The sequence below is a fragment of the Durio zibethinus genome, chromosome 11 (genome assembly GCF_047325235.1).
Source record: "Durio zibethinus cultivar Kanyao isolate XHJ-2024 chromosome 11, ASM4732523v1, whole genome shotgun sequence".
Classification (NCBI taxonomy): domain Eukaryota; kingdom Viridiplantae; phylum Streptophyta; class Magnoliopsida; order Malvales; family Malvaceae; genus Durio; species Durio zibethinus.
In genome coordinates, this window is record NC_143172.1 from 16,972,476 (window position 1) to 17,044,564 (window position 72,089).

Below are 72,089 nucleotides of genomic sequence, written 5' to 3' on the forward strand. Positions count from 1 at the left end.
GTAGGTCTAACAACCTTAAAAGAAAGATCCTATGGCTTAAATTAATATCATCCAAAATGATGAAAATTTCCTGAAGTGGTTGGAAGATGATACAAAAGATATCCAATATGAAATGTGTCTCACGGCCCTTATAATTGTTACTACATCTATTGGTAGTGAATGTTACTCAATTGTGAGGCCTCCACTCTTCATTAGTAAGAATTACTCATATGAAAAGATAACGGTAAGGCTCTTTATTCAAGTAAATGATTATGAAGTGTGGAGGGTGATCATTAATGGTCTTTTCATTCCATAGAATAAGGTAGAAGGTAAAGAAATCATCTTAAAAGAACATGAGTAGGATGCCAATGACATCAAATGGCTCAACTTAATGCAAAGGCTATGCACACACTCTTTTATGCATTGGGTCTGAGAATACAATAGAGGTTCTCTTTGTGATAATGCTAAGCAAATATGAGACAAATCAACAATTAAACATGAATGCGCAAATCAAGTTAAGGAATAAAAAATTAGCATGCTGGCACTTGATTATGAGCTTTTCATGATGAAATCAAATGAAAGTATTACGAATATATCAAATCGATTCGCTAATATCATCAATGGCTTAAAGGCTCTTGGTCAAATATATTCGACTATTAAGATGGTGAAAAAGTTATTAAATAATCTACCAAAGACTTAAGAAGCAAAGGTAACTGGTATTAAAGAGTCCAAGGATCTCTACATTATCTTTGGATGAGCTTATTGGTTTTCTCTTAACCTATGAGATGAAAATGAAACATAGGCAAAAACACATCAAGAAAGTAAGAGTTGCTTTGAAATCAAGTATTTAAGAAGAAAAAGATGTTGAACAATGAAAAGTTGATAAAGACAAGGAAATGGCCATGTTTGCAAAGAAGTTTAACTATTCATAAAAATGAACAAGTTTTCAAATAAAGAAAGACCTTAAAGGGAGATAATCAAAAGTAAATCTTGTATGAGAGAAAAAAATTCAATTGTATGCTATAAGTGTAAGAAACTGGGTCACATCAAGTTTGATTGTCCTTTAAGGAAAAAGTAATATGCAAAGAAGCTTAAGAAAAAGATAATGGTAGCTACATAGAGTGATAATTACACTTTTGATGATGATGCCTCCTATGATGATGAAGTGGCCTACATATGTCTCGTGGCTCTTAAAAAGTCCAAAGTACCTCTAAACTTCAATGATTCAAATTCATATGCATTTGATAAATTGTAAGATGTTTTTAATGACCTAGCCATAGAATTTGAAACAATGAACATGAAGTATAGGAAAAAGAATTTCCAAATTGAAAGAAGAAAATGAGTTCTTGACTAAGGCAAAAAATGATTTGGAAAAAGAAATTGAGATTTTAAAATTTAATGTTGATGATTTGACTGAAAAAAATGTGAATTTACAAAACTCTTTTTCTAGATTCTATATGGGATATCAAAAGTTAAATGACATGTTTGAAATTCAAAAAGCATTCTTTGATAAATATGGATTAGGATATAACAATGGTGGCAAAGAAACTCACTTGAAGAACTTTCTTATTTAGTCAAATGATTAAATTAAAGCACTAGTACATGTGCATATTGTCATAAATTAGGTCATTCTATTCAATATTGTTCTTTGAAGAAAGTCACTCATAAAGGTAAACTCATTAGGAGTGTGTGGATTTCAAAAGGAGTTAGCACATCTAAAAATGAGATTACTAAAATGAAAAGGATTTTAAAAATTGTGAGTACTAATACTCAAAGACCCAAGAAATTTTGGGTAGTCAAAATAAATGTTTGATTGTATACTTGTAAGTGGATAAGCATTGTATTCAAGCAAGAACAATCAATGGTATCTTAATAGTGGATGCTTAAAACACATGACCTGGGACAATAGTCAATTCAAGGACTTAAAGCCTAAAAATGGAGGAGATGTTGCATTTAGGGACAATTCCAAAGGTCAAATTGAAGGAATTTGTTACACTGGTAACAATTTTTCCACTAATATTGAGAATGTCTTACTTGTTGAAGGACTCAAACATAACTTGCTAAGTATTAATTAATCCTGTGATATAGATCTTAAGGTTATTTTTGAATCAATGTGTTGTCAAGTGATTAATGTCAAAGCTAACAAATTTATTTTTATTGGACATCACAATGATATGTTTATATAGTTCACTTGGATCATTTATCCTCTAGAAATGTTTATTTTATGGCTCAAAAAGAAAATGAAAGTTGGATTTGACATAGGAGACTTGGACATACAAGCATGCATATGATTTCAAAATTTTTTCAAAATAATTTAGTAGTGGGCTTACCAAAACTGAAGTTTGAAAATGATAAGGTTTGTAATGCATCTGTTCAAGGAAAACATAAAAAAGTTTCTTTTAAACCTAAGAATTGAATTTCAACTTCTAGATCACTTCAATTACTTCATATTGATCTTTTTGGTCCTATTAGAAGAATAAGCCTTGGTGGTAAATAATATGGGTTTGTTATTATTGTTGATTTCACTAGATATTCATGGGTTTTTTTCTTGCATTCTAAGAATGAAGCTTTGGAAAAACTTACCACTTTTTGCAAAAAATATAAAATGATAAAAGATATTCAATTTTTAATATTAGAAGTGATCATGAAAATAAATTTGAAAATCTTGGTTTTAATGAGTTTTGTAGTGAAAATGGTATTAGTCATAATTTTTCAACTCTTAGAACTCTTCAAAAAAATGGGGTAACAAAAAAGAGAAATAGAATTTTAAAATAAATGGCTAGAAACATACTTTGTGAAAATAATTTACCCAATATTTTTAGGTGAAAGCCATAAATACTTCTTGTTACATCATAAATAAAGCTATGATTAAGTCAATTTAAAAAAAAAACTCCATATAAACTTTTTAAAGGTAAAAGGCCTAACGTAAGCTACTTTCATCATTTTGGTTGTAAATGCTTTATTTTGAATAATGGAAAAGGCAATCTTGGCAAATTTGAAGCAAAAAGTGATGAAAGGTATATTCCTAGGTTTTTTTTTTTTTAATTCAAAAGCTGTTAGAGTCTTTAATAAAGGAACTTTGGTTGTTGGAAAGTCTATACATATTATATTTGATCAATTTAATCTTCTTTCAAGAAAGGTTTCTCTTGATGATGATATAAGTATGCTTAAAAAAATATTGATGATACATTGTATGACATTAAGGAGAATGACTAAGAGAAAGATCATAAGTTCCTAAAGTAATAACAAATTAAACAAGAACCTAATTTTCTTAGAGAAAAGAGGTATGGCAAAGATAGTGAGATTATTAGTGATCCACCTTAAAAGGTAAGAGCTAGATCTTTTTATAATGTATGTACTTATGTAACTTTTCTTTCACAAATTGAACTTAAGAACATAGATGAAGCCTTAGGAGATGATCATTAGATATTGACTATGCAAGAAGAATTAAACCAATTTGAAAGAAGCTAAATATGGAACCTAGTACCTAAACCTAGTGATCATCCAACTATAGGCATCAAATAGGTTTTTAGAAACAAAATGAATGAAGGCCAATGTTGTAGAAATAAAGCTAAACTAGTGGCTCAAATATATAATCAAGAGAAAGGAATTGATTATGATAAGACTTATGCACCGATTGCTAGACTAGAAGTTATTAGGATGCTTTTAGCTTTTGCATGCTTTAAAATTTTCAAACTATTTCAAATGGATGTCAAAAGTACCTTTTTAAATGATCACATTAATGAGCAAGTCTATGTTGAACAACTTCTTAGTTTTGAAAATCCTTAATTTTTGAATCATGTTTATAAGTTGTCAAAAGTTTTATATGGTTTGCACCAAGCACCTGAGCTTGATATGAAAGATTTTCAAAATTTTTTATTGAAAAAGGTTTTAATAAAGGAAAAATTGGCACTACCTTTTTCATTAAGGTTATGGAAAAAATATTCTTATAGTACAAGTGTATGTTGATGATATCATATTTTGTGCCACTAATGATTTCTTTGTTAAGAAATTTTTAAGATTATGCAAGGTATGTTCGAAATGAGCATGATAGGAGAATTTATTTTTTTTTTTTAGACTACAAGTAAAGCAAACAAAATGAAAGTATCTTCATAAATCAAGCTAAATAGATCAAAAACTTGCTTAAAAGGTTTGGAATGAAGAACTCAAAGCCATATTTAACTCTTATGAGCATTTCAACAAGCTTGATAAGGATGAAGGAGGTAATGTGTTGATTTTAAGTTTTATAAGTCTATGATTAGCTTATTGCTTTATCTTGCTACTAATAAACCAGATATAATATTTAGTGTATACTTATATGCTAGATTTCAATCATCTTCTAGAAAATCACATTTACTTGCCATTAAATGCATATTTAGATACTTTAAGGACACACTTTGGTTAGGTTTATGTACCCAAAAGGTTAATCTTTTGTTTTGCATGCTTTTCAAATGCAGATTTTGGTGGCTATAAAATTGATAAAAAAAGAACTTCTGATACTTGTCAATTTTTAAGGAATATGTTTATATCATGATTTTTCAACAAATAAAATAGTGTTATTCAATCTATAACTGAGGTGAAATATGTAGTTGTCAAAAGTTGTTGTGCTCAAGTATTGTGGATTAAACAACAAATAGAGGATTTTGAAATTACCATAGATCACATTCCTATAAAATGTTATAATACTAGTGCTATAAATCTCACTAAAAATCTTATTCAACATTCAAGGACTAAATACATAGAAATAAGACACCATTTCATTAGAAACCATGTGCATAAAAGAGACAGTTCTTGAATATGTTGATACTTTGCATCAATTAACGGATATTTTTACTAAATTGCTTGATAGAGATAGATTTTGCATAATTAAAGGTGAGCTCAACTTTATGAATGTTCCTTGATTCCTTTTATTGCATGTATATTTTATACTTTAGTGCTTTGATGATTTGAGCAAGATTAATTATTATTAAATATATTTATGAACTTGTCCCAATGTTGTTTGAATGTTGATTTATTGAATAATACCTTAATTTAAGTTTTGGCACTATTTATTATACATAATGAGTTTAAACTAGTGAAATTTTGGTATATGTGTCTTTTAGCGATGTAGATGCTATAGTCATGTTTCTTTGATGATTATACATTTGCTTAAAGGTATGACAATGTATAAATTATGTCCAAATTTGTGAAATACATGAAAATGACATATTTCTTGAAAATTCATGAAAAAGGTTGCATGATATGATTTTAATCCAATACTTGCGTCATTGCTTATTCAAAATGATGTTTTAACCTTACCAAAGTCTAATTTTGATTAAAAATATCAAAATCCATGTTTTGGAATCAAAATTACAAGTTATTTTTAGCTTATTCATGTTGATACAATATGGAGAATCGATCCCTGTTGGATGAAAGATCAATCTCTATTCAAAAATCTATAGAAATTTAAATGAAACCCAGAAGAGGAAAGACCCATTTTGGTAACAACTAAATTTCATGTGCTTGTTAACTACAAAATTCATTTCTTTTCTATCTACTCTTACTTGATACTTCCAAATTCATACCTTTCTTAACTTTTTCAACCCAAACACTTTTTCTCTCAAATTTCTCCATATTTCTATCCACTTTTTCAAATTCTTTCACCAAAATCTTCATTTTCTTTCTCATTTTTCTTTATCAAACTCTTCAACCATCCATACAACTTTTTCTTTCTCATCTTTCTAATCGAAACCACTATATACCACATTCAGTCTTTTTTCATTCAACCCATCTTTTTCACTCATCAATTTTTCTCATCACTCTTATTTCCATCCTAAAACCAAAACACATTCTATTTTCTTCAAATTATGTTTTCAACCAACCTCTCATTTCCTTACCCTCTACCTACTCAACAAAAATCCCCAAAGAGCCGCACCCCACACCAACCCTTTCCTAACTTTTGTTAACTATTTAGCCTCTCACACCAACCCTTGCCCAAACCAACTTTTGGCCATACCATTACTTACCCACAACATATCTAACCCATGCCAACTTCCTATTCTGTGGCTCCTAAGACTAGGACTAAAACCATAGCCATTTCCACCTCCCACAACCAAAGCTTTAAACAATAAAAATATTTTGCTACTTTTGCTCCATTAGTACTAACTCCATCATCTCAACCTTTTTTTGACTCACGCTTCTGGGATGCAGTTGTTCGCAAGTGATTTGAAGACCAATTTGATTATGTGCATGTCAAATTTGGTAAAACTTTTGATCTTACCTTCCTTGAAAATTTTGGTTTCCTATATTTATCCATTTTTGAAAAATTCAATTGGATTAAGTTTTTATGCCATAGAACACCAATCCATGAGAACTTAGTTAGGGCATTCTATTTTAATGCTACTTGCCTGGAAGAAGATCCATATGGAAATTCTTTCTATGTTGATACGATTAAGACCTTCTTGATACGTAAAGAATTAGTTGTCACTAAGGAGTTGCTTGGCCAAGTTTTTAGGCTTGAAAATGAAGGTGAAACAAATGAAGAAGTAAAGGTTTCACCAAATTAGTGAATGCTAAACAATCAAGCCGGATAAGTTTGTACGTTAGACTTCTTCATATTATCATTACCCATGTCCTTTGTATTTTGGGCACCAAATACTTCACTATCTGAACCCTTAACAATTAGTAGTTACACATGATTAAAAACCACTGAAAGCCCAACCTTGTCCAATTCATATTCAATGATATATTTTGGGTTGTCCAAGTAAAGGAAACCACTCTAGTGTTTGGGATGGTACTTAGTTTTTTTTTTTAGATAAATTGGAATCAACACTAGTTGTGACCTTACAATTACTCTCTCTCGATGATCTATTATTGGTCTCAAAGTGATTCATAGAATAGGGTACATTCAAAATAATAAAGGTGTTTGGGTCAGAAAACCAGATATAGCACATTCTTAGGCAGATTTAGAAGATGCTTCATATGAGAAAGATGAAATAGAACCTATAGTTAGCACCCCATTTGTAGAGCATGTCGCTACACCAACTGTTAAAGCTTTAACTTCGTAATCCTTTGATCATCAACATCCCTCCAAGACACTCATAAGTAGTTTTTCGATTTGCGAACTTATGTCACAACTTGATTTGACAACATTGATGTGCATTTTACAACCTTATTTGATGAGATATAGCACTCCACACCTTTCATGATGCCATCCATGACCATTTTTAGCATTTTCCCCATTAACTTCCCCTTCTTTTTTTGTGAGCTATGTCGCTTTGCCACAATTAGGTTTTAGACATTTGCGTTGGTTATTTTATATATTTGCTACTCTTTTCCATGTTTTTGTAAAACAATTTTAAATTTCAAAGTTTGGACATCTATTATGTTCTTAGATACTTTCTCTTACCAAGGATAATCATTTATATGTTATGAAATGGACCTTGGTTTGGTCACCCTTAAACACGTTTTGAGTCTATTTTGTTAGATATTATGGCCTACATGTGATTATTTAGCTTAGGTAAATAAACATTTATTTATGGTTTAATAAACTTAAATAAATAAGTTAAGTTTATTGAATGTTATTAAAGCAAAGGTTTTGTTTAATTAATGAATGTAAACAAAAATTTTGCTTAGTAAATGTAATTAAAAAAAAAAGAGTTTTAATTATAATGAATGAAAGTTTTGTTTTAATTATAAACAATTAATGAATGAAGTTAAAACAAAAGAAATTTTTTGCTTAAAATTTATATGGTGATGGAATGTATGAATTGAATGGCATTAATGAATAAAGAAATCGCTTCACGCTTTCTGCTTATAAATTAATACATTTTATCCATAAAAAATGTGTGTTAAGTCAAAGGATTAAGAAAGAGAAAAACAAAAAAAAAATTTAAAACACCATTTCTAAATAAAAAATAATTATGTATCAAGGTATAATTTCTCTTCAATTAGGAAACTACGAAAACCATCTTATTCTAAACCTTAGGCATTAAAACTATGCAAAATTAAGATTTGGTTTGCATAATAAAAAAAATCTAACATGTGGTATCAAAGCCTTTGGTTTAAAAGCTTGTGATTTTCTTTTAAAGATTACTTTATATATTTATTTTCTTTTATGATTTACTTTCATATTGTTATTTATTGTTAATTTTGTTTCACATTTTGTTAAGAATTTAGAATTTCAATACTTTCTACAAGTTAATAAGGGCATTGTAATATTCAATTATAGCTTACCAAAAGGTAAATAACAACTTAGTATCTTGCACAAATTTAACATGGTAATAAACCATAACTATTAATAAAGAAACGTATAAAATAAATGAATATAAATTTGTTAGATTAATGTATATCTATATATATAAAAGAATATATAATATATTAATTAAAGAAGATAATGTAAATAAAAGTTAGTAACTTTAGCATAATAAATGTAAGATGAAATAAATGAATGAAATTATTATGTTTTAATTGTTTTTAAAACTTATCACATTTTAAGTTTATCTTAGATGGATTTTTTTTGTTTTGTAAAGTTATTAAGGTTTACCTCTTTATGATCATTTTTATTATTAATATTAATAACACCTTCTGCATATGTAGATTTTGGAATATTAATAACACCTTTTGCATATGTATATTTTGGATTATTATATTAAAATAATTATTATGATTATTTATCTTGATATCTATAGTATGTCTAATTTGTTAGTCACCAAAGTGGCCAAATTGAAAAGTTTTTATAGATGTCAAATTCAATAAAATTCAATTACTCATGATTATGTGATGTTGTAAATGAGATGACATGACAATATATATTTATTGGGTAATTTGAAGTTCAATGATTATAAAAATATTTAAAGATCGCTCAAAGGTAGATTGGTTAATTTTATGATCATGAACATAATCATGGTTGATTAATATAATTCATTAAATTTTTGACATATCCAAAGATAGCAAGTATGTCTAATTTGAGTATATATAATTGCCAATTATGTGAAATCAAAATTAAGCATCAAATATGTTTATTGTTGTACACTATTGGATCACCCAAAAGAGAACCTCAATGTGCATTTAATGTTTATATGTGTGTTATTTGAATCTGTATCATGCATTTAAGTTGTCTATTTGGTAGCATCTATTCCCATTTCTTTTCATTCGCAAGCTTATCTATTATAAAGTTCAATAGGCATAATTTTTCTAAATGGTGGCAATAAGTCCAACATCATCTAGGTGTTTTGGATCTTGATTTGGCACTCCTTACTGATAAGCTTGTTGCTATTATTGATTATGGTAGTACTAAACAAAACTCTTTTCATAATGCTTGGGAAAAATCCAATAGACTGAGTTTAATATTCATGCGAATGATAGTAGCAAACAACATTAAGTTAACAATTCCTAAAACTGATAATGTTAAGGATTTTCTGAAGTTTGCGAACGATATGTCTCAATCTGACTCTACTAATAAGTCACTGCTAGGACATTAATGGGTATGTTAACTATCATGAATTTTGATAGTTCTCATACCATGCATGAGCATGTCATTAAAATATTAAACATAGTAGCAAGATTTAGATCAATGAGAATGAAAGTGAGTGAAAGTTTTCTTGTACAATTTATTATAAATTCCTTGCCTCTTGAGTATGGTCCATTCCAAATAAATTACAACACTATAAAGGATAACTAAAATATGACTGAAGTACAAAGTATGCTTATTCAAGAGGAAATAAGACTTAAGAAGCAAAGATTTCACTCAATTAATATCATGGGCCAACCAAGAACAAAAAAAAAAAAAAAAACCAATAAAGAAAAATGGAAAGGGCAATAAAGGACCACTAAAAATTAATGTGTCATATACCCAAATCTATAAGAAGGAACAAAAGAAGGATAAGTGTTGTTTCTACAAAAAGTCCAAAAACTATTAGAAAGATTGCCTAAAATGTAAGGCATGGTTTAAAAGTAAAGGTAAGTCTAGTACTTTCATATGTTTTGAATCAAATTTGCCAGAAGTTCCTTATAATACTTGGTGGATTGATTCTAGTTGCATCGCTCATATTTCAAATATGATACAGGGATTCCTTATGTCCTAAACCATAAATCCAAATGAAAATTTTGTTTCTATGAGAAACTAAGTCAAAGCTCCAATTGAAGCCATTGGAACCTACCATTTAAGTTTAAACACTAGACACCATTTAGATCTTTTTCAAACTTTTTATGTTCTTTCCATTTCTCAAAATTTAGTCTCTTTGTCCAAACTTTATATATCTAGATACTCCTTTTAAATTTGAAAATGGATGTTTTAGTTTATTTAAACATAATTATTTTATTGACTTTAGTATTCTATGTGATGGTTTATATAAATTAAATCTTGATAACCTTTTTACTAAAACCTAATTGACCTTGCATCATAATGTTGGTGCTAAACATGGTTTAATGAATGAAAATTCAGCTTACTTATGGCATAAACGTTTAGGATCATATATCTAAAGAAAAAATACAAAGATTGGTAAAGAATGAAATCCTTCCTAGTTTGGATTTTACTGATCTTGGTATTTGTGTGGATTATATTAAGAGACAACACACAAAACACATAATTAAGAAAGTAGTTACAAAAAGCACATGACTCTTTATGATTATACACATTGATATTTGTAGACCTTTTAATGTTTCATCATTTGGTGGAGAAAAGTATTTTATCACCTTTATTGATGATTTTTCATGTTATATTTATATCTATTTATTGCATGAAAAATCTCAGTTAGTAAATGCCTTAGAAGTATTTATTAATAAAGTTCATAGAAAATTAAACAATAAGGTAAAAATTTTCATATTTGACAAATGTGGTGAATATTTTGGAACGTATGATGAAAATAGATAATGTACTAGTCTGTTTGCTAAATTTCTTAAAATGCATGGTATATGTGCTTAATATACAATGCCAAGTACACCATAATAAAATGTTGTTTCAAAAAGATGTAATCATACTTTAATGGACATGGTTAAGAGTATGTTAAGTAATTCATCTTTACCTTTATCATTATGGATATATGCTTCTAAAATTGCCATGTATTTGTTAAATAGGGTTCTTAGTCAAGCAGTTCTGAAGACTCCTTTTGAATTGTGGATAGGAAAAAAACCCAATTTAAGACACCTGCATGTTTGGGGTTACCCAACAAAAGTAAGAATTTATAATCCACACAAAAAGAAACTAGATTCAAGAACAATTAATGGTTTATTAATTAGTTATCTAGAAAAATCCAAAGGGTATAAATTTTAATTTCCTAGTCTCAATACAAGAATTGTTGAAATTGGAAATGCTTGGTTCATTGAAAATGATTAAACGAGTGGAAATGTGAATTATGCAAAGTAGCACTTCCTAAAGTTAGAATGCAAATTCATTTACCTATAACTTCTTTTCAAATCGTTGTTCCTACAATTGTTAAATTGTTTAACAACTTACAAGAATAACAAATAAAAGATCAAACACCCCATAATGAAATTGTTACCAATGAACATGTAGTAAATGAACCATATGAGGTAGCATTAAGAAGGCTTTAAGCGTAAAAGAGATCTACTATTTCTAATGAATATGTGGTTTATCTATAAGAGTCAGAATTTGACTTAGGAATTGATTAAGATCTAGTTTCATTTTCACAGGGCATAGAAAATGTTAATTATAGCAAATGATTAAATGCCATGAAAGAAGAGTTGAAATCAATTAATTATAATGATGTTTAGAATTTTGTTGAATTGCCTAAATATTGTAAAATAGTTGGGTGTAAATGGTTCTTCAAGACCGAATGCAACCTAAATGGTAATATTGAATGATACAAAGCTAGACTTGTTACCAAAGGTTTTACTCAAAAAGATGGGATTGACTCTAAAGAGACCTTTTTTTTAGTTTCTAAAAAAGACTCATTTATAATTATTATGGCAATAGTGGCTCATTATGACTTAGAGCTACATCAAATAGATGTGAAAATAGTTTTTCTAAATGGGAGTTTAGAGGAAAAAGTTTACATTGACTAACCCAAAAGATTTTCAGTCAAAGAAAAGGAACACATGGTGTGTAAACTTAAGAAGTCAATATATGGACGTAAACAAGCTTCTCGACAATGGTATCTTAAGTTCAATGATACTATTACTTTCTTTGGATTTAAAGAAAACACTATTGATTATTGTATATATCTAAAGGTCTGTGGGAGTAAGTTTATGCTTTTGATTCTGTATGTTAATGATATTTTACTTGTTACTAATGATCTTGGCTTATTGCATAAGACTAAGAAATTTCTCTCTAAAAATTTTAAAATGAAAGATATGGGTGAGGCATCCTATGTAATTGGAATTGAAATACTTCATGATAGATCACAAGGATTGTTAAAATTGTCTCAAAAAACATATATTAATAAAATTTTAGAGAGATTTAAAATAGAAAAGTGTCTAGCAAGTGTTGTTCCAATTTAAAAAAGGAGATAATTTAGCCTTATGCAATGCTCAAAGAATGAATTGGAACACAAACAAATGAAACAAATTCCTTATGCATCTATTTTTGGAAGCTTGATATATGCCCAAACTTGTACCAGACCAAACATTAGTTTTAATGTCAAAATGTTGGGTAGGTATAAAAGTAATATAGGATTAGATCATTGGAGAGCTGCAAAGAAAGTGTTAAGATACTTACAAGGAACGAAAGATCACATACTTATAAGAGGTCTGATCCTCTTGAGGTAATAGAATATTCAAATTCAGATTTTGCTAAGAGCTATTTGTTTCTTTTAATTGATGGAGTGATCTCATGAAAAAGTGAGAAGCAATCTATCATTGCTACATTCACTATAGAAGCTGAGTTTGTGGCATGCTTTAAAGCCACTGTTCATGGTTTATGGCTGCAGAACTTTATTTTAAAACTTGAAATTGTCAACAATATTGCCAAGCCATTGAAAATTTACTGTGATAATGTCACCATAGTTTTTTTTTTTCTAAAAATGACAAGTGTTTAAAAGGTACTAAACACATGGAATTGAAATACTTTGTCATTAAAAAAAAACTCTAGAAACAAAAAGTGTCAATTGAATATATTAGCACCAATCTTATGGTTGCAGCTTTGTTAACAAAACGTTTGCCACCAAAGACATTTAATGAACATGTCAAAAGAATAGGCATTATTGAAAACCATTATTGACATTATGGTAAAGTTTTATGTTCTTTATGAATTTGACACTCTAAGCTCCTTTAAGTACTATTTTTGATATATTAATGCATCATGTTCCATTATATTAGTATATATACATAATTGAATAATATGAATATAAATAGGATTTGTCTCTAACAAAGATATTATTGAACATTATGGCATATCTAATTAAAGGGTCATGTTAAGTATATAACTAATAATATGATACATAGAAGGAATTATGTCAAGTTAATGACATACAACCACTATGATCATTATTAGTTTTTACGTAATGATGATTTATGATTTGATCAACTTAAGAAATAACTTAACTTATATTTTGCACATTACATTTTATTATTAAACTATAAAGTTCGATAATATCATGTAAGCTAAGTGAAAGAATGTTAGATATTATGACCTACATGTTATTATTTAACTTAAGTAAATAAACATTTATTTATGGTTTAATCCACTTATGTAAATAGTTCAGGTTATTGAATGTTATTAAAGCAAAGGTTTTGTTTAATTAACGAATGTAAACAAAACTTTTGCTTAATAAATGTAATTAAAACAAAAAAGTTTTAATTATAATGGATGACAGTTTTGTTTTGTTTATGAAACAATTAATGAATGCAATTAAAACAAAAAAAAAATTTGTTTAAAATTTATACAGTGATGGAATGTATGAATTGAATGGCATTAATGAATAAAAAAATTACTTGACTCTTTCTACCTATAAATTAATACATTTTATCCATCAAGAATGTGTGTTAAGTCAAAAGGTCAAGAGAGAGAAAAATAAAAAAAAAATTATAAAACATCATTTTTAAATAAAAAAATTATGGATCAAGGTATGATTTCTCTTCAATTAGGAAATTATGAAAATCATTTTATTCTAAAACCTTGGATATTAAGACTATGCAAAATTAAGATTTAGTTTGTAGAATAAAGAAAAATCCAACATATTTATCCTTTCTTTCAAGACCCAAATCCTAGCCTATGTTACATGCTCTGAAAGTTCATTTTGATCAAGCATGAATGTTTAAACTGAAGAACTTTCCTTCATGGAATCACTGTATAACATATCGAGTCTTTCACCCTCTTTCTCTACCCGACTACCTATTTGAACCATTAACTCTTTTTGGATACTTTAGTGCATGATGGCACAATTGAAAAAAAAATTGAAAAAAGAATGTGACTCAAGGGTGAAAACTCCAAAAAGGGTAATCTAAAACAAATTTAAAAGTCATGAAACCAATTCTAAGCATAAGAAGTAAAAGAAGCTAACATGAAGCCATCTAAATTTTCAAAAAATCCAAAAATGTTGATACCTTGGAAGTGTGAAATCCATTAAAGGGATTGATATTAAAAATTTGAGCTTTTTTCTCGTTTTAAAATGACCTTTTAAAATTCTGAATTTATCATAGATGACCTTGACATATATCAAAATGTCATATTTGAGGATTAAAGAAAGCATCAAATATATTTGGTTTTCAAGGAATTCATTGTTTTTGCAAAATTAATGTTTCATTGGTCTAGAAGGAAAAGCATACATCTCTTACATCCCCCTCAAGTTGTGAAGCCTTCTTGAATGAATTGAAACCTTGGCATGTTGAACCATTCAATCTATTTGAAATAGATCACCATTTTTCATTCATAATTGTGAATATCAATTCTCAAGAGACTTGAAAGTCACGTTTTGGAATGTTTCATTTTCTTTGATCATGAAATTTAATTATGTGGGCCAATTTTGTTAGTAAATTCTGTATTATCTATTAGGCATTTTTGTAAATAATAAAAAGATCAATTTTGGTGTAAGAGAAAACTTAGTCTTGATGAGAATTTTGTCAATACAAAATGAGTTTTGATTTACGAAATAATTTTTTATTTTTTCTTCTTTTTTGAAAAACCAATTTTTTTTTAGAATAAATGAGATATTTTTAATAAAAGGGTGAATAAGTACAAATGATAGTGGGGCAAGAAAACATGAAATGAGACACATTTGTGATTAAGTAGCAAGAACATGATTAGTTTTGATAATGTGAATAAAAATGTCAAAATGAAAAAAGAGTCAGTGAATCTTTGTTGAAAAGAGAAAAATCATGACAAAAATAGATGTGAGAATAAGAAAGAAGATGGGAAGGAATAGAAAGGAAAATCTTTTGGAATTCGATGAGGAAAGAGGAATAATGAATGATATAGAATTGAAAAGAAAAGAATTTTACAAACAAAAAGAATGATTTTTTTAACAACATTTGCATCAATGGTAGGGAATTTTGCATCGTATTAGCAAGGGGCATAACATTTTCACCATTAGTAAGGATATTTGTATTTGCATCTTTATAGGGGCATTTGCATCATAGAAATGATGGATGCATGTTTGTGGCATTCGCATTTACATACGAACATTGGCATTTACATCTTTAGCTATAATTGTCAATTTTGAGAACTTAAAAAAGAAATTTCACGTCTTTCTAAGTTACGAAAAAGAAAGGATAAGAAAGAAATTGAAAATAATGAAAATGGGTAAATGTAAAAATGAGGATTTTTTTAGATGATATCAAAATCATTTGCATTGGTTATTTTATATACGTGGACAAAATTTGCTTTTAAGTACTTATTGAATATTATATGATGATATTGCAAATGTGCTTAAGTATTCATATTATTGTAGTATATTATGTTGGAAATGTGATATGGAAATGGCCTCATTAATATTGCTTTAGGATTGAAAATTCTGCTTGTTTTTAAGATGAGCCAAATTTGAAAAGTTGTCTTGAAAATAAAAGGAGCCGTTTCAAATTGATTTTCAAAATTTCTAACTAATTAAGGAAAAGTTTTTCAAAGCAAATTTATCTTAAGTTTTATCATATCAAAAAGGGAGAAATTGTTAGTTTTGAATTGATATATGGTTTTGATATAACAACACATTAAGCTAAATTTATTATTTTCAGATTTACTCAATTAATAATTTTCCTTAACATCATTTTTAAATCAATTCTTTAAAAATTTACTAAATATTATTGGACCTTAATTTTACTCAACAATTCATACTTTTAAATGAATATCATTTATAAAAATATGTTTGAGAAAAATCAACTTTTTTCCTTGAAAAAAATGTGAAAATATGCAATTATGGGAAAAAAGGGTCGATCCCATCATGTATAGGATCGATCCCCCATTTTTGAAATGCTTTGCCATTGTTTTGTAAACATGACGATCAATCCCCTTAAGTAAAAATGTTATCCCCTATTTTTCAAGCTAAAAGATCGATCCCATGAGGTCAGAATGCTCCTCCCTTATTTTTTTAAGCTAATGGATTGATCCTATGACCAATCCCCTCTGTATAATGGCTATATTGTTAAGCTTGAGACCCTCATGTAGAAAATTTGAAATTAGTCTAAAATTAGAAGAAACAACAACTATTTCTCAAATCAAATGACTCATAACAGTTAGAAATAAAAAACACACATAAAAAAAAGCTTCCAACATGTTCAAGAGCAAGATAATACATTCAAAGCATCTCAAGTCAAGATCTACCTTTTCTAAAGCATTCAAAAAGCAAAAATCCAATCCTTGTATTACCCAGGCCAAAATTCTTATTGTATAATCTCATCATCTTTGTTTTTAAATTTAGCAAACACCCACATATTAGAGATTCTTACCAATTTGCAAAGCTTTTGTATTCAAAGGAGATTTGTGAGTAAGAAGTGTGGAATCCTCTTTAGAGTTTTGTTGTGAGATTGGGTAGAATCTTACAAAAAGGTAGAGGTTACTATCTTGAATCTTGAAAAGATAGAGCTTGTAACTTGTAAAACAACTATTTGCTAGTGGATATAAAGCTTGACTAGGAAAGTTAAAGGAGAAGACGTAATCACCTTGTTGGAGAAAGGTCAAACTTCTATATACAATTGTGTTTGATTTTCTTTCCCTACTCTTTTATTGCTTAGTATCACATATTCCACTTGCATTATCAATTTCATAGTATTCAATTTTATGTTTGTTTAAAATTTTAATAATCCAATACCCCATGTTTGATTACTTTACATATTTAAGCTAACATTAAGAATTTTGAAAAATATTTTTTTTTGTATTTCTAATAAAGACCACATTTTTATCTTAAAAACTTTGTTTTTATTGAATTTGAAAAATAAACTTTTAATTTTCAACAAAAAATACATTTTTATCTTAAAAATACTGTTTTTGTTGAATTATGAAGATTAAATAAAAAGCAACATATAAAATTGCTACGTTTCTAAGGTAAATAATGTTATCTATACATTTTGAAAATGTAATTAAGTGTAAAAATTTCACTTCCTTCCAAAAACTTAAAAAACCTCAAGAAGAATTTTTTATTCCTTTACTTTTTTTCCTTTTTGATATTACTGTAAATATAAAACTATTGATATGAGGAAAAAATTTTCAACCAAACTAAAAAAATCATATAACAAAAAATTATATTCCAAAAAAATAACTACAAAAAAAGTGATCCCAATTAGTTAATCCAAAAAAATAATTACCAAAAAAAGTGATCCCAACCAAATGTCCCTAAGATTTAATAGCAAAATCCTTAATACGATTGCTAAGGGTTCAACCTAAGCCTTCGACCAAACTAAAGAATGAGATAACGAAAAATTAAATTTTGAAAAAACTAATTACAAGGAAAGTGATCTACCCAAACACTTCTAAGGTAGAGTTTGATGTTTTTCATAAAACAATCATGGTAATGTAATTACCATGGCGATCTTATTACCAAGATGATTTTAACACTTGCAATTTAAAATCATTTTATTTGGTTAACAATGATTAATTCTTATAAATTAATAATTAATATATTTAGTATTACTAAAAACCAAATATTATTATGTTTAAAGGTATCAAAATAACAATGCATATTATAATAGTTACACAAATTAATAATTTAAAAGTTGTTTAAAAATAATAATTTGTAAAATATTAATAATATTTATTTTATAACAAAATATAATTAAATTATTAAATTAATAAATATATTTATGGATAGATAAATTAATTTTTATAATATTAATTATGTAAAAAAAATTTTGAATTAAAAAAATCAATCTATTAAATTCATAATAAAATAAAAACAAAAATATTATATTATATATAAAATTTTAAAAAAATTTTAAAAAAATACACAAACTATTTTGAACTTGTTAGAATGAAATTAATTTTAAAAGATAAAATTTTATAATGTAAACTAATTATAATTTTAAAATGTAGTAAATTTTTAAAATGGATAAAATTATTTGTTATTAATTTTATACGTCATTAATTATTGTTAATTTTATATATTGCTTTATTTCGATTATAAATTTTTTTTACCATTTTGTATGAAAATTATATAACATTCAAAAATAATGATTTGATCACTCTCAGTGATAAAATATCATTGTCACGAGAGTAATAAAAGATCACAATCATGTAAGATAAAATATTACAGTCACGTTAAATCATTGAATGCATATGAAACAAGTAATTTGTTAGCTTTATAAATGAGATGGTGAGCCAAGAGGGGTTGAATTGGATTTCTCCAAGCTATTCCTAAACAATGATTTCAAAGTAATTAAATGAAAAATTAAAAACAATATCAAAATATGATGCAAATAACAATAAATTGATAATCTTAAACCAAATGTAAGGTAAAGAGATAGGGATAGAGAAATCAAATACAAGAATTTATAGAGGTTCGATTTTTCTCTACAAGGCACCTACGTCCTCTCTTCTTGGTTGTTTATACTAAGGCTTCAATCCACTAATCTTGAATTGAAATTACAACCTTATCTTTTTCTCTCTAAGGCTTAAGATAAAAACCTTACATACTTTAATTTTTAGGCTAAATAGCAACTTTTAATTCCATAAATTTAAGAGGATACCTCACCTCTTGATTACAAAAAACTTAATGAAAATGCAAACTTAGAACACCTCTCAAAGGCTAAATGCTTGCTTAATGAAGTACAAAGAAATTTGATGAATGAATCAACAACAATGATTTGGATACAAAAATATAGACTTTAAAGCTCTAAAACTCTTGATTTTTTTGAGAAAATGAATATATGACTTTTTTTATCTTGCTCTCTTAATTCATCAACCTTTTTATCGTATTGGAGTGGCCAATATATAAAGAAATTAAAGAGCTCGCCATTGGGGATGCTTGGGAGAAGAAAATAGTTGTTGAAAGCTTGAGAAACTAGCCATTGTGCACATCCTGGGCATGACCCGATCAATCCCTTCCATGAGGGGATCGATTAGTTCATGTTTTATGCCATTTACGCCTTACAAATAACACTACCTAATCGATCCCTTTATGTAGGGGATCGATTGGCTCAAGAGGGTCATCGATCCTCTATATAGGGTGATTGATCCTTTCTTGCCTTTTTAACATAAAAGTTGCTTCTGTAAGAAAAATCAATCGATCCATTCCCTAAGGGGATCGATCCTGTCCATGGCTGTGTGGTTATCTTTTATTTTACACTCTAATCACTAATTTGATCATATCTTGAGTTATACAAATTCAAATCACAAATTGTTTGAAGATTTAGAAACTAGACTTAAAGGGCTTTTTATCAATATAAAATTCATCACCTAATTCATTGTATACAAATTATAGTAAATTTTCAAATCTACCCCTTATGCAGTTTTTAGACTACTACAAAAAGTCTAAAAAAAATTCAAAATCTTTTCTTAGAAAATTTGAATTTTGATTTTGTTTAATCTATTAGAAAGTAGACTCAAAGAGCTTTCCAACCATATAAAATTTAAATATTAAAGCTCTGTGAATTAATACAAAAAAATAAAACAAGTTCAATGTTGAAAAACTTTGTTCTTGTAAAACAACTTTATTAAGTTAATCTATTTCTCAAAACCAATATTATTAAAATTGTATTAAGTCCAAAATGAATAAGTTCACTTTAAAAATAACAATTGGACTTTCATTTAGGCTCAAATAAACAATCTTTAAAAATAAATTTGGTTTAAGAAATATGAAAATAAAGAAATGTTTGTTTCCACTATGAAAAATATATTATTTATTTAGTACCAAAATATAAAACTTAAGAACATGTACTAAATAATTTTTTTTTAAAATTTTGATCAAACTTATTTAGCTTAATGTTTTGTCATTTCAAAATAAGGATTAATTCAAGACTAACATAATTTAATCACTATTATTTTTAAAATGATCATCTCAAACACTATCTAAAGGTTTAATAGCAAATACCTTAAACACTATTTAAGGGTTTATTGGTCATATTTGGTACATAAGATGACAATAGGATAGGATTTAATGATATTATAAATAAGATTAAATTAAATAATATTATCCTATCTTATATTTGATATGTGTAAAAATTAAGATAGAATAATTTATTTATTGATCAAAATTATCTTTTTTCAAATTTTATATAATTTAAATTATTGATGTAATTTTTAAAAATATAATAAAATATTTAAATTAAAACCCATGGATTAAAAATAATCATTTCTACTTTAAAAATTTTGAATTATCATATACAAAAGGGGTAATAATTCTCTTTGTAATTCTATCTCTTTTTAATTAAATACAAATTAAATATAATATAAAATGATTATCATGTTATTCTATCAATCATCTTATACACCAAATATTACTTAAGAGCAAAAACCCACCAAACATGACCTACAAGCAAAAACCTTGAGGTGACTGGTAAGGGTTGAACCCAAGCCCTCAATAGGGCTGCCCCGGCTTCAACTAAGTTAGACTTGATGACTCGAACATAATCGTAATTGGAGCCCTATGCGCCCGGACAATCTCGATTGCAGCCCACTGGAGCCCCAATGCGACCATTAACCAATACAATCGAAGTTGGAGACCCAATGCGACTGAGACATCAAACCATGCAAGAACAAAGTGACCAAAACAGGATCTGGTGGCAGTTGAGTGGTTTGGCCAAAACAGGGTCCGGTGGCAGTTGAGTGGTCTGCCCAAAACAGGGTTTGGTGGCTGTTGAGAGCTCCAATCATGCCACATCCGAGCTTCCCCAACCTTTATTATGTCACAAGCTCGTGGTGGCAAAGAAGTTTGGTGTAACTGGGCCAATAATAATGCTTAGACATGGGAAAAGGTATAGTAATACTGAATGCTTAGACATGAATAATCATGCTTGGACATAAGAAAATGTATAATAATATTGAATGTTACGATGATATACGGTCGCTGTGGATTAATTAGCTCACAAATAATTATATTGTTGATTACTTTAATCAAAGTGCAATTAACCAAAGTTGCAATTTGTTTAGATGACCTAAATAGCTTTCTTAGATAAATGATCCCCTTACTCGTAAAAAGAATGATTCAAACGGCCATCTATCCATTATCAAAATTCCAATTGTAAACAAGAACAAAAAATGGAACTCCCACATTGGCGGTGCCAGTGAGAAGGTATTTTGCTTTTCTTTTTTTTCTTTTTTTATTTAAACACTCAGAATTACCATCACCACAAATTGAAAAAAGAAAGAAATTTAAAAAAAAAAGAAAGAAAAAGCTGGTAGCTATAATCAGATCAGCCGGTTGCAACCATCAATGCTCATGCACCAGGAGCTGCATCTTTTACCTTGCTTTGCAAGTAACCACCATATTCGATAGCACAGTCCTTGACATGGCTGGCGGTGTCATATATCCTGCTCCGCGCATAGTCAACCCTGTCTGAACCTGGTGGGCGCATGCCTCTCAAGTAGCGATACATCCAACATAACCCTGCCACGGCCACGATTCCGATACCGCATGCTGACAAGAACCCGGCTATGGTGGCAAAGAGCAAGGTGCCTACTGGGAACCATATGGGGCTAGAAAGGAGGATCAGTGGCATAAAAAAGATGAAGCCAAGAATGGCGGCGGTGACGGTGATTGAAGCGGAAACGACGAGGGTTAAAAAACCAAGAACTTGGGTGGAGTTTGGTGCATGAGTTTGGATTTTTTGTAAGAAAGTGGAGGCTGTGGCGGTGGGGTGAGGTCTTGGGGCTCTCTGCTGGTTAGGATTACGCTCAGGCTCAGCCATGCTTGAGAGCTCAAAGGGTGAAAGGAAAGGGGAAGGGGAAGATTTGAGAAAGAGTGTAATTAGTTAATGTGTTAAAAGGTAAGGAGAAAGACTAGGCTTTGGTTACAGGTGTGCTGCGGAAGTTCAGTTTCTGGAGACATGCAAGGGACACACGTGGAGAAGCCATTGAGTTTTAGCAGTCCTAGATATGGGTGCGAGGCCACTGACTTTTTCTTTTTTTGTTAGATTTTGGCTGGTGTCGATTTAACTCAATTACCTACTTTTAGTTGAGAAAAATGTTGTGTTTAGCTGGTCTTGTACAAGGTCCGGCTACTCGCCCAACTCCAAAACTCACTAATTGTTTGAAAGAATTTGGACATTAATTTATATTTGTTAAAAAAGTATAGACTTGAATTTTAAGTTCATTTAAGAGACGGATTTAACTATGAACATAATATTTAAAGCTCAAACTCAATTTAATTTAATAATTATTTATATATTTTTTTATTTATAATTATATTATATAAAAATAAATAATTATTAAATAATATATGTTTATACATGAATATCTTATATTTACGTATGCTTAACTCTAGACCTATTTAAGGATCAATTATTTTTCTAAACTTAAAGGTCTATTCAAGCTTTGAAAGGATTTGAATAAAAAATTAAAATTCATTAAATAGATTTTAGTATAATTTTTAGATCCATTTAAAATTTAGGTCTGATTTTAGACAAAAGATTTAAAACCCTAATCTGACTCGGTCCAATTTAAATTCAAATAAATAAATATTATTTATATATATGTGAATTATATATAAATTAATTCACATATTTATAAAAAATAAAAAATAAAAATCATATTTTTTATTTTTAATTTTTATATAATTTTTATTTTTAATTTTTACATATATAATTTTTATTTTTAATTTTTACATATATAATTTTTATTTTTAATTTTTATATATATGTGAATTAAATATAATCCTATTAAACTTAATTTAATCACATTTTTTAATTTTTTATTATATAAATTAAGTTTAATGGGTAGGTTTGAATTTTTTTTTTTAATTTGAGTCGGATTTGAAAAATTTTTGAGATTTGAAATCAGATCAAGTTGGGCTTAGACAAGCATATAAACTATTAATAATAAGTATGCACTCGATCTGAATTATTTGGATAAATTGACTGATAAACAAAAAGAAAACCTTAAAAATGGGTCACCTACAAAGTATTCCAAAACACTTAAGTTCTCTATACTTCAAAAGAAAAGGTGATATACCTAGGAGAAAAAGGAAGAAATTAAGAACTCTCATCTTAGTAGGAGATTATAAGTCTAGAGTCCAAATCTTTTCTTTTTCTTTGAATATATATATATATATATATATTTGGAGGATGGGATGAGAGAATAAGGAGGGGAAGTAGGATGATGACTTACACAAACACCAACATAGCTAGCTCATTAAAGCATATTGAATCAAGTTGCACCCTTTTATGAAATTTATATTCTTCACAATAGATCAAAACTAGAACACATAATGCATATGCAACCATAGCAACAGATGCAATTCCAAACCCCGAATATGTAGTCCCATTAGATAATATTGAAGAAGCTCTAAGAAAAACTTAAGTGACTTCATGCATGATAAAAGAAATAGCATTTAATTGAGTATAAGTACAACTTAGGCATCTTACCACCAGCCTATAATGTAGCTTTTGGCCTTTAAGCTGTTAGGAAAAAAAGCCACTAATCAATTAACCATCCAAGCCCTAAAAGTATAGTCAAATGATTAATCAACAACACAAGGAGAACAATTTAATATGGTTCAGCCTAATCGGTCTACATTCATAGATTGAAAAAAGGTAGCCTAGTTGTAGAGAATTACAAATATATCAACAAATCAATTCACTCATAATCAATATCCATAGATCCTCTCATTCTTTTCTAGTCTTATGAAATATTCTTAACTTAAACAAACACATACTCATTTGCACACATTCACTATACCAATATGGACTTTCTCATTCTCCTTTAGTCTACTCAAACATATACACTCATAAAAAACTCTCTCAATTGGTTATAGTCATATAAAGTGTCCAACCCATAGAATATTACAACTGTCTTAAATTTTTTTATCATACCTAACCATATAGAGATTTCACCTATTTATAGGTATACAAATTTGCCTATCAAGAATATCATTCTTTTTAAAATTCTTATTTTGAAAGTTTTTTTATCCATCGAGCAATATCTAACCAACCTCATCTTGAATAAATTTCTATCTAAATCTCTTATAGGATTTGAGTCAATCCCAACACAAGCATAAGATGTGAGTCTATCACCACCACACAAAACTATTTTCCAAGCTCACAAGCATATAAAAAAATCATTTCAACAACACGTAATGATCCATATGTCAAAAATAATCACCATCTTGATCTTTGTAGTAGCATGTCTAACTATTACCTTACCAGCAAGCACTATCTTCTTATTTATGAAATGATCAATGTTATAACTAAGGGTTGCTTTTACCTCTGATTTGGAGAGTGTTAGTGGTAACTTGGCAATAAAACTATTTGAAAACCTAATTATATTCCCATGCTCATAGAAAGTAGGAATAATTTAATAAAACAAAAAAAAATCACTAATTTTGGAAGTTAAATCTCTAATGTTTTTTAGTGGTGTGGAATGGTATTTTTTTAATTCTTGCTAAATAAAACCTCTACTATATGCATATACTTAAGTGATTTTATCTTTTGAAAATTGAATTGAGATGTCATTAATTCCAGTATTTTTAGGAGCCATGAACCAACTTGCAAAATACGTGACATATGAGCGGGCAAAGGATAATATAAGGGTTAACTCTGTTGCATCTTGGTTCATTCAAACTCTCTTTGCTTAACTTCTAAACATATTTATCTCCTATCAACTTTTAAACTCAAAATTTATCTGAGTTGTTTTTCATTTACTAAATTTTTCACCTTTATTGGAATTTGTGATCTATTGGCTAAATAACTTATGTGAGACCAGAGAGATTCTTAATAACTGTTATAAGAAGTAAGGTATATATGACGTTGGCTCATGGATTTTAAATTGAAAAAGTATAGACTACTTATGCTATACAATAGATGGATAATATCGTGCACTAGGTATCACTTTAGATTTCACTTTTCTTATTCAAGTTTATTCGTTAAGCTTTTATTGAATAATTTAAACTTCACTTAGTTGTTTCAATTTCGGATTTCTTTGCATGTTTTTGTCATTTATGTTTTTTGTACACCAAGTATAACTATAACTATTTATATTTTTTGTTGTTCATGCTTAAAGGTGAAATATATGTTTATATGCATAAATGTGTATATGTATGTGTAATTAGACACATAAGTGATTAGGTAAGGTATATATATATATATATGTATGTATCCAATTTCTTATTTAATCATTGCTAGAATGTGGTTTTTTATGGAGATGAGACATATTCTTTTTGCTTTTTTTTTTGTATTGAATAAAGTAAAGAGATTGTGTTTTGCAAATATTTTTACCTAATTTCCTCTTATGTTTGGCTTTTCTCCCCTCATTGTAGATTGCTCGTTTAATGTTTATCTACCAAAGTTTGACAAATGCATTTTTATCTAAATATCCATGAAAAGCTTGAGATTTTAACTTTTCTATATAACTTTGCATCTATGTTGCATTGTTTGGACCATTTATGTTACTATCATGACAAGTATATATCTTTACCTATTCTTTCATGGTTGAATCCTTGCATTGGCTGCTATGGCATTTCAACCAAGATGGACTTATTCTAAATATTTCATGACCTAAGTTAACAATCTTGTTTCTGGGGTAGTGACCCACAATGTCTACAATAAATATATATATATATATATACACACACTCATATTCCAACTCTTTCTTTGAAATATTTACATTATAGGTTCAAAAAATGTTACATTTTTATATCTATCCAGATTTGAATAATATCATAAATACCAATAAGCTAATATCTCCCTAAAAATTTAACCATTGTTTAAATAATTAATGCTTACATTTTAAATTTACAATAAATTATGGTTTTATGATGAATAGCAATATGTCATTTTTTTTAGATAAGTTTTGCCGCATGGCACAGCCTTAAATCTTTATATAATTGTCATAATGTTTTTAAGGCCACTAGACAAATTTTAAAAAATAAAAAGTTAACACCAATCCTTTTTGGCTAAGTGTGATTGACTATGTATTAAAACTTACATTTTTAATAAAATCTTAAAATTAATTAAAACCTTATTAAAAAGATAATTTTGAAATCTATGAAAATAGTTTGGGTTCAAGAGTGCGGTTATGCATGGGGAAGGATAATACCCCACGGCACCCATCTAAAATAATTGTACCAAATTAATTATAGGTTATCTTTTAATTTTGACAAAAAAAACTTTTAATTTTGGTATTTAAAAAAGTTTTCCTTAACTTCCCTTTTTTTGTCATGATTTTGTTTTTTTTTTTTAATTTTCGTTGTTTACTTTTTTTCACAAAGTTTTATTATTTTATTATTTTTTATTTTTTAAAAAAATTATTATTCCATTTTTATTTTCAAAAGAAAAATAAAAAAATAAATTATAGCCTTGTAATTGAAAAAAAACACTTAAAATGTTTTAGTACGTTGGTAATATTGAAAGAATTTTTCTTCCTTAGAGATTTCTTAGGAATCATTACTCAAATTTTCTTAAAATTCCATCATTGGAGGCTCACATCTATTTTTTCATAATTCAATGATATAAATCCAATGTAAATAATGAAAAATAATATTCATACATAGATGTGAACACTTTATTTGTATATTTATATTTTATTTTATTTTCATTTATTTATTAATTATCTTTTTTAGAAAATTTTGATTATTAATTTTCCTTTCTTTTATTATTATTATATTTTTTACATTTTTTTATTTTTTTAATAGAAGAAAAAGAAATTTTTTGTATTTAAATTTTTATAAATACTGTAATACGCTTATAGTATTTGTAAAAACCTTTTTCACCTAGAAATTTTATAAGAATCACAATGTAGATTTTTTTAGAATCTCATCATTGGCTAAAAATTTCCTTTTTCTTTCTTTTTTTACAAAAAAAAAATGAAATTTAATATTTTCATTTTTTTAAAAAAATTAAATTTTATTTCTATTAAACACTATTTTTTCTTTTTTAAAAAATATTTTATTTATTTTAAGAATTTGAAATTTTAAACATGTATAAATAAGAAAATAAATAACTTGACAAATATTAGAAAAATAAAAAAAAAAGAAAAAAAAGAGGTAAAAATAAAAAAAAATAAAGAATACCTAAACTAGTTAGCAGCTTGGACCAGTTTAGATAGGTTTTTTTATGGTTTTGAACAACTTTTGAGGTTTAGTCAATGGTTTAAAGCTTTCTTTTTTGTTTTTTCAACGGTTCAATGATCCAAGCTGGTCCAATAGTGGTTCAATTGAACTAATTTTAAGTCCAAATTGGTTGCAAGTAGATCCTTGTCTCGGGTTAGAAGTGTAGACCTCGAGTCGAGTCTATACGAGAATCCTGAGCAAGTTTTTTTCGAAGCTACAAAACTCAACCTTTTATAATTCATTTTCATTTCTTTCTTCATAAAAAAAATTCAAAAACTCTCTCAAACGTTCCCCATGAACCCAGAAACTAATTAGCCAATCACCATGCTAGTCCCCATACTCTAACTATTACCAATAATTCGTCATAAAAATTATTCCTGACTCCTTTCAGCCTTCTTCTTTTGCTTTTAACCTTATTTTCACCTAAAACTAAACTCAAAACCTTATATCTACTTGAAACCATTCGACTTAAGCTATAAAAAATCGAAAATCTTTTTTTTTTATTTTTTTTTTACTAGTTCTTTGTTCCTAAGGGATGATTTTTTTTTTTTACATGTTTTTGGCTTTTTTTATGGCTTGACATGAATGGATAAGGGGTGTTTAGGGAAAAAGGGTTTGTGATGGGTACCTTCAGGTTTTGTTCAAGCGTAACTTTGTTAAAGGGTCACTGGTAGTGGTCATGGGAAGTGGGAATGGATTTTTTATTTTTGAACATGGATGGTTTTATGGTAGGTATGGAGGTTACAATGGTAATAGGTGAGGCTATGATAGTGATAATGTGGCAATAATGGTGTTAACATGAGTGGTTAGGGATTTTTTTATTTTTAAAAAAATTTTTTTCCGAAATTTTTTCCTTTCCAAAATTGTCCTCTTTTTTTTTTTCCAAAATTTCCCAATCTTAAAGAATTTTGGGATCATAGGACAAACTAGGATGAAAACAAGAGCTTGGAGGAGAAAAATGAGTCTTGGGTATGAAGGTGGGTTAATAGTAGCTGAATTTCAGCTACCAAAGGTGGCGGTAGAGGCTGGGAAATACTAGCAAGGTGATACTAGGGTAGTTTGAGCTGGTAGAGAAAGTTGGGCAGAATAGGGGTGTTGGTGCGATGCATTGATTTCTTTTTTCTTTTAATTTTAATTAATTAATTAATTTTTAATTAAATTAACTAATTAATCTTGATTTAAAAATGGGCCTTAAATAGAAAATTAGGTTCTTGGTTTTCAAACCAATTGATTTGGACTTTGGGCATTTAAGACCCAATTAAATTGGATTTAATTTGAATTGGACTTTGGACTTATGCAACTGAGTCCACTTGAGCCTAAAAAATCAACTTATTTGAGACATCCAAACATATACAAAATGAGGCCTATTTCAAAAAACTCGAACAAAATTAAGTATCTACAGCTACTATTCTTTACACATTGCTAAGAATTAGAAATAGAGTAAAGACAAAGACAATAATTTTGTCTAGAGTCGATTATTTGAAGATTCAAAATTTGGGTTTTTTTATTTTTTTATTTGATTTTTTTATTCTTTTTTTTTTTTTTTGAATTTTCAATTTTTTGGAATTTTTTATTTTTTTCTTTTTTGTGCAAAATTTTAAAACTAACATCGATAAACTTAAAGATTGACCCGAAAGTTCTTCCCACTAAAAGCTTGACAACTTTTTGAAAATAAATTGAAATAGAAACTTCTCTCACCAGAGTCCTACAACTTTAAAAATAAATTAAAATAAAAACTCCTTTTACCAAAGGAACTTTAAAAATAAATTGAAATGAAAACTCCTTTCATGAGAGGCTCTACAATTTTAAAAATAAATCATGATAACTTGGAGATTATGCACAAAGGTCTTATAACACTTGACATTAAAACAAAGTTAACTCAAAAAATTTATGAACCATACTTGAAGGATTTTGAGACTATGCTCGGAGGTCTTACAAAACTTAACATTAAAAAAGATTAAGTTGGAAAGACCTATGAACCTGTCTGAAGGATTTAGAGATCATGATCAAAGGTTTTATAAATCTTGACATTAAAACAAATTCAACACAAAAAACTTACGAATCTTCCCCAGAAGGCTTAGAAACTATGCTCGAAGGTCTTATAAGCCTTTACACCTATGAATGCTTTTCTAAATAGAGGCATAAAAACTTTAAAAATTTCATTTGAAAAAAGCTCATCTAATTAAAGGCATTGAAACTTTAGAAATCTCATCTGAAAAAAGCTCATTTAATCAGAGGCATTGAAACTTTAAAAATCTCATCTGAAAAAAACTCCTCTAATCAGAAGCATTGAAACTTTAAAAATCTTATTTGAAAAGGCTTCTCTAATAAAAGGCATTGAAACTTTAGAAATCTTATCTGAAAAAAATTCCTCTAATCAGAGGTATTGAAATTTTAAAAATATCACCTTCTACCAACTTAATTAGGTTTAAAATTTTATGTCAACTTAATTGGGCTTAAAACTTTGTGCCAACTAGATTTGGCTTAACACTTCTAACTAATGTCCTAGGCTTGAATTCTCAATTGGTGCCATGGGTTTGAATTATCATCTTAATAAATCTCAAAGATTTTCAATACTTTTTTCTTTCTAAGAAAAACTTTCTTTATTTTTTTGTTTTCAAATACCATATTCCCTTTCCAAAACTCCATGGGAACCTTTTGGTTTCCACAAACTATTTCCTTTCTTCTTTTTTATTTCATTTTTTAATAAACTTTTTTCATTTTCTTTTCAATATTTGAAAAATTGACAAATGCCATATGATGCAAATGTTTATTCTAAAAAAATGTTGTTGCAAATGCAACGGCCCTTACACAAATGCAAACATTTTGCAAAAATGATCACCAACAATGCTAACGTAAGTGTCCTTTCTATACAAATAATAATGCAGATGCCCTTTACAATAATGTAAAGGCAAAAATACTATACAAATACATGTGAAAATATAAAAAAGCTAAATATTTCTTAAAAAAAAAACTAAGAGATTCTTATATGAAATCATTTTTTTAAGAGATTCATATCAAAAAACCAAAGGTTCACATTTTAAAAGATTCATATTCAAAATAAATAAAAATAATCAAATATTCTCATTTGAAAAATTCAGAGATTCATATCTAAAAATTTTAGAGGTTCACATCTGGAATCAAATATTCACATTCAAAGAGATTCACATATAAAATTTTCAAAGATTCACATCTAGAAGTCAAAGATTCACATTTGAATAGATTCGTTTCTAAAAAGTCAAAGATTTAAATTTGAAGACATTCACATTTAAAAAGTCAAAGATTCACATTTGAAGAGATTTGCATCTTAAAAGTCAAAGATTCATGTTTGAAGAAATTCATAAAGATTAACATTTAAAGGTTTGAGATTCACATTAAGGATTTTCATATGCATATCAAAGATTTCAAGATTCACATCAAAGATTTCGAGATTTACATTGAATGTTCATGATTTACATTGAGGGTTTACAAAAGCTCACAAATGATTTCAAAGATTCATAAATGATTTCAAAGGTTCACAACAGTTCAAAAATTACAAAAAGGTTTCAAAGAATTATAAAAGATTTGCAAAAGGGTTTTAAAGATTAACTAAAAGAAATTTAAAGATTTGCAAGTAAAAGGTCAATTTTTTTCAAAACCTCATCTTAAAAAAAAAGCTCTTTTAAAATATTTAGAAATTTTTTACTCTTTTAACATATCAAAAATCTTATCTTAGAAAGTTTTCTTCATCCAAAGAGTAAAAATATAGTCTTTTAAAGTTTTTTCCAATTAAAGATTGACACTTACATCCTTTCTACATGTAATGATATCTTGAATGCAAGTATAAATGAAAATCAATGTCATGCACCCCTAAATGTGGTAAAAAAAAATATCCTCAAGACTTTTTTTTTCTTTCTACCATTTTGTGTTTTTTCATTTCCAACTTTCCAGTGCTTATAACTTTAGAATTCACCAATTCTTCACCATTACAACATTGGTGTTCTTTCAAAAGTTTCTTCTTTAATGTAAAGGCATTGGATACCAATATCATCTCTTACTTATTTCGTCATTCTCATTTCATGTCCTTCATTATCCCATATTACTTTTCAAATCGATACAAGGATCTTTTATGGATATTATCATTCACATTTTCTTTATCATTCCAATTTAATGACAATTGTAATGCAATCACACACTTGCTCTACTCATTACGATGATGAAAGGTGGTAAAGACCAAGATAAGTTAGAAGAAAGAGGTATTCATTATTGGAAAGAGTTAAATAAATCTAGTGAAAGAAAAATAGGTAAATGAACAAAGGAAACTCATCGTGACAATTGTTTGGATGGGATAATAGCATCCAAACAATGAATACTCTAACAATTTTGAATTTTTTTTTTTAGAAATTTTTTTCCAAAAACCGTTCCTTTTATTTTTCAAATCATTTCGAGTTGATTCGCCTTGCCCCAATTTTTGTTTGTAACACAAGTATTTTATACTCAAGTCATCCTTTTAGGTTTTAATTTGAGTTTTTCTTTTCCCCTTTGGTTTTCTTACTTTTTTTTCTTTTTTGCTTTTTGATTTTTCTCATTTTTTCAATTTTCATTTCCCTTTTTTTTTTAAATCTTCATTCATCACAATCCTTTGCAAAATTCCAAATCAATCACCAAACATTTAGAAAAGATTATAATCTCATCATCTTTGAATGATACCATAAGCACTCCTTAGTTTACCATTCATTTATTCAACTCAGGTAATCACATTTGATCAAAATAGACTTTTGAGGCATGTAATGAGAGCTATGGTGTAGGGTTGTAAAAAAATGGATAAAATAAGCTTAAAACATGCATGGTTAAAGAGTTGCAAACCAAAAGATCATTTTTCATCAAAATAAAGGACCATGACATTCTACCTCTTTCTTCATAAACATCTTCTCATTTTTTATTTCTTTTTATATTCATTTTTTTCATTTTTTTATCATCTTTAACCTTTTTATTTCCAACATTTCCCTTTTTTTTTTTTTTATAAAAGTTCAAATACAATAGGCTTTTTTCTTTTTATGTGTATTTTTTTTACTTTTACATTTTTCGTGACCTTTACTTTATTTTTATGAAAGGTCCTCTTCCAAAACTTGCCCCTCAATGTGGGAATGATCCTTAGTGGGTTTTTTTAAAGAAATCATAATAGGCTTAAAAGGGGTAACAAATGGATAGTTTTATTATTGTATAAAAGATAAAAGAAATATAGTTATTTTGTCATATCAAACATGCATAACTTTTTGAAAAACATAAATTGATAAAGGAAAAGCTTGTTAACAGACATTGGTGAATGTTCACATCCTTGAAAAGCAACTATATTTAGACTAACATTAACTTTATTCACTCATTTGATATGAATGAGTTTTCAAAATTGAATCTCAAATTATTATCACCATTGTCTAAACATTTATTTCTTGAAACTTGATAATGGGTAAAAGAGAAAAATATGAAAAGATACACAAAAGCATATAGTAACAATTCAAATGAAAAAAGAAATGAAAATGCATTATTGCCATTTCATTGAAATGATAAAGACAAAATAAACATCCAAAAAGGCAATAACATTAGTAAAGCAATCCAAAAAATGCAAGCAACTCTGTCTTTCCCTATCATCATGCCCCAATGTGATCAAGTAGAAGATTCCTTACCAATACTCTACCCTACTTCTTTATCGAAGTTCAACAAGTTAGCCTTGCTTAAGCTTTACACCTTATGTTTGAAAATAAGGTAAGTTTTAATCAAATGGCCCACATTCCCACAATGATACTTATATCAAGCATTAGCATCATACCACTTAGGGTATGAAGGTTTCGATGGGTCTAACTGGACTAGTGTGATAAGATGGTCCTTAATAAGTTGAGAAAATAACTCAGTATAGGACATGAAAATTTGATTGATGTGAGTTCTATCTTAGTTGTTTTGTAGTCTTCCTTGATTGCCCATGAGGTTGTTAAACTGAGGTAAAAGTGTATAAATTGGTGCTTGGTGATGGCTTGGTTGAGATCTGAATTTTGAAATTGGTTGATGAAGGTAGGGATTTGTTGAAACATTATTTATGGAATGGTAATAGGGGTGGTAAACCTAGTAAGGGTAGTATGAGGCAAATCCTCTAATATGTTGCCCCCTATAAGTCACATCTTGAACATCTCCTTCATTCTCCTTAGATGTTTTCTCTTTCTTCACATCTTTTGCATCAAGCTTCCACTCTTGATCTCATTCTCTATTATCTCCCTAAAAATCATCATGTCTATAAAATTTTTATGGCATTCTCAATCATCTTATCATAATAAAGTGATTGAAGACTATTAACAAATAAGATAGTGATTTCTTTCTCTATAAATGGCAATTGAACTTGGGCGGTCATATCTCTCCACCTTTAGGCATATGCTTTAAAGCTCTTAGTAGCTTTTTTTCATATTTTGTAATGACAGATGATCTAAAAATAAATCTATGATATGTTTGTATTATGAGATAAATGCCCTACCTAACTCTTTCCATGAGCGAATATAACTTTTATCCAATGTAGATACCACTTAGTGGCAAATCCTGTAAGACTACCTTGGAAGATATGGATTAATAGTTTATCATCATAGGCATAAGTAGTCATCTTTTGATAATACATAGTGACAAGGATTACCAGACATTTACTCTCATTATGCTTTTCGAACTCTAAAAGCTTGAACTTTAGTGAAATGACCACATCAAGTACTAACCATAACCCATCTATATCCATTAATCCACAAATATCCAATCCCTCAATGGCCTATAGCTTTTCTTTTATATGCTTTATCTTGTGCTAAGACTTCAGGTCCTTTCTTACCTTTGACACACTTGTTTTAAACTTTTCTTGTTCCCTTGGATCATCTAAATTAGGGACACAAATTGGATTCAATGACTTTATCCTATGGTCGAACCAATATGCCCTATAAATTGAATAGTACCATATTTTATCGGTATGGTAAGCTGAGTCAATGGGCATTTTCTAATGAAGGGTATTCTCTAATGAAGGGCATAGATTATAACTATACTACTTGATAAGTCTAGGCTTGATGTGAGGTGAAATTTGGTGGATATAGGGGGTCATTATCATCATCATCTTGTTGTTGTCTTTTTTAGGTAGCTTCTTAGCTCACTACTTCCTTTATTTATTTCCATCATCATTGCTGTCAACTATTCTCTTATTTCCTCCTATGCTTTCTTGATCTTATCCATCCTATACCTCTAGTATTATACAAATAGTGGACAAGTTGATTTGAAACCTTGGGTGATTGAGCTATCCTTGAACCTTTTATTACCACAATTTCAAAATTAGGCTCTTGTATCATTTATTTACTTATGCCATGACAAAAATAGTTTTTTTATTTATTTTTATGACAAAAAAAGTATTAGGGAGAACTTTATATCCTTTTTTTTTTTTTACAGAATCGTTTCATATGTAAACTTTTTTTTTAACTACTATTTACAAATGCATAATTGATACATGATATGCATGAATGCAATGATGAATTTATGAATGAAAAGTGTAAAGTGAATCAAGATAAATTTTCATATATACATGATCCAAAAAATAAAATAAAATAAAATCCCGAAATGCTGAAATTTCATATTTACATAGTCCACAAAAAAGTCTTAGTAATTTAAAATCCTATTATTTTTCTTTTTCTTTTAATGAACCACATTTTTTTTCAAGGCTTTTTCTTTTCCTTTTTCATAAAAAAATTATCTATTATCTATTTTAATTTTTGGTAGTAATAGATAACCATTTTATTAATAATCTAAGAAAAATGTTGTCAAAAAACAAGATATTTCCTCACACATCATAATTCAGGTGATTTCATTCAAAAATGTCAACATGGCTCCACTTAAGATTAGATCCTTAAGGCTTATTATATGCTTGGTTTGGATTAATATGCATCTACAGATTCTTCAAATTGTTCCTTATTGTCATTCTTGCTAAACTAGTAAGATATCACAATTTTCACTCATCATAGCCTACAAATGAAAATGGTTCAATTTGAGTGAAAGTATTTCATTTGCCATTGCGATTATCACCTCATGAAAGCATAAGTACTTTACTTTTGCTATAATGGACAAAGCCAAAGTATAGAGTTCATGCATGAAATACAATGTATCATCGTGTGTGTGAAGGAAAATAGCACCATAATCTCTATCCTAAATACCCCACAATTTATTAAAAATAATATATCTATAAACATAAACAAATGACATAGTTAAAATGAAATGCAAGTGATTTTTTTCTTTTTTTATTATTTTTTTTAAAGAAACAAAATCCAAATCAAGAAAATTAAAATTGAATACCAATTAAGGCCATTAAATTAAAATTAAGGATAACATATAATTAATTTTAGCTTGACCCTCAAAAATATTTCTAGTGAAGTCGCTAAACTATCATAACGGTTCTGAAGTTGCTGGACAAATTTAAAAAAAAAAAGTAGTCACCACCAATCTTTTTTTGTTAGATGCAATTGACAATCTATTAAAACTTATCTTTTAATAAAATATTAAAATTAATTAAAATTTTATTAAAAAATAATTTTAAGGTCTACAAAAGCAGTTTGGATTTGGAAGTACGGTTATACGTAAAAAATGATTACTAACCCTACAGTGCCAAGTTTAAAAAATGGTACTAATTAATTATGGGTTATCCTTTAATTTTGACAAAATAGTCTTAATTTTGGTATTTAAAAAAAATCCTTAACTTCTTCTTTTTTGTCATGATTTTGGTTTTTTTTTTTATTTTCATTTTTTACCTTTTCTTCACAAAGTTTTATCATTTTATTATTTTTATTTTATAAAAAATATTAATATTCCATTTTTATTTGAAAAAAAAATAAAAAGGAACCTTGTTATTGAAAAAGTCTTAAAATATTCTAGTACACTGGTAACATTAAAAGAATTTTTATCACCTAAGGATCTATTACGACTCACTACTCGAATTTCTTTAGAATCTCATCTTCGGAGGCTCACATCCATTTTTCCATGACTGAGTAATATAGATGCAAAGCAAATAAAGAAACATAATATTTATGTATAAGTGTGCACACTTTATTTGTGTATTTATATTTTGTTTGGTTATTTATTTATTTATTATTTGTCCTTTTTTTAGAAAAATTTGTTTATAAATTTTCCATTCTTTTATGATTTGTTTTACATTTTTTTAAATTTTTAATAGGAAAAAAATAATTTTTTATATTAAAAATTTTTATAAATACTCTAATATGCTGGTAATATTTGAAAAAATCTTCACCTAGAGATTTCATAAGAATCACTACGCGAATTTTCTTAAAATCTCATCATCAGATAAAAATTTTCTTTTTCTCTATTTTTTGCAAAAATTGATGAAATTTAATATTATCATTTTTTTAAAAAAATAAAATTTATTTCTATTAAACACTATTTTTCTCTTTTTTTAAAAAAAATAGACATTTATTTTAAGAATTTGGAATTTTAAACATGCATAAATAAGAAAATAAATAACTTGGCAAAAAATAATAAAATAATAAAATAGGTAAAAATAAAGAAACAAAGAATCCCTAAACCAATTGGTGGATTGGATTGGTTTAGACTAGTTCTTTATGGTTGGGAGCGACTTTTTAAATTTAGCCAGTTGTTTGAAGCTTTACTCTTCAGTTTTTTAGTGATTCAAAAGTTCGGGCTGGTTAAAGAGTGGTTTAGTCTAATCGATAAAAGGTTGCAAGCAAATCCTGGCCTCGAGTTAGGTGTGCAATGCCCTATTCAGGTCATGTCCACCAAAGATCCTAGGTAAGTTTTTTTTTTAAAAAAAAAGCTATACAACTCAAACATTTTTCTTAACTCATTTTCACTTCTTTCTTTAAAAGAAATTTTCAAAAACTCTCTCAAACATTCCCTATGAACCTAGAAACCAATTGGCCAACCATCATGCCGGCAGTCATCCTTCGCTAGTATCAACACCTACCACTAGTGATTTGTCACTACAAAAATTCAAAAAAATTATTTCTGAATACTCTAAGCCTCATATTTCCACTTCAACCTCATTTTCCCTTAAAACTAAAACCAAAACCCTAGATCTACCCTAAAATCTATCGACTTAATCCAAAAAAAATTGAAAATCTTTTTTTTCACTGGTTCCCCAATCCCAAGGGATGGCTTTTTCTTTTTTGCATGTTTTTTACTTTTTTTTCGTGGCTTGACAGGTTTGGATAAAAGGTGTTTAAGGAGAGGGGGTTTATGATGGGTGTTTTTCAAGCATGACTTTGTTAAAGGCAGGGGTGTTCATTTGATCAATTCAGTTAATTTTGTACCAAATTGTCCAAAACTAAATTAATCAAATTATATTATTTTATTTTCATTAACCAAACAAAGTTTATTAATTTCAAAAATTAACCAATCGAATAATTTGGTCAATTTGGTTAAATTTTTTGATTAACCAAATAATAAACATATTTATGTTAAATTATATTTTAAACTCTTAATTTTTGACATTTTAAACAAATTAAATAAAATATTCAAATACCAAAGTATTATGTTAAAAACTCTAACAACATATGAAATAAAATGATTCATTTCATGCATTTTTCATTTTACATTTGGATTTTTTTATATTTCAGTTTAAATTTCAGTAAATTCAATTTTTGAATCAAATTAACCAAAAACTAAAATTTTTCTAAAATCATTTTCGTTAACTAACTAATTAACCAAATTAAATCAATTCAGTAAGTTAATTTGGTTAAAACCAAATTACGAACACCTCTAGTTAGAGGTCACTGGTAGTGGCAGTGGGAAATGGGAATGGGTCTTTGATGTTTTACCATGGGTAGTTTTGTGGTGGGTATGGTGGTTATGATGGTGATAAGTGAGGTTGTATTGGTGATGAAAAGGAGTGATGACGTTGTTAAGGGTGGTTGGGGATTTTTTTTTTAGCCTTTTAAGATTTTTTTCCTTCCCAAAATTGGCTTCCTTTTTTGTATCAAAATTTCTCAGTCTTAAAGAACATTGGGATCATAAGACATACTTGGACTAAGGCAAAAGCCTGAAAGAGAAAAGGGAGTCTTGGGCATGAAAGTGGGTGGCGGTAGGGGCTAGGAAATGCAACATAGGGTGGGGCCAAGGTGTTTCAAGCTAGTAGAAGGGGCTCGGTAGAGTATCAATGCCGGTGCCATGCTTTGGTTTTTTTTATGGCATTTTTAATAAAGTAATTAATTAATTTTTAATTAAATTAACTAATCAATCCTTATTTAAAAAATGGGTCTCAAATAAAAAAAATTGGGTTCTAGACTTTCAAACCCAATTGATTTGGACTTTGGGTTTTCAAACCCAAATTAAATTGGATTGAATTTGAATCGGACTTTGGACTTTTGCAATCGAGCCCACTAGAGCCTAAACAATCAACTTATGTATGACATTCGAACATATACAAAATGAAGCCCATTTCAAACAACTCAAACAAAATTAAATGTTTACAATAATGAGCAGTTCTTAAAATGAGTGAGATTTTTTTTTTTTTCTCAAGGATAAAATAATCTTTTAGACAATCAACAAATGCCAAAGAAAGAACTCTTAGGGGATTTTTTTCATATATACTAGTGTATATCCTATGCTTTGCATCAGGTGACATGATTTTATGTGCTATATATATAGAGAGAAAAGATCAACTTATAGAGTGTAAAACTAAAAAAGTTTTACATAACTTTTTAACCATTAATTTCAAAAAATCCAATGGATGAGATTAAACTATTTTTTCTTTTTTTTTACTTGTCTCTCTCATTTTTTAGATTTATTAAAATTGATGATAAAAATATATATAATTCTTTTAGTTTTATATTGTGTAAGTAGATCTCTTCTTATATATTTATGAAATGTTTCATAAAACTATTAAAAATTATGAAATTTAAATGTTTATTATAAAGGATAAATCAAGCCTAATTCAAATGAATATGTTTAATTTTAATTGTAATGAAGTTAAGAAAAAATAATAGTCATTAGATTTTATAGGTATAGTCACAAGTTTCATATGTTATAATAAAACATGATTCATATGAATATGTTTGATTAACTTTATAATAAGTTATCAAAATAACGAAATATATAGGAAAGAATTAATGTAGCTTTTAATCAATTAGTTAGCATACATCCAATAGAACTATTTGTCAATCATCCATTTTTTTCTTATGCATGGAACTAAAATGAATATTACACTATGATATTTTGTACATTGAATGCAATAAAAGACGATATAATATATTTGTATTTTTTTAATTTTATTAGATGATAAAAAATAAACTTAGCTAAAAATTATGAAAGTGAAAAAAAAGGAGAATAAACTTAATAACAAGAAAATAAAATAAAATAAAAAAGAAAAATAAGGAGTAGATGGGGATAAAAGATTCCAAAAATGAAAATATGATATAAAAATTAAATGTAAAAATTATTTTAAAATAAAAATTATAACTAAAGCATGCATTGTAATGATTATTTTGAAGCATAAAAGAAATAGTATTTCCATGTAAACAAAACCAAATTAAAAAGTTTAGTGTTTATTCTCTCAAATATTTTTGACTTAATTATCTTAACTCTTAGTTTAAAGTTTCATTAAATCATAATCGGTTCATTTTGTAATTTTTCATTATTAAATGACATTAGGGCAATTAAGTTTTTAGCTTTTCTAAATTAACTATTTATTAATAACGTGTAATATTTTATTAAAATAATATAATTATATTATTTATCAATACCATGTAATATTATAATAAATTAAATTAAATTATTAAATTTAAATATTTTGAAATGCAAAATTTTCATTGCAATGGATAAGGTTATTCTAATTTGAATATTATTATATTACATATAAATAATAAATTTAAATATGAAAATTAAAAAATAAATTAAAATTATTTTAACATTATATACTAAGCTTATTTTTGTAATACAAAAATTAAGACTCATATGTTTACTTAGCCCATATTATTCTTTACCCAGCCCATTATTTTAAGACAATTGAATAAAATTTATAAGGTAATTAAGGACCAAAACCTATGATTAATTACATATTAACAAAAACTAACTAATAAAATGTCGACAAATTACAATAATGTGGGATCTTAAATACAATTAACAAATGTATCCAATGAGACAACACTAAATGTCAAACAAACAATTTAGATGGTTGTTTAAATATATAGTTTTAAGGGTTAATATGTAAAATGACTTATGTACTATTCCTCTTTTATTAATTTGATACTTAAAAAAATAAAATTTTTATTTTAATATTTTAATTTTTATTTCATCAAATACTTTCGTATCTTACACTGTTAACGTCAATTAAGTGGTTGACGTAGCATAAATACTAATAAAATCATATCACATGTCATAAATATTCAATTATCATTATGTCAAAAAAAATTTTAAAAATAAAAAAATAAATGATGTGACGATAACTGAATATTGAAATCACATATCATAGTTTAATTAGATATTAATGCTTCATAAGCAACTTAATTAATAGTATTAGTTTAGAGTACCAAAATATTTGATGAAACAAAAATTTAAATATCAAAGTGAATTTTTTTTTTTTAATATCAAATTGACAAAAAATATATGATACATAAACTTTTTTTCTTATTTAACTCTTTTTTTTAAGTGGTACTCTATTCCTTAAAAATCTACCGTTCAAAATTTAAAAAAAAAAATTATAACCGCATCTCAATTTCACTATCTTCCTAAACTACATAACTTATCCAGGGATTGTTTTAATATGATGTATGGATATGTCAATACACTATTGCCTATAGTCGTTAGTGGAGAATAAACTTTTAGCGGTGTAGCACATGACTTATTTTTACCCTTTTATAAAAAAAAAAAAATCCTCTTCAATTTTTTAAAAATGATATCCTATATTGATTAAGTAGTAGTTTTTGAAAAAAAAAAATTAAGTCTCTATTTTGTTGGTATTTTTATTTTTTTACTATTTATTATTTTATTTCTTATGTTCAGTTTACTTTTTATATTTATTAAAAAACAAAAAAAAAACCAAAAGTACTTGTTTAAATCAAAATTATAACAATTATATAAAAAGTTAAAAATATCGATGACAAAAAAAAGTTACAAAAATCTTACTACTAACTTTCGATGATCCAAAATGTAAGTAGAGTAATTTTTTTATTTTAAATATGTTTTAGATTAAAAATAAAAGTAAATTTTATTATTGTAATAAAATTCAATATAATTCTATTCGATGAATTTTATTCATTACACTGCTAATTTTATTAAAATTTTATCATTCTAATGCAATATTATTAATTTTTTAAATGAAATAATAAAATTTACTATTTTATTAACAAATATTATGTGAAATGTTTTAATTTCATTAATTTTTATCAAAATTAAAAATATAATATTAAAAATTTTCATTTACATGAATAAAACATTCCGTGAAGTGTTCGGATTTCATGCAATAATCAAATGCATATAAATAATTATAGTTTTTTACGTGAACTAACAGACATTTTAGCCCATTTTTTTCCTCTTAAAAACATGCGATTATTTGTTATTTTGGTTAAATCTTAGACTTTTTTTTTTCTATTGTATTTGTTTCCTTACTGACAAATTTCTTTTATTTAGTAATGTGACATGTAGTTAGCGATTAGGCTTCCAATCAATTTGGAAGTTTCATTTCATCAAAAACCATAAAAAAAGCACACCAACTAATTCTTACCATTACATTCCCATCAATTTTGTGCTAAATTCAAATTTGAGGATAAATTCATAGGTAAGAATTAAAGAGTTGAAAGAAAAAGCTCAAAGATAAGAACAAGAAAGTTGAGAGAATACTTGGCCTTCTTTCGAGGTATTTATTTACATCAACTTGGATTAATGATCAAAATACTCCTGATCTAATTATGAGTCACTTTCCTAAAGTAAATGACAATTATACCATTATTATTCAAATATACCCCAACAGTATGTCTAAAAAAAAAATAATATGAAGATTTAAACGAAGGTTGAGTTAAGGTGTACAACTTATTTTGGGTTTAGTCTATTTGTTGAAATTTGAGGATATAATCGAATTTAGTCTTTGAATGTTGATTTTATTATCTAACCTTTTAGTGACACAAGTGGTTTTTAATACCAACATAATGAGATGTCATTTTATGATTCATTTGACATGGATGATTATTAGGATTTTAATGGTTGTTTGACTTTGTTTGTTAATTATTTAACTTTGATCAGGGTTAATAGATGGTTAATCTGGAAGCCTTTCGATCATCTAAATCAATTACCCAATAATCGACGTGACACCTAATAGTTTTTATAATGAGATTCTAAATTCATTTGTGTTGAGGAGATTTACATCGAAGTGAATCTATGCTGAGGTCATTTATACCAAAATAAATATGTATCAAGGTAATTTACATCAAGGTGAATCTATGCTAGTTGAATTTAAGCCAAGGTGATCCTCATAGAGGTGAATTTAGTGAATCTAAACTCTTACAAAAATAATTTTGTTGAATAGGGTTTTATTAAAAGAAAATTTACCAAAGTAAGTTTTTTTTAAGGTAACTTTTGTTATAGTAAACTATCTTACCAAGTTAAGCAATTAGGTCAAGTTGAACTTTTTTAGCTAACCTGAGCTCTTTAGTCAAACTAATCTTTTGTTAAGAAAATGTGACAAAGCTGATACTTTATCAATGAAATTTGATTGGGTTGAGCTCTTTTAGCCTATTTGATCTCTTTTAGTTAAGTTAATCTTTTTTGGTTAAGCTAATCCTTTTTGGCTAAACTAGTCTTAAGAAAATACTGTGAAGCTGATTATAAATGAGATTTGGCCTAGCTGAACATTTTTGGCTAAGTTGAAAAAACTAATACTTTATTAATAATATTTGACCGAGTTAAGCTTTTTTAGTTGAACTAACCCTTTGTGAAAAACATTTGGCAGGGTTTATACTTTATCTAAGAAATTTGATCAAACTAAACTTTTTTAGCTGGCATGACCTCTTTTGGCTAAGACAATCTTTTGTTAAGAAAATGTGCTAAAACAATTATTTTATCAATGAAATTTGGCTGAGTTGAATTTTTTTGATCGAGTTGACAAAACTAATACTTTATCAATAGAATTTGGTCGAGTAAAGCTATTTTGGCTGGTTAATCTCTTTTGGTCGAGCTAATCATTTATTAAGGCTTTTTGGTCAAGCTGATCTTTTGCCAAAGAAATTCGATTTGAGTTGAGCTTTTTTGGCCGAACTATACCTTTATGAAAGGAATTTACCAAAATGAGCTCTTTTATCAACTGGGCCTTTATATGAAGACAATTTGTTTAGAAAAGCTCCTTGGCTAAACTGTTCAAGCTAAGTTTTTATGAAAGTAATTTATAAAGATAAGCTCTTTAGTTAAAGTGGTCGAGCTAAACCTTTATAAAGGTAATTTACTGATATGAACTCTTTGATTAAGCTGGTCGAGTTAAGCTTTTATGAAAGTAATTTATCAAGATAAGCTTTTGGTCAAGATAACCAAGCTAAGCCTTTATGAAGGTAATTTACCAAAACAAGCTTTTTGGCTAAGATAGCCAAATTAAGGCTTTATGAAAGTAATATATCGAGATAAGCTCTTTGGCCAATGTGGCAAAACTAAGTCTTTATGAAAGCAATTTATCAAGATGAGCTTTTTGACCAATGTGATTGAACTAAACCATTATGAAAGCAATCTACTGAGATGAACTCTTTGATGTGACTGAGCTAAGCTTTTATGAAGGTAATTTATTAAGATGAGCTTTTTAACTGAGGTGGCATTGAACTAAGCCTTTATAAAGTTAATTTGTTAAGATAAGCTATTTAGCTGAAGTGGTCGAGCTAAACCTTAAGGTGACTAAGCTAAATTTTTAAAAAAGTAATTTATCGGGATAAACTCTTCAATCGAAGTAGTCGAATTAAGCCTTTAGACAAGCTATTTAGCTGAGGTGGCTGAATTAAGCCTTTTAGGAAGGCAATATACCAAGATAAGCTCTTTAGTCAAAATAACTGAGCTAAACCTTGAGACAAGCTCTGTGGCTGAAATGATCAAGCTAATCCTTTAGGAAAGTAATTTATAAGGATGAGTTTTTTACTCAAGATAGCTAATTTTAGCCTTTAGAAAGGTAATTTGCCTAGACGAACTCTCTGACCAAGTTAGGCAATTGTGAAAGTAATTTGTTGAAATGAACTCATTTGCTGAGGTGACCAAGTTAAGCTTTTAAGAAGGTAAATTGTCAAGATGAACTCTCTAACTGAGCTGAGTCCAAGCTCAAGCTTTCCAGACAAGTTATTTTATTAAGTTAGGCCACTCTGAAAGCGATATATAGATTCTTTTCCTTTGTGGAAGATCGTAAGCCTCTTTCTCTCATAGAGGATTGTAAAGCTCTTTCCCTCTTTAAGGATCGTAGATTCATTTCCTCCGTGGGGGATCATAGACCTCTTTCTCTCATAAGGAATCATAGATTTCCTTCCCTTTTCATTAGCCGATGAGAAGGGATGAATAAGGATAGTAACGAGTAGGGTCAAGCAGGTTTTTGCTCACTCTGTACCCAACCTAACTTTTTTTAAAATTTTTTTATATCCGAATCCGACCTAAACCGATATTATATTAAATTGTACTCTATCCAACTCAAAATTAATAAAATATTTTTTAAAATATAAAATATTATTATTAATATCAATATAAAATTGAATAATTAATTAAAAAATAATATATATCAAGTCAGGTCAGGGAGAGTTTGCCCAAAATCTGACCTCGACCCGACCTCGAAATTTGTATATTATTACTAAACTCGACCTAAAACCTGATTTGCAAAAAAAAAAATCGATCCTACGAAGTCGAGTTGAGTCAAAACCCGTTAGGTACGAGTGGGGCTGTCATCTCCAGGGATAAATCTCTCCCAACTCGGTTGCTTTTCATTGTAGCTTCGAAGCTCGAGCTCTCTAGCCAAGCTACTTTATCAAGTTAGGCTTTTCTGAAGATAATATGTATATTCGAGCTCTTTGATTGAGTTAAGTTCGAGCTTGAGCTCTTTGGCCAAGCTACTTTGTTGAATTGGATTTTTTCAAAAGTGTTATGTAGATCTGAGCTCTTTGGCAAAGCTGAGTCTAAGTTCAAACTCTTTAGATGAGCTATTTTGGCAAATTAGGCCTTTTTAAAAGTGATATGTAGATTCAAGCTTCTAGCCAAGTTGAATATGAGCTTTTTGACTGAACTATATTGTTAAATTGCACATTTCTACAAGCGATATATAGATCTAAGTTTTCTTGCTAAGCTTAGTCCGAGCTCAAGCTCTTTGGCCTAACTGTTTTGTTGAATTAAGCCTTTTTGAAGGTGATATGTAAATCCAAACTCTTTGACCGAGTTGAGTTCGAGCTCTTTAAATAAGTTGGGTTCGAGCTCTTCTATCTTTTTATGGTACCATTCCAAGCTTAGCTAAAAAAAACCTCTACCTGACACGTCATTTGTTTGTGTTAATTTCGGATTGGGACGATAAACTCAAAGATAGGAATTACAAAGCTAACGGGAAGACTCACAGACAAGAATGAAATAGTTGAACGAAGAATTGGCCCCTTCTCTAGAGGGAGTAAGGGGGTATTTATATACATCAACTCAGACTAAATGACTAAAATACTCTTGATTCAATTGTAAACCACTCTTTTAAAGTAAAAAACAATTATACCTTTATAACCCAAAAATGCCTTTAACACTATAAAAGTGGGAGCTGCACCAAAATATGTTGCTTTTTACCATCTTTGCTCACTTTTTTGTAGTAAAATGACACTTTCTAAAACGAGTGTGACCAAAAAAAAAAAAGTAGTACCACTAATAGATTTTGTTGAGACACTTCTAACTCGATAAGAAAAGAGTTAATTGGAAATTGAGTTGGTGAGTACATTCAACTTTGTTAAAAAGAAGAATATTAAGTCAGGTTAACATTTCAATATTCAAATCAGTCAGAAGATAATGAAGGGGGTAAATGGAGAAGAGAAGATACTAAAAGAGAATAGAAAGTGCTCAAGAGTATTGCATACCTGATTTAATTTTCTTTTATATTTCATGAATGATTATGTCGTTAATTGAACAAATAATTGTTTATCTTGAAATTATATGTGAATACTGATGACCTAAGAGCCAAGATGCATATGACGTGCACACTAAAGTGTATCAAATTTTTGCTTTAAACTTGTTTAAAGAAATAGTCATAATTGAATATAATATTTCTACCAAACTTCATTTCATTCTCGTCTTACCATTTAAATTAATTTCAAATCACAGTCAATATGTTTTTCATGGTTATTTCTTGATGTATTATAGAACAAATTTTCCAGTCAATTTAACATTAAGTCGAATTATTTTGCTGAAAATGAATGCGATGAAAAAGTAGTTGATTGAAAATGCAAGTTCTGGCTTATGTGATTCTGTTCCTGACAGGAAGCCTTGTAATTTTCTGCTACCGATCGAGCTTGGTTCCTTGCCAGACTAGATTGTGATGATATTGGTACTCAGATTTGTAATCTCTGGGCTTGTTTTGTAGTACTAGATCAGTGATAGTTTCATGTTCTTCCAAAAAGGCATCAAATACCCATACATGGTCAAAGTTGAGCCACTAATTGGTGATGAGATTTATCACTTTGTGCGAATATTGAGATACCTAGAGATCAGAGATAAAAAGAATGCTGTGATGGTGAAACCAGTGGCAATATGTCGGTTGCCTGTCAAGTTTAAGCACTGCTATGAATGTGAAGAAGCTACATGATATTCCGGGTTGCTGCTTCACTTGCAGGTTTCGCTGTTTCTCCAGTCAGGAGCAAGCGCTTGAGGAGGCAACATATTATGCTGTCAGGTCGGTTAATATATAGACTAGATTTTGGCTTGGCAGTAAGTAGTTTGTACAGGAGACTGAAGTGGTACAAGGCAAGAATATAGCAGAAGTTTTGAAACCAAATTTGACTCAAAAGAATCTGTGAAAACCTTGAGCTTGACAGAGAATGTAAGTTGGGAAATACAGAAATAGAGCATTCACAGAATCTCATAAGGATTTGGAGACGAGGAGAGTGACCCTTGAGGGGAAACTGCTTGAGCTGTCTAGTCTAAAAGAAAAGCTGTCATACATTGCCTGTTTGCAGGCGAATTTAGATGGCAAAACTGCAGAAATTGACAAACTCAACTTCACAATATTTTCACTCAAGGCTGAGATCAAGGATCTTCAAGAAATTATAAAGCAGGGAAACTTTGCCGTGAAGCAACTAGAGATGGCAAAGAAGATGATAGAGCAAATGGAGACGAAAAATGGCAGTGCTAGCACAGATAAAGGGGCAGATAGTAGTGCTTGAAGAACAATTATCCCAATTAAAATTCAACGATACCTCTGCCCGATATGCTTTGGTTAAAAGAGGGTTGAAGCTGTTAAAAAATACTTAATTAAAAGTCGTTAAGATGAGAAGGAGAAACAAAGAACTTGAGTTAGAAAAAAGGGAATTGTTAGTTAAGTTATATGCTTCTTATGCCAAAATATTTGCCCTTTCTGACATGAGCGGTAAAGTTAAGTTTCAATTTGTTTTCTTGCTAGCTACAAGTTTCAGTATGAGCTGTTGTCCAAATGACCTCTAATCTGCTTGTTCTCACGTCACTTGGAAAACTCGAATTGGGACAATAAAAATGTCTTCACTCAAAATTTTTGGTGGAACAATAATAAATCATGCTTGTATTATGATTCTACACTTGCATTACTGTTTTTCCTCCGTAAGAGTTCATACTCTGAATTGCGATGCAGCTCAAGGCTCAAAATACCAGAACATATTGTTGCTTGAATCTGAAAGGTTTGTTTCTTTGCTGGCACTGTTGCAGAGAAAAACTATTGCGAAGATTAGTGAACTGAGACATGCCAACGGGACCTCTCAAAAGTTGAAAGACTGCAGAAGAGCAGATTTGACATGGTTAAGGAATAGTACACCAACGCTGGCTCAATGCTTGCCTGAGGGCTGAAATCCAAGAACATCAAACATCATCAAGAAAGATCTTGCAAACGGAACTTCAGAAGGCTTCAGACCAGAAAACTCAAAAAATAACTACACAATACCCTGATACGAGCAGCAGTTCTTCTTACACCTCATCAATTGATAGTGAAGAGCTAGATAGTAGCACCATTGAAAGCTCTTCAAGAAGACAGAGAAGCATTAGCAAGAATTCTGGCACAGGTCATTGCACAAGTTGGAGAAGCATGGACGGTTCTGGTGTTGTTTCATCACCATAAGTCCTCCATAGGAAGTCCTTTGGAAAGAACTGGCATCATATTCAGGTTTTCTACTTCAATGACATCAATGCTAAGCACTAAACTAGATGGTATATCTAGCGAGAAAAATGTGCCGGTGCTGAAGGATTTTACTGAAGAAACTACGAAGAAGCCAAATCTTACAAAAGGAGAGTTTCTTTCAATGATGCAGTAGAAACAGTTCCATCAGCAAAGATAGTTTTAACAAAATCAGTTGAAGGGAGATTGGATGACAAGGAAATTGTTACTTTGGTCTCTGGGCACAGATCAAGAGTGAAGGCAGGCCTGCAGTCTCAATCTGCATTGGCTGGAGAGAAACATGAATTTCCATCATCTGAGGTCTCTCTAGCAAAGCCAGACCAATCAAGTGATTCAAATAGGAGATCTATTGACGAGGATGATCGTGATGCCCAAGAGGTTAGAAGGTAAATAGCAAATGCTCGCCCAGAAGGAGGACTGCATTCAAGCATTTCCAATGTCATTCGTGATAAAAATAAGATGGATACTCTCATAAAGCCTCCTGTATTTGCACTTTTTTTCCTCTTTTCAATTTGTATTACTTCTCTATTTCTTACATCTTTTTGCCAGGACATACAAATCTTGACATATTAATGAAGCATGAGAAAGCATATATATTTTATGACCTGTCTTTTTCTCAGGTTAGCATTCTCAATTTTTGAACTGTACATCACTACATAATTTTCACATCATAAATACAACAATAAGAAATAAAAAAAATTCAGTTACCTCTTGAGGGAGAAGCTAGATTACAAACATCCTAGTCAGACAGTCATCTAGATTGCTGGCAGAAGTCAATCACAGAAACATAATCATTTTCAGATTCTCCTTCTGTTCACTTTTGTTTCTTATCATTGCCAGCTAAGCTATTATCTGCAGCTGCTGCTGCAGCCAATTCCATCAACCTCTCATAGTCTATCTCAGTTGACTTGTACTTTAACTTGAGACCTCCCTGAGTCCATGACTTAATACAAAGGATAGCTTGTGTGCCATCATGTGGCATACAAAACCGCTGCTTATCAATCTCATCACCTTTACTGCAAAATAGTTCCTCAGGTTTCACTGAAGTTGCTTGGACTGCCAAAAAGTCCCTAGCCATTGCAGATAGCCTAGGGTAGCGTGTTCTGTTGACATTCCACCACTCCAAAACGTCTGTCTTTGTAGGAGCTGGAGACTCAGAAAGATATTGAGTGAGTTCATCAGTGGCACTGCTCATGCTTGCTCTTCGCTTCTTTCGAGCTATTTCCTCTGCAAAAGAAACATTTCCTCCATCTTCAATATCTCGAGTAGAGTATCCACTAGTCATGGATGAAAAATGGCCGGTACAATAATTTCTCATGAAATAGGCTCTTGCTTCCTCCAGATAGTTTTTCGAGTTGAGACTCTCAGGTATAAGTTCACATTTAATTCTAGGGTCAAGAATGGCAGTCATGTAGATGAATATGTTGCAAACTAGATTGTTGTAACTTCTGAGCTTTTTGGCCATGTCTTCAGCAGCATTCTTTAGCCAATCTGGTGGTTGTCGTGTTGCAATTGTATCAAAAATGTGATCCATGTAGACAATAACTATCCCAATAGTAGGCGGGTTGTTTACACATATCTCATTGATGACTTTGTAGAAGGGTTCCAAGTAATTGTGAACAATATTGACAACATTCTTCTCCGCAGCATTCAGCAACATCCTACTACCCAGCATCTCCTCATTCTTCCTGACAACAGCATCCACTGACTTCCCAGCCTGCTTTCATATTAAAAACATGGAAATCGAATTTTATCATTAGTCACCAAACCCAATGTGTGAATTTGCAGAAAAACAGATTACAAATCTCTCAAACCTAGTAAGGAGTTCTTATATGAAAGAAACAAGTACCTTATGAACAAGATCAAGCATTTGGTAATTGCCACTCCACCGTGCTGAAGCATCAAGTGGAAATTGCCAACTGCCTTCTTGGTAGGCTGTTGTTAATTGAATGAAATCCTCTGAGATATCTAAGGATGCATTTAACTCTTGTACAAACTCCCTGACCTTGGCAATAACAGGTTTTGTTGTTCTCAATGCATCATCTATAATCAAACTCAAAGTTCGAGCAGCACAAGGGATATAACAGAAGGGTCCCACTTTCTGACCATCCAAGTCCTCCTTTAAAGTATGGCAAGCATGGATAGCATTCTGACTGTTATCATGGGTGCACGATAGGACTTTATTCTCTATATTGTACATCTTAAGAACCTTTAAAAGGGAGTTATATATTTCAGAACCTGCACAAGGGTAAGGTACATGGCATATATCCAGAAGCACCTTTTGGAAGGACCAGTTTTCATCAATCCATTGACATGTGATGCTCATATAAAAGATCTGTTCATAGGAAGTCCAGAAATCAAGAGTGAGGGAGACCTTGGAAGAAACCTGTTCCAAAGATACTCTCACATCTTCTCTCATGCTCCTGAAAACTTCACAAAATACTGCTTTGTACTTCTCACCTGACCATAGTTGTATTGATGGATTCAAACATTTAAAGGAGTTTGCTAACCACTTTTCCTCTAAGGTCGAAGGAGGAAGAGTAGCTAAAACGAGCCATTTAATAAGCAACCAATTCAGATGATCATAATCAACCTGAGGTGCTCGTCCTTGTGGTTGAGGTTTCTTGATCACAGTGGTGGTGGGCTGTGGTGCTGAACTAGAGACAGTCTCCCCTGTCTTATCATATCCAGGATGCCGATGACTAAGGTGTCTTCCTAAATTTCCTTCACAATGAAGGGGGATCATCAGATGGATGAGATAATATATTGAGTGGTCATATACATACCATAAGCTTGCTAAATGCTACATCGATTGACTCAACCATGGTAACCAGCCATCTGATTACCAAGGTGCCTTCCTAAATTGCCTTCACAATGTAGGGGGATCATCAGATAGATAAGATAATTATAATGTGCTATCATACTTATCATAGGCTAAAGCATGGCGTAAGCTATCAAAATGCTACATCCACAGAGCCAAACCATGGTAAAAAGCCACAAATGTTGTTTTCAAAATAGCAAATTTAATTGCAAGAAAACCTATAGCTCCTTAAAAGCACATAGATATAAATAGATAATACAATGCCAATAAATCATTATTCGATAAGAGCACACAGAAAAGGTAAAGGACAAATTGAAGCAAGTCCACAGGACTTACCTGTTGCAGTTGCGATAGAATAGCTCTGTCCGCAAAACTTGCACCTCCTAGTTTTCCCATCAGGAGCTGTCTCAAAATACTTGAGGTATATTGATGTCATTGTCTTCTTTCTGGGTTTTGCTGTAGGGACAACATTTCCCTTTTCTGAAGAACCCAGTTCAATATTTATTGGATCAATATTAGGAATGAGTGCCATATCCATCATGGTTTTGGGTTCTATATCTGCTATAGAAGCAACAGGTAAAAATTATAGACTCATAACCAAAGTAATACTCAAGCATTCAATATTCTCAAGACTTCTGCGGTAAAATAAACCAATAACAAGTTCAAAACTATTAAATTTCAAATAATGCAAGCAAGCTGCAGCTCAAATGCTCAATATGTGAAGGTCAGGTTTCTATCTTTTCGGTAACTCAAATTTTCCATTTCCCTCTGTTGCACCAATAAGTCTCTTATACAAGAATACTATGCAAAGAAATTTATCTTTTCTGCATGGTTCTAGTTCAACAGGTCAGTTATAATATTATGTAGAAAAAAGTCCTTGTTTAGCTGAATCAAGTAAAAAGACATTAAAGTATACAAGAGTTGTAAAAAAATGACTGCATATGTGGAACTCAATTTAAGATCTGAATCTCCCCCCCCCCCCCCCCAATGCACACACTATAAACACATACCCACAGTATCCATTTCTCATTATCCCCGTAAACCTCACTGCAACCTCCGGAAGGACCAGAACATAAGATTAAATTTAGTAGGGTTCACATCATGTACAATTGTTGAATCTGAAAAATGCATAGCCCACTAGGTACGGATGTCACACTCACAGACCATTGAGATTTCATAATTATATACAATTAATTGCAGGTGATATAAACCCCAACTCAATAACTTGTTTCCAAAAACAATTAACTGAATCCACGTTTTATGAGTTAATTACATAACCAAAACACAAGAACAAAGCTAGAAGACGATCGTTATCAATGTGATCTAGACAAATACAGGGATGAGAAGATACCATTGTAAGTCTTGAAGGCATTGTTCACACTCCTCCACTCCATTTGGTTTCCAGCTTTCCCACTAAATCTTCATGTCTTACAAAAATGCAATTTCAAACAAGCTAACCAAAAAGGCTTCATTTATCAACAAAACAAAATTTTAAAATAAAATAATGTTTACCCCAAAAGTCATAGACAGTGCTGACACCAGAAGAAATTCTGCTTCATTTGATATCCAAACATAGCAATTAAAACCCTGAAAGCAAAAGAAAAAGAGATTAGAGACAGTTTTTAAAAAAAATGGATTTTGTTTGTTTGGAAAGAAAAAGTTTGGGTTAATGACTAACCTTGGATCAATGGGTTCTTGTTCTTCACTTAATTCTAAGCTTTGAATTTGCAGAAATCAGTGGTGAAAGAAGCAAAGAAGAGGAGCTTAAGGCAGAGAAAAGGAGAAAGGGGTAAGAAATGGAGGGAAGGAAAAGAGATCGGCGTAGATCTAAGCTGGATCTAAGCCGATGAAACCAAAGGGAGAGAAAAAAAATATATATAGCAACTATAGGAACAAAATCAAATCAGCTATTACTTTACAGAGCCGCGGAGCGAGTTGAGTCTGCGACGCGGACGCCTATTTATCTAAAATCTAACCCTTTTTGGCTCGGCTGGCGGGTGATGAGGGCAAACCAACTCGAGCGAGTGGCTCATGAGGGATTGCCTTATCAGACTCAGGTGCTAAAAGTCCGAGCCAGCTTTCGTCCGGTTTTCTTTATATATAAAATATCTTTATGGTCTTAAAAATCGGTGGTGGCTGGGCTGGCTCAAGGTTAGGAACAGAACAGTTACTGAAGCCTGATAGTTCTATTTGATGAGCCCCAGGTTGGCCCGCTGGGAGCCGAAGAAAGGTTGCGAGTCCGGCTCAAATCAAACACCATTTTAAATCAAACGACCAAATTAGATTTGATAATTTATATTATTTTATTATATAAAATATTATATTTGTATCCTATTTTATATAAAAATTATATATTATAATTTATATCAATATAAGAATATAAAATATAATTTTTTGATTTTATTAAATTTATTTATAATTATTCTCAAATTTTAAATCATGTTATCTTTATATTTTTTATTCGCATCTTTTTCATATAATATTATCATATCATATTTCATATTATTAGGTCTAATTCAAATATAAAGGTGCGTGGAACTTTTATTTTTTTGTGACATTACACTTTTCTTTTAGAGAACAAATATACAAATACATTAGAATTGGATACACTACATGAATGAAAAAAAGTTATGGCTTGAAAAATATATATGGAAAAAAAAAGGAAAAAAAATTTTTAAGCAATTAGTTTTTTTTTTTTAAGTGCACAACCATATGTTCTTTCATTTTAAATTTTTTAGAATAATTCTAGCCTTTTTTTTTTTTTGCCAATCTCTAATTTTTTTTTGTCAATTCTCTTAATTTCATAATGTCAATTCAATCAAACTTTTATAATTAGAATAATTCAATGAGTTTAGTTTTTTGGGGTTATCTATAGATATTTGGAATAATAGGGACACAAAATGAAAAAGGAAGAAAATTTGCAAAAAATGTTGAGGTGTCGCTAATGTATTTGAAGCTAAAGAAAGGTTGCTAATTTTATGAATGTGAGAATAAACCAGTAACTGAGTGTATTGGAGAATCAAAGTGTTTGTCTTTTCAACCTCAAAAGCCCTAAGTTTTGATTGCATGACTTACCAATTAATGCAATGCAAAACAATAATAATAATTGAACAAATAAAGTTTTTGATTGTGTACGCTTCATTGTCTTTAATTAATTTGGCTACGTGAAAACTGAAAACATCAATTGCAATTTTTTTTTTTCGTTGGATTTATGTGCTTCATTGTTTGAGGTAAATTCTTTGTCCGAATTATTTTGTTACTTGACTATTCGCAACGCATACACGGGATAACCTTTCTTATTCTTTTACACTCTTTTCTACCAAACTTTTTTACTTCACTCTTTATTTAGTTCTTTTTTGTTTTTGGGCCAAACACTCTCTTACACTCATTTACTTGATCAAAGTTTAGTCAAAACAACCAAAACCCAAGGTCTTTTAGACAACGTATGCCCTAAGTTATGACATCATATCAGTATCCAATGAAATGGTTAACCTCTCGTTAAGGGAAGGATTGCTTAATGTTTCCACTAATGCTACATAAAGGTATCATATCATAATTAAATATTTAGTCTCCAACTTTCTTGAAATTATTAAATACAACTCATGCTTATTTAAGATCATTGAATACCACTCGTAACCACCCATGTGGACCCTCCTATAGCTCCATATATACTTTTCATCAATTATCAACTGTCCTAATCAAGTCACTATCCATTATCTCATACTTCTCATAAGGAATCTTAAATATATAGGACAATACAAATATTTCACACTTAAGCAATTTCCCTCTATTGTAGCTTCCTACACACACATCATCTCCTTACACATCCTTTCTCATATATCTCATTGATTTGAACGTCACAACACACTCTGAAAAAATAACTTCGGCATTCCCTATTCATGTTTTTTTATTACAAGTATAAGTCATAAAACTACCAACAATCTTACACCAACTCCCTCCAACTAAGATGACCATCAATACACTCTTTGTTTAGTTTTGTTTAGTTTAGGACCATGGAATTAACACATTAATATAAATATAGAACATAGATAATGACATGATTAAATCACTTTTTTCACATGTCAAAGTAACCAAACGACTATTATATGATGTCAAATTCCATTTTTTTTTTTTTTAGGAATGTCAATTTCCACTCTTCATTTCTATATTCTTGTGTATTGCATATGTTAAGCATAATAGCTAAAGAGAAAATATGCCAAAGAAAATGTAGTGAAAAATAATTAGCTAAAAAACTATGTGCATTTTGGATATAATCCAACTTTAATATTCAAAGCTACATTTGAGTTGTTTGTCTTTTTCCTTAACTTTTTTAACCTCCAAATAATTGCAAAAAGGCTTGGATAGATTCAATACAGAATTTTTGGTGTAGGAATATATCAGGCACCCTACAATCAAATAGGGGCATTTAAGTCATTAAATTTTGCTAAATCACCAAGAAAACTTGTTTCCTATCCCAAAGAAAGGTATAAGAAAATGATAAACCTTAAAAAAATGGTGGGTTTATCTTATTATAATTCGAAAATCTCAATTTGAGAAAAGTCAATGTTAGTTGAATTGTCTAATGCTGGTAATAGTGGCACTTCTTTGGTAATTCAGGTTGCTTGATGGCACATACTTTGCAATTCAAAGTGCTAGCTATGTTATCTTGCTGGGCCATGGCAAACACTGATTTAAGTTAATTTTTTTCCCTTGACCATGGTGCAAAGATAGAAAGAGACCATAACCAATGCTCTGTGCAACCATGATACAAATATATGTATGCTACAATATTTGTTGTCATAATATATAGCAGTATGTTATAAGATTCATACATTATGGTTAACTTTGAATTGGGTACGTAATTTGTTTTTATTCTAAAGAATATCTTTCAACTCTAAAACTGCATACTACTCATCAGTTTCATGATTGAAAATAAACAAACAAAAGAAGAAAATTGTATGCAAAAATACGATATGAAAATTTTACTTTCAACTCAATTTCTTTTACCACAGCCTATTCAAAAATACACTGGAGATGATATCTCCAATTCACCCATCCAGGCTCTAAAAGAATCATGAAAACAATGATTAAACAAGAAATGATCAGTTTACAAAAAATGAAAGACTCATTTGTAAAGAAAGCTATGATCATGAAGACACAACAATAAGAACAAAGGCTACAATCTCTCATGCCATCGCCACAATCTTCTTTCCTCTTTGGTTTTAGGCGTAGGGTCTAGCCCCATTCCCATAGTTTTAACCAATTAAAAGGCCTCAAAACCTTTTATCTTTTAACCAAGAAAGAGCCCTAAATATTAATGAAGTGTGGCTATTGTTAAGTGGTTTTATGTTAAAAAAGTGTGTTGCATCGAAAACTAAGAGGAAAAGAAAGTACCAAAAAAAAAAGAAAAGGGAGAAGAGAAAGCTGTCAGTTGAAAGTACGGAGGTCGATTTATGGTCTAATTAAAATGAAATTTTATCAGTATATTCATGATTTACTGTTCTACATTCTAAACGATGGAGATCGAATTTTAAACTCTTTAGGAATAGATCCAAGGTGTATTTATTAAGTCACTTATGTGATCAAATTTCGTTAATTATCTCTCTAGTTATTGATTAATTCTAGTTTTAACTATAGTAGAACTTTGTACATCCAATAGAGATTTTCTGATGGTCTATGATTTTTTTTCTATATTTGAGGGTTTTTCATGTAAAGTTTGGTATTTTTTTTTTTTTGCATTATTGATTAATTATTGTTATCTATTGTTATGGGTACAATATATTGTTTTTATGTTGTTGTATTTGTCACTTTAGGCCCAACAAATGGTATCAAAACTATGATTATTTTTTAGACATTGATACAGTAGTAACCCAAGACAAAAATAAATTATGTTTGAGATATTAATGAAATGTGGCTATTGTTAAGTGGTTTTATGTTAAAAAAGTGTGCATCGAAAACTAAGAGGAAAAGAAAAGAGAGAAGAGAAAGCTGTCAGTTGAAAGTACGGAGGTCGATTTATGGTCTAATTAAAATGAAATTTTATCAGTATATTCATGATTTACTGTTTTACATTCTAAACGATGGAGATCGAATTTTAAACTCTTTAGGAATAGATCCAAGGTGTATTTATTAAGTCACTTATGTGGTCAAATTTCGTTAATTATCTCTCTAGTTATTGATTAATTCTAGTTTTAACTATAGTAGAACTTTGTACATCCAATAGAGATTTTCTGATGGTCTATGATTTTTTTTTCTATATTTGAGGGTTTTTCATGTAAAGTTTGGTATTTTTTTTTTTTGCATTATTGATTAATTATTGTTATCTATTGTTATGGGTACAATATATTGTTTTTATGTTGTTGTATTTGTCACTTTAGGCCCAACAAATGGTATCAAAACTATGATTATTTTTTAGATATTGATACAGTAGTAACCCAAGATAAAAATAAATTATGTTTGAGATATTAATGACGTGTGGCTATTGTTAAGTGGTTTTATGTTAAAAAAGTGTGCATCGAAAACTAAGAGGAAAAGAAAATACCAAAAAAAAGAAAAGGGAGAAGAGAAAGCTGTCAGTTGAAAGTACAGAGGTCGATTTATGGTCTAATTAAAATGAAATTTTATCAGTATATTCATGATTTACTGTTTTACATTCTAAACGATGGAGATCGAATTTTAAACTCTTTAGGAATAGATCCAATGTGTATTTATTAAGTCACTTATGTGGTCAAATTTCATTAATTATATCTCTAGTTATTGATTAATTCTAGTTTTAACTATAGTAGAACTTTGTACATCCAATAGAGATTTTCTGATGGTCTATGATTTTTTTTTTCTATATTTGAGGGTTTTTCATGTAAAGTTTGGTATTTTTTTTTTTTTTGCATTATTGATTAATTATTGTTATCTATTGTTATGGGTACAATATATTATTTTTATGTTGTTGTATTTGTCACTTTAGGCCCAACAAATGGTATCAAAACTATGATTATTTTTTAGACATTGATACAGTAGTAACCCAAGACAAAAATAAATTCTGTTTGAGATAATAGAGGGTGATACAGGTTTCATGATAAAATTGATAACATCAAATTATTCAAATTGGAAACTAATGATGAAAAATCATTTATACTGCAAAGATTTGTATGAGTCAGTGTTGGGTGACTCGACAAACCAAAAATATAAAAAATGAAAGTTGAAAAAAGTTAGACAGAAAGACACTAGCTATAATTAGAAAATAGGTTGACATCAACGTATTCTATCATGTAGTGTAAGTGATAAATGCCTATACCATTATGAAAAAATTAGCAACATTGTATGAGAGAAAAACATGCATAAATGAAATTATTTTTGTTAAAAAACTTGCAACTTTACAGTATAGGAATTGACAATCAATTATAAAGTACTTAAGTAATTTTCAAGATATATTTAATCGGATGACTACTATGAAACTTAAAATGGATGATGAAATGAATGCATTATTTTTTTTTTAAGTTCATTATTAGACAACTGGGATACTCTAGTTGTGACTATTCTTAATTCAGCTCTTGACTATAAAGTGACAATAAAAATGGTAAAGGACAATATGCTTAATAAAAAAATAAGGTAAAAAGATTCAGACTCTAAAAATCAAACTCTTGTCATAAAGAATAAGAGTAGAAACATCGACAGAGGTCAGAACTCAAAAGTCCATAATAAGTTCAAACATAAATCCAAATCTAGAGATAAAGTAAAGTGGTATCACTGTGGTAAACATGATCATATAAAACAAAATTGTAAAATCTTGAAGCAAGAGTAAAACGATGAGAAAGAAAAAAGTTCAAATGATGCCAATGTTGTAGTAGTAAATTTATATAACAATTCAGTTACTTTGATTTATATACATGGCAATTGTAATCATGTTAGTAATCTCAGCATTAAGTAGATAGTTAACATAAGAATAGCATATCATTGTATTTCTAAAGGGAGTTGTTTATAACTTATAAAGTAAAAGCCCTTAGTTGCATTAAAATGGGAAACACACTGGTCACAGATTATTGGGACCAATGATATTGTTGTACAAAATAATACAAGCTATATGTTAACTTTGAAAGATGTCAGACACATTTCGAATATAAGAATAAACTTACTTATGATTAATGTCTTTGATAAAAAAGAATATGAGAGCCAACAAAAGAATAAGTAGTAGAAGCTTCTTAAAGGATCTATAATCATTGTAAGAGAAAAACTATTATGCATAATATACAAGACATGGATGCAATTGAACTACAACAAGATAAATACTTTTAAGGATGATACCTCAACAAATTTATGACACAAAAGGCTAGTACACATAAAGGAGAAAAGGTTATATATTTTAGCAAGATAGTCTTTTATTTTATTGACCAAAGGTATGTCTTTAATTCATGTGATCATTATTTGCATGGACAGCATTGTAAAATTTCTTTTTATATACATTCTCAAATAAAAGAAAATACATTAGAATTAATTCATTCTTATGTATTTGGTTCTATTGAGATTAAGTCATTGGGTTATAGTAGGTATTTTGTTACTTTTATTGATAATGCTTCATGTAAAATTTGGGTATATATATTGAAAACAAAAAGCTGGTGCTATAGTATTTTCAAAAATTTCATGTCATGCTAAAAAAGATGACATGGTTACCTTTGAAGTGTATTTGAACTAATAATGGTGGAGAATAAACATCCAAAGACTTTGAAGAATTCTATTCAAAATATAGGATCAAGCAAGAGATAACAGAACATGACATACCGCAATATAATGGTTAAGTTGAAAGGATAAATCTCACAATTATGAAAAAAATCAGATGTATACTAAAGATGACAAAATTACTAAATTCATTCTGAGATAAAACAGCCAACACAGGCTGCTATTTGCATAATAAATCACCATCAGTTCTTTTGCACTTTGACATTCCAAAAAGAGTATAGATAAAGAAAAATGCTTTATACTCTCACTTAAAGGTTTTTAAGTCTAAAACATCCATACATGTGTCGAAAGAGCAGAGGTTAAAACTTGAAGTAAAGCCATACAATGTGTGTTTGTCGAATATGATGATGAGAAATTTAGCTACAGGTTAGAAATCCGATGAAAAGAAAGACAGTCAGAAGAAAAGATATAGTCTTTCATGAAAAAAAAAAAAAACCATAACAGACTTTGAGAAAAATGAGAAAATTACATGAGTTATTATTGAATGTGATGTTTCAACACTGATAAAGTATCCACTAGAAAGAGCCACAGATGGTAGAAATGAGCATGAGATAAAACTTAAAGATACGAATGAGTTAGCTATAATTAGTGATGAGCCAAATACAACTAATTTTGAGTAAGAAAAGTAATCTTCTCCATCATAAAGTATTAAGCATAAAGAGTTACCTTGGGCATTAAATAATGTAAAGTCTAATCCTATGAGATCTATCAAAGAGCATCGACCACCCACCAGTTATCCAAGTTTAAATTTTATTTTAGTTACCAATTAGAGAAAGCCAGAGAGCTTCTAAATTATGCAGACTACTTTGAATAAAAAGCATTGGTTAAAAGCAATGAAAGTAGAATTGGAATCATTATGAAAAAATGGTACATATGATCTAGTTAAACTTCTAAAAGAGAGACAGTCATTGAAGAATAAATAAGTGTTCAAGCTGAAAAAGAATGGTGACAAGCTAATGAGGTACAAAGCTTAATTGTTGGTAAAAGAATTTTCTCAAAAACCCAACATGAATTTTGATGAGATATTCTCTCAAATTATGAAGATTAGTTCCATTCGAGTAATACTAAGATTAATAGCTAGTTTGAATCTTAAGCTTAAAAAACTTGATGTCAAGGCTACATTCTTACATGGTGACTTACAATAGGAGATTTATATAGATCAGCCTAAGGATTTTGAAGTGAAAAGGAAAGAACACTTAGTTTGCAAACTAAAAAAAAACTTGTATGGCTTGAAATAAGCTCCATAGTAGTGGTAAAAAAAAATTTGATTCTTATATGGTGAGTTATAACTATAAAAGAATGGCAGCAGATCCTTATGTATATGTCAAAAAATTCTCTGATGGTAACTTCATTATTCTCTTATTATATGTTGATGATATGTTGATTATATGATAAGATACCGATATGGTTCGCAAGTTGCAAAAACAATTGTCTAAGTCTTTTGACATAAAAAATTTAAGTCTAACAAAGTAGATTTTCAGTATAGATATTATCCGAGATAGAAAAGCTAGAAAGCTATGGTTGTCATAGAAAAAATATATTAAACGAGTGCTTATTAAATTCAACATACAACATGCTAAATCAGTTAGCACTCTATTTACCAACTATTTTTATCTAAGTAAAAAATTTTATCTAATGATTATGGAATAGCAACTAGCTATGTTTATTCCTTATTCTTCTGCAGTTGATTTTTTAATGAATTTTATGGTTTGCATACGACCTGACATTATTCATGCAATTGGTGTATTGAGTAGATTTTTTTCTAATCCAGGAAAAGTTTATTGGAAAACAGTGAAATAGATTTTTAGATATTTAAGTGGCACATTAAAAATGTGCTTAAGTAATGGAATTACATAACCAATTCTAGAAAGGTTTACTGATATTGACATGGCAAGTGATCTTGATAGTAAGAAATTTACTTTAGGATATTTATTAACTTTTGTAGGAAGAGCTATATCTTGACAATCTAAGTTGTAAAAGTGTGTTGTCTTGTCAGCTACAAAGGCTGAATATATTACAACAATTGAAGCAGGTAAAGAAATACATTGGATGAAATGTTTTCTTCTTGAATTGGGATTGAATCAAAAAGAGTATGTGATGTTTTGTAATAGTCAAAGTGCTTTATATTTGAGTAAGAATGCCATGTATCATGCCAAAATAAAGCACATTTATATTATATATCACTGGTTACATCTGGTGATTAAAGAACAACAGATGCAGTTGAAGAAAATCTATACTGATGAGAATGCAATAAATATGTTGACTAAGACACTTCCCATGAAAAACTTAAGGAATGGATTCCTTAGCTAGAATAGATTCCATGGCCAAGGTAAGTTTCAAATAAAACTATTTTGGAGATGAATCTCCTTCTACTGAGACTAAAAGGAAATATTGTTAGGAACATAGGTCCAGCACCATTCCCATTATTTTAGCCAATTAAAAGGCCAAAAGTTTTTTATCCTTTAATCGAGAAAGAGTCCTAAATAATAATGAATTAGGGCTATTGTTAAGTGGTTTTAAGCCAAAAAAGTGTATGGCACCGAAAACTAAAAAGAAAAGAAAGAACCAGAAAAGAAAAAGAGAAAGGGAGAAAAAAGAGTTGCTAATTGAACAAAGGTCTATCTGTGGTCTAATTGATTTGAAATTTTGTCAACACATTCACGATTCAAGGTTCTACATTTTGAACAATAAAAATGGGGTTTGAAGCTCTTTAGAAATAAATTTATGGTATATTTATTAAGTCATATATTTAGTAAATTTCTTCAATTGTCTCTCTAATTATTGATTAATTCATGTTTTAGTTAGAAATGAACTTTATACTTCAATTATTTGATAGTGAAGATTTTTTTTATGGTCCGTGATTTTTTCGTTCTACATTGAAAAGTTTTTCACATAAATTATAATGTGCTTCATTTTTCTTGTGTTATTAATTATTAATTGTTATCTATTGCTATGAATTTATTACGAAATATTACTTCTACATTATTTTATTTGTCATATCAAACCATTTGGTCCTAGCCCTTCTGAGACAATCGTCTTAATATTCGTTTGTAGCAAAATTCTATGATTATGGCATATCTGTGTTATAATTTTTCACCTAAAAACAAAAGCTTAAAAGACGAAAAAAGAGAAGATTCAGTTTGTCTCTGAATTTTTGATACACAGGGAAATTAAGTTGAAGAAATTGGAGTTACATAATTGCTTAAAGGAGAAAGCCAACTCATAGCATTGCAAACAAGGCAGCATTTTTTATACTCTGTTTACATGTTTAAAAAGTTATTTGAAAATTTTAAAAAATGATAAATAACGCAGATAAAATAACTTAGTTTAGACTTAAATCAATAATCTAATCGGTTACTAGAAAATATAAACAAAACATCAAAATTGATAACTTGTTAATACAAACAGTAACGACAACATCTAAACTTAAACAGTTATGATAATGAAATTTTAACTTTTAATGAGAATGTCGTAACGATTTTGGAGCCGCCTGACGAATTTAAAAATGAAAATAAAAGAACGAAAAACAGAGTCGCTACTAATCTTTTTTGGCTAGGTGTGATTGGCCACCTATCAAAACATATCATTTTTAATGAAATCTCAAAACTAATTAAAATTTATTAAAAGGATAATTTTAGGGTTTGCATAACAGTCTGGGTTCGAGAGTCAGTTATGTGTGGTGAAGGATTAGCACCCCTACAACGTCTGTTTAAAACAGTATCAATTAACTACGTGTTATCATTTTATTTGGATGAAAAACAGTCCCATTTTCAATGTTTTAAAAAAATAATTTTCCTAATTATTCATTTATTGAAAATTGGTTTTTTTTTTTAATTTAAAAAAATTATTCGAGAAAAATAAATTTGAACCTTTTTATTGAAATAATTCTTAAAATTATCCAGTGCTTTGATAACATTAGAAGAACTCTTTCTCACCTACAAATTTCTTAGGTATCCACAGAATACCTTAGAATTTCATCCTTGGAAGCTCAAATTTATTTTTCGTAAAAATTATGTCATGCATGCAATGCAAAATATTATCATGTTGATGCACACATTTTATTTTCTTTTTTTAAAAATTTTATTAATTAATTTTATTTGGTTTTTTATTTAAACTTTGAAGAAAAAAAATTTTTATTATATTGAAGATTTTCCATAAATATTTTAATACACTCGTAAAATTTTTTAAAAAAAATCTTCTCACCTAGGGATTTCGTAAAGCATCACTATTCGAAATACTTTTAGAATCCCATCATTGGGTAAAATTTCCTTTTTTCTTATTTTTATTGCTTTATTTTAGTTTTTAATTAATTTATTTATTATTAACAAAAAGAAATTTTTATTGTATTGAAAAATTTTTATAAATACTCCAATACATTGGTAGTATTTTAAAAAAATCTTCTCACCTAGAGATTTCGTAAGCATCACTACTCGGAATACCTCTGAATCTCATCGTCGGATAAAAAAAATTTTTTCTTATTTTTTTATTTTATAAGATTTATTTTAAAAATAACAAAATTATCACAAATTTTTACTATCTATTTTATTTTTTATTTTTATTTGTTAATATTATAAAACAATAAAAATTTGTTCTAGCAAATTTAAACATTTTAACATGCATAAATATTAATAAAAAAATTTTAAAAATAATAAAAATAATTTTTAAAAATTTTAAAAATTTTAAAAAAAATTTTTTTACCTCAACTGAACCGTTCAATGCACGATTTGATCCGACGGTTCGATCGTGTTTAGCCGTTCGGTTTAGCAGTTCGATCGTGTTCAGCGGTTCGATTCCAGTTCATCAGACCGATCAGAGGCTGATAGACAAGTGGATCGCGAGTTGAATGCGCGGACCTCGGGTCGAGTCACGGGCTGACGCGCTGATCCTGGGTGCTTAAAACGATGTCATTTTAGGCATTTATTGAAATGATGTCGTTTTGGCTTTGACAGTTTCTATAAAAACCAAAAAAAAATTTCTCTCATTTTTTCTTCTTCCTCTCTCTCTCTCTCTACACTCTAAGAGCTTCTCTCTCTACCCGATCGAGGTCGTTGACCATCAATCGTGATGGCCACCATGGTTCTCGCTGGCAACGAGCTTCGACTGCCTTCGTCGGTGTCAAAAAATTTTAAAAAATACCCACAAACTCGTCTTGACTCCCTGAACACAAATCTGGCCTCTTTTTCATCAAAAAGTGACCCAAACGACCTAGATTTACTCTTGAAGTTTTGGTTAAAACCTTTTCTCTTTTTTTTTATTATTTTTTTGGGCGATGGGTTCCTCATTCCAAGGGATTATTTTGGATTTTTTTTTGTATTATTTTTCTGGTAGAAAGCTTTTTGCAAGGTTTTCTTTTTTTTTTCGAGTTTGACTAGGAGCTCTATTTATAGAGCTCCGACAGTGCCTTGTGCTTGAGGGAGTGGCACAGGGCACGGCATGGGGTCGCAAGCACGAGCCCCATGCCCCTTTTATTGTTTTTATCTGATTCAATAGTGGTAGGAGCTTAGGCGAGGGTAGTGATATGGGTGGTAGGGTATGGTGATCAAAGAGGTGAGGGGTAGGGCATAGTGGCAGTGGTGCCGGGGAAGGCACCATTGCCATCCCCTTTTTATTTTTTTTGTTTTTTTTTGTATTTTATATTTTTTTGGTATTTTATATTTTTTGTATTCTGTATTTTGTTTAATTTTTATTATTGTATTTAATAATATTATTATTATCTTATTTATTATTTAATAAAAATAGTAAATTTGATCAAGGTCGGATAAATTTGATGTCTATAACTACCCTTCTTTGCACATTGCTGAGAATCAGAAATAGGGCAAAGATAAAGACAATAATTTTGTCCGGAATCGAAAGAGATTTTTTTTTTCTTTTTTTTTGAACATAAACTACTCAAAAAAATTTTCTCGTCAAATCGAAAATGCTCATCTCACTTGAGGCTCAACAACTTTTAAAAATTTAAAATCTGAAAAAGATTCCTCTCAGCAAAGGCTCAACAACTTTAAAAATTTCATCTTAAAAAGGGCTTCTTTCAACAAAAGCTCAACAACTTTAAAAATCTCATCTTGAAAAGGGCTCCTCTCAACAGAAGTTCAATAACTTTAAAAATCTCATCTGAAAAAACTCATCTCAGCAGAGGCTCAACAATTTTAAAAATTCTCATCTTGAAAAAGGCTCATCTCAATAAAGGCTCAACAACTTTAAAATCTCATTTGAAAAAGCTCCTCTCAGCAGAGGCTCAACAACTTTAAAATCTCACTTGAAAAAGCTTCTCTCAACAGAAGCTCAACAATTTTAAAAATCATCTTGAAAAAAAACTCCTCTTAGTAGAGGCTCAACAACTTTAAAAATTTATTTGGAAAAGTCCCTCTCAACAGAGGCTCAATAACTTTAAAAATCATCTTGAAAAAGCTCCTCTCAGCAGAGGCTCAACAACTTTAAAAATTTCATATGTTCTTCAAATCGAGTTTTCATCTTTGAACAAGTAAATTTCTCTTTTTCGAAATCTTTTGTTTGATCTTGTTTTTTATTAGGAAATGGAAAGTCTCTGTCTTTATTAAAACTGCTCATTGATGCATGTATTGAATGCTCTTAATGCGATGCATGTAATGCAACCAAAATTATTCATTGTAGTAAAAAGGTTCTCGAAATCTCTTGCTTTTTGACTTTTTTTATCAGAATTCTTATATGACCAATCTATTCTTAACATCTGACCACAATATTTTTCTTCTTCAAAAGTCTGCAACATCAATGTCTTGTCATGCTTTTCTCATCTTTTTTCATATGCCTTTGTAAATTTTTTTTTTTTAAAAGTAATGCTGAGATCTTTTGTGTTTTTGTTTCTTTTTATCATTTTAAGTTCAAGACAAACAAAATGCAATCACACATTTCTCTTATTTGTATGGTGAACAAAAATATCAAATGAAAATAAAAAAATGGATAGGCGTTATTTCCAAAAGAAAAATAGCATATTTCATTAGACTAATAATAAGTGCATGGCAAGTGTTTGAGTCTAAACAAAAATGCCCAAATAATGATCATGAGAGAATATTCACGAACAAAATTATTCCTAGATTTTTTTTAAAAAAACTAAATCAGATGTTTGGAGTCCGTCAAACTACACTTGCCCCTGTATTATGGGATCTTCTCATGATGATGCTTCTCTTTTGCATCCAAGCCACCTTTTTAAACTTTTAGCTTAGATACATCAACATTTTTTTCTTCAAGCAAAATATTTTTTTACAGCATCTGAATTTATTGAAATTGGTAGGTCACTTCCATCCATCTCTATCAAAATTAATGTCCCATCAGAAAAGACCTTTTTCACCATGTACGGGCCCTCCTAATTTGATGTCCATTTTTCTCGATTGTCATGTTAATTTGGAAGGATCTTTTTCAACACTAAGTCTCATTCCCTAAAGCGATAGGGACGAATTTTCTTGTCATGTGCTCTCATCATCATTTTTTGATATAATTGACCATGACATAATGCTGTAAGTCTTTTCTCTTTAACGAGGTCAACTACTCATAACGATTTTCGAACCCATTCTGCTTCTTCTAACCCTACCTCCATCAAGACTCTCAACGAGAAAATTTTTACTTCAACCTGTAGCATAGCTTTCATTCCATATACCAAGGAGAACGGGGTGGCCCTAGTAGATGCTCAGACTGATATTTTATAAGCATGCAAAGCAAAAGGTAACTTCTCATATCAATCTTTATAAGTATCATTTATTTTCTTCAAGATTCTTTTGATATTCTTGTTTGCAGCCTCCATTACCCCATTCATTTTTGGACGATATGGTGCCGAATTATGATGATAGATCTCAAACTGACTGCACACTTCATTCATCATTTTGCTATTCAAATTTTTGGTATTATTAGAAATAATCACTTTTAAAAGTCTATATCTGCATATTATCTCTTTTTTTATGAACTTGCATACCACAAATCGGGTCACACTAACATATGATGTAGCTTTTACCCACTTAGTAAAGTACTCAATCATCACAAAGATGAATCTATGCCCATTCGAAGCATTTGGAGTAATGGGACCGATGACATCTATGCCTCACATAGAGAATGGCCATAGATGAGCTAAAACGTGCAATGTTGTTGGAAGAGCATGGATCTTGTTAGCATAGATCTGACACTTATGGCATTTTTTAACATAATTAATACAGTCACTCTCCATTGTCAACTAATAGTAACCGACCCTCATAATTTGTCTAGTCATCATATGTCCATTTGTATGTGCCCCACAAACTCCATCATGCATTTTTTTTAATAATCCTCTTCACTTTAACTGCATTCACACACCTTAAGAATACTTGATCTCGACCCCTTTTATAGAGGACATCTCCATCAAAAAAGAAACTCATAGCCAACCTTCTAATAGTCTTCTTATCATTTTTTGTTGCATGTTTTGGGTATTGCTGGGTTTTAATGTATTGCATAATGTCATGATACCATGGCTTCCCATCAACTTTTCCTTCGACACTTGAACAATATGTTGGTTCATCCTTCACATCCAGCTTGACGGGTTGGATTTCAGTATTTGCATCTATTTTAATCATTACAATTAGAGTAGCTAGTGCATTAGCAATTTGGTTCTCCTCTCTAAACAGATACTCAAACTAAACTTCTTTGAATTGCTTAGCTAATTCAGAGATATACTTATAGTACCGTATCAACTTAAAATCTCTCGTTTCCTATTCTTCTCACAACTGATAGATGACTAGAGTTGAATCTTCAAATTCATCTAACACTTTAATTTTCTTCTCAATCGTCACTTGTAGACTCATAACACAGGCTTCGTATTCAACCACATTATTTGTGCAATTGAAATTCAACCTAGCTGTAATGGGATAATAATATTCATCGAGAGATATTAAAATTGTCCCAATACTATGACCTAAAGTATTTAAGGCTCCATCAAAATACATCATCCAAAACTTTTCAATAGGTTTATTTTTTTTAATGGCCATCACATTTTCATCAAAAAAATCAAGTTTCATTGGCTCATAATCTTCGGTTGCACAATCGATAAGAAACTCGGCTATCGCACTTCTTTTAATAGCCTTTTGAGTCACATAAATAATATCATATTCTGAAAGCATAACTTACCATCGTGCTATCCTTCCTGTCAATGAGGGCTTTTCGAAGATGTACTTAATAGGATCCAACTTTGCTATGAGCTAAGTAATATGATAAAGCATGTATTGTTAGACTCTTCTACATGTCCAGGCCAATGCACAACATATCTTCTCTAATGGTGAATACTTGGACTCATAATCAGTGAATTTTTTGCTCAAGTAGTAAATCGTTCGTTCTTTCCTATCAGTTTTTTTTTTTTACCCCAGCATACATCCTATTGAATTTTCATGCACTGTTAAGTACAAAATCAAAGGTTTTTTAAAATTTGAGACACCAACACAAGTGGATTTGACAAGTATTTTTTGATCTTCTCAAAAGCCTTTTAACATTCATCATTCCATCCTCTTAGATCATGTTTTTTAAGAAGCTTGAAAATAGGATCGCACTTATAGGTGAGTTGAAAGATGAAGTGAGCAATGTAATTCAATCTCCCTAAAAAATCTCGCACTTCTTTTAGGGTATGAGGGGGAGATAAGTTTTGGGTAGCTTATATCTTATCCGGGTCTACCTCGATTCCTTTTTCACTGACCACCAAGCCTAATAGTTTTCCTGATTTGGCACCAAATATACATTTAGCAAGATTCAACTTCAGCTAAAATCTTTTCAATATATCAAACAGCTTTTTGAGGTTAACTACATGATCTTTTCTTTCATGAAATTTTACAATCATATCATCCACATATACCTCTATTTTTTCATGCATCATGTTATGAAAAAGAGTCACTATTACTCTTTGATAAGTAGCATCAGTATTTTTCAACCCAAAAGGAATAATTTTGTAACAGAATGTCCCTCACATGATCACAAATATAGTTTTCTCCATATCATTTCGAGCCAACTTGATCTGATTATAGCCTGAGAAGCCATCCATAAAGGAAAATATAAAATGCCTAGCAGTATTATCCACTAGAGTATCGATGTGAGATAGAGAAAAGTTATCCTTAGGGCTTGCCTTATTCAGATCTCAATAATCGATGCACATTCTCACTTTTCCATCCTTCTTAGAACTGGTACTATGTTAACTACACATTCAAGATATTTTACCACTTCCAAAAATCTAGTATCAAATTGCTTCTTCACTTCATCTTTAATTTTTAACAACATCTCTGGCTTCATGCGTCTTAGCTTTTACTGTACCGACTTACATTCTGATTTTAAAGGTAACTTATGCTCTATAATATCAATGTTGAGTCCTGATATATCCTATTAAGTCTACACGAACACATCCACATATTCTCGAAGCAGCTCTTCTAGTTTTTGCCTTTCAACTGGTAAAATAGATGTACCAACTTTGATCTCTCTTTTATTTTTATCGTCTTCTAGATTCACTAATTCGATAATTTCTTAGTGGGATTCAATTAACTTATCTTCATGTTCCATTAATTCTAACAAATCAAGAGGCAATGTGTAGTTATCTGAATCTTTCTCATTATCAAATTCATCAACATGAATTAAGTTTTTGAAATCAAATCCAAAATTATTGCTATAATTATCTTCGTGTTTATTATTTGAGACCCTGCAAAAGGGTAAGAGAAAGACAATATTGGCACATAAAAATGAAATGACAAAAAAATGATGAAAAAAGGGAATGGAAAGCAAAATACAGATGAAAATAATAGAAGAAATATGGATGCATCTTCTAAGTCTTTTATTAAAACGACAAACATAAAGACACCACCAAAGATCACCCAATGTTCATAAAAGTAATTAGAGATTTAAAGTTTCACAATACATTACTTTTCAGAAGTTTTAAAAATAACAAGCAGTTCTACGCCTTTTCAACTGTCTAGCTCGAAATCTGAAAAACAAGGGTGCACGAACAGCTCTTTATCTTGACTTTTCTTTTCTTTGTCATTCATCATTTGAATGGCCAACTCTAAAATTCTTTTATAAATCCTGCACTTAGAGCTTCAAGCAAATCTGGGTAAATATATCTTCTTAAATAAAAGAAATCATAGAGGTATGAAATGACCATAGGCTCTGAGTCCGGTTCATATCCTCTAAGATTAGCCATCTTTTTTTTTTCATTCACCATCCTCATTATGTCCCCTCTTGTTGGTTTATATCCTAAGCTGGATTTATATTTCTTGTCATATAATGTTGGTGGCTCTATAATTCCTTGTAAGTTCTTTCCTAGTCTAGTTTTAAGTTGCCATCCTATCTTGGTAAGCTGTTTAATGACCATTTTAGTAGTCGTAAATAGGTGTGGCAAATATAGTTTGGATCCTTCAGTCATATATGTTGTATTAGCTATCTCGAAATATCTGTAAGAGCATTCTAGTGCTTCATCTGTTGATTCCAAATAAAGAGTATTTATCGATTGAGTTACCAATAAATCTTCTTCTCCTGCCATACAAGTTAGCTTTTCTTCAACAATGAATTTGACTTTCTGATGCAATAATGATAGAACAGCACCTACCATATGGATCTATAGCCTACCCAATAAACAACTGTATGAATGAAAAATATCCATAACTTGGAATTTCACATTAAAAGTGCATGGGTCAATTTA

At 29.4% G+C, this 72,089-nt stretch overlaps 1 protein-coding gene and 2 pseudogenes across 7 annotated transcripts; 1 reads left to right on the forward strand and 2 right to left on the reverse strand.

The window, feature by feature from the left end:
- Positions 1–21,493: 21,493 nt before the first annotated feature.
- On the reverse strand, positions 21,494–22,354 carry LOC111290210 (oleosin G pseudogene; annotated as a pseudogene).
- Positions 22,355–46,738: 24,384 nt separating this feature from the next.
- On the forward strand, positions 46,739–49,438 carry LOC149516158 (protein CHUP1, chloroplastic-like; annotated as a pseudogene).
- Positions 49,439–49,446: 8 nt separating this feature from the next.
- On the reverse strand, positions 49,447–53,626 carry LOC149516159 (zinc finger BED domain-containing protein DAYSLEEPER-like). Of its 7 annotated transcripts, none has more exons than XM_089768108.1 (6): positions 53,373–53,626; positions 53,207–53,281; positions 53,046–53,121; positions 52,031–52,252; positions 50,723–51,588; positions 49,447–50,590 (listed from the first exon to the last, which is right to left on the reverse strand). In XM_089768108.1, the coding sequence occupies exons 3-6, from the start codon at positions 53,086–53,088 to the stop codon at positions 49,688–49,690; spliced, it is 2,034 nt and encodes a 677-aa protein (XP_089624234.1). In that variant the 5' UTR covers positions 53,089–53,121; positions 53,207–53,281; positions 53,373–53,626; the 3' UTR covers positions 49,447–49,687. The 7 variants fall into 7 exon arrangements, with proteins under 7 accessions (XP_089624234.1, XP_089624231.1, XP_089624233.1 ...); XM_089768105.1 differs by having other exon boundaries at positions 50,723–51,597; XM_089768107.1 differs by having other exon boundaries at positions 52,031–52,255.
- Positions 53,627–72,089: the final 18,463 nt, after the last annotated feature.

Excerpts from the sequence above, each read along its gene's own strand:
- LOC149516159 (XM_089768103.1), bottom strand. The coding sequence starts at position 53,088 with ATGGAGTGGAGGAGTGTGAACAATGCCTTCAAGACTTACAATG. Across the intron at positions 51,598-52,030 it reads TTCTATCGCAACTGCAACAG|GAAATTTAGGAAGACACCTT; the intron begins GTAAGTCCTGTG and ends TTCATTGTGAAG. Across the intron at positions 50,591-50,722 it reads TGCTTGATCTTGTTCATAAG|GCTGGGAAGTCAGTGGATGC; the intron begins GTACTTGTTTCT and ends ATATGAAAGCAG.